Source organism: Helianthus annuus, chromosome 12, assembly GCF_002127325.2.
Source record: "Helianthus annuus cultivar XRQ/B chromosome 12, HanXRQr2.0-SUNRISE, whole genome shotgun sequence".
In the NCBI taxonomy this organism is placed as follows: domain Eukaryota; kingdom Viridiplantae; phylum Streptophyta; class Magnoliopsida; order Asterales; family Asteraceae; genus Helianthus; species Helianthus annuus.
In genome coordinates this window covers 129,591,297-129,663,385 of record NC_035444.2, presented here as the reverse complement: position 1 = coordinate 129,663,385, position 72,089 = coordinate 129,591,297, and the positions used below count along the sequence as shown (strand labels likewise).

Below are 72,089 nucleotides of genomic sequence, written 5' to 3'. Positions count from 1 at the left end.
CTTTATACATGTCACGTTCTTTATCTGTAAATTCAGAAATCTTTTTCTCAACTCCCAAATCAGTACGTGGTAATACATACTTTTTCTCAATATACTCCCAAGATCTCAAATGGTTAGCTTGAACCCAATTCTCAAAACGATCTTTCCAACCATAATACTCCTCAATGCTCATTAGTTTAGGGGGTTTTTGCATTGTTCCGGTTTCATTTTCCATCTTCATGCTTTGAGCAATGGCAGCCGGAGTAGTCGGGGATGTGGCAAATGCGTTGTAGAATTCTTCTTCCATTGTCATTGTTTGGGAACAAGATTCAAAATCAGACACTTTCAAACTAAATCACTTCTTTCAAACGAAAACCCTCTAAGCGAAATTAACCTGTTCAAGCGAGATTACCTGCACAACAACTTTCAAACAAAATAACACCATAAACGAAATTAGAACTTTCAAACGAAATTGTAATTTCGTGTGAATCCGGCCAAACGAAATTTAATTTCGTATGGAATTACCCAACAATTTCAAGCGAAAATAACCTATTAAAACGAAATTATAATCCCGTATGGAATAACTCGAGCGAAATTATAATTCCGTGCGGAATTAGTGTCAATTTCAAACGAAATTAATATCAAACTGTAATTCCGTGCGAAATTAGGGTGCAATTCCACGCAAAATTATGCTGATGTCATCATTTCGGTCAAACGTTTGTCAAATTGATCAGGTTTTAGCTCGATTTTAAGTCCAATTCTTTCAAGGGTTTGTTAAAACACAATTTCGCATATAATGTAAGAAATTCAGATCCTTTTGACCGTTAAAACTTGTTCAATTTTGAAAAGAATGTGTAGAAGTTAGAAAATCTGATGAAATCAGGCTGAATTTGCTAGAACTCCTCCTCCTGAGCTCTGATACCACTTGTAGGATCGTTTTACCGACCAAAACGAGTCGTTCAGAGGCGTTCTACTCAATATGAAAGGCGGAAACAGACATATTGAGTTCAATTCAACTAGATATTCACTTTAAATGTCTTTCTGATTGATTTGACAAAGTTTTACAGCGAAACGACACCTCGGCAGCACTTCGGCTCCGGAAACACACATACATCACTGATTCAAACGAAATTACCTGACCCCTAGTTATAGCCTTACTAATTCCGCATGAACTTACAAACGGAATCACATTTCACACGAAATTATAATTTCGCACGAAATTACATGGTAATTTCGTGTGGAATTACACATGTTCATTTCAAGCGAAATTACATGGTTCATGCGAAATTACATGTTATCTCGATCCTCGTGCCCTAATCTATACATAATCAAACAAGACTCGATACAAGACGAAGTCGACAGACGTATGCACCAACAAAGCCAATTAACATCACAAATAAATATCCAAATTAAATCAACAATATAATCATTATGCGTTGGTATATCACAAACGATCATCGGCACCGTTATTGTTTTTACATCACTACCTATAAATCATCATGCATGTGATCCCATAACCGTTCAATCCTAAACAACATTCACATCCAATTCTAGCAGGATCCTAGATCATCTTTAAACTCCTCATATGCTCACATAAATCATTACATATAAACACAGTTAAGAACAACTATAAAGCTTGAATTAAAAATCAAGATTGACATACTAACCAATAAGTGTGAAGATGAAGAGAGTATGCTGAAACGAGAGGATGCTCTGAGAAGGGGGGGCTGTCATCGACCAGAGAAAGAAAGGAAGGAAAGGTAGTAGGGTTTGTCATTGTTTCCAAAACCACAAATACGTACAATCTACCCTACATGTATGCGCAACCTTTCAAGGGCCAGACTTAGGGCAGTTGGGCTTGGTAAGTTGTGGGCCGAGTCCGAAATCCTTGTGCTATTTAAATTGTGACGCTAAATCACTTATAACGTTCAAGCCCCTCAAACATATATCCAACTCGTACAGTTTAATTCACATAACAGACAACAATTTACAACGTACAACGAAGTATGTAAGGATCGGCTCGGGAAGGAAGGGTTTGGAAATACGAGTTGTCACATCATCCCCAACATGAACGAAATTTCGTCCCGAAATTTGATAAGCAATCTCAGGGGAGTGAAGTGATAAATCAAGATGACTGTGGATTTTCCTCAGGTGCCACATCATCTCCAACTTGAAAGGGAATTTCGTCCTGAAATTCACATAGTTGCATCATGTTTTAATTTAGTAGTTTAGAACGATTGAGGATATTTAGTCTTGAGTTCCAACGAACACTCATTACTGGAATTCAATTGTGCTTACAAACGTTAACTTCCTGATCCATGATGTCAATGGATTCCTCAACAGACTGCAACTCGTCGTTAATCGTAGGCTCTAGCAAAGGTACCACAAGTGTTTTATCGGCCAAACACTTCTTTAGGTTAAAGACATGAAAAACATCATGGATATTACCCAAATCAGCAGGTAACTCGAGCTTGTAAGCCACTTTACCGATTCGCTCCAGAATTTTGAATGGTCCGACATAGCGTGGATTAAGCTTGCCACGCTTCCCAAAGCGCACCGCACCCTCCCAGGGTGAGACTTTCAATCATGCCACGTTTGCCTGCAGCGAACTCCCAGTGTTTCCTAAGCTTATCAGCTTTCCTAACGGTCATGCGTTGCCGCCAACGATTTTCGATCTAAGAATCTTCCCAAGAGTTTCGAGTACAAGTCATGGACCTGTGATTAGGTTGTCACCCACCTTCGTTCAACAAGGAGATCGGCATTATCGTAGAACTCAACCAAAGGTATGTGTCCTTCAAATTCTCACTAAGTCGATCACACACATGCTCGCAGCATGTCTTTGAGTGACAGGAGGGTTCGTTTACTCTGATCGTTTGTCCTATGGTGATAAGTAATGCTCATGTCTAAACGTGAGCCAAGAGTGTTGTGTAGTGCCTGTCATAAATCAGGTATAGATCAAAATCAGGGGTAACAGGAGTTGGATCCTCGTGCCTAAAATCCGCCTCTCTCAGAGGAATATTCACAAGCTGTGAAGACTCGTCGGTTTCCTTGATTGCAAGAGAGTGTACTGGTTACATGAGACAATCAACGATCACCCAGGTGATATTGTTTCCGTTCTGAGTTTTAGGTAGTCCAGTGACAAAATTCGTGGCAGTCTGTTCTCATTTCCAAATGGGTGTTTCTGGTTGCTGACACCAACCAGAAGGTTTCTGATATTCCCCCTTGACTTTCGCACAAGTCAAACATCGTTCACATATGTTGCTATATGGACCTTCATGCCCGGTTGCCAGTACCAGTTTTATAGATCCTAGTATCTCCTATCAAAATCCAGATGACTAGAATAACAAGACTGGTGTGCTTTGCTCAACACAAGTTCCCTACGGTTGCCGTATAGTTGGATCCACATGCGTTCCATGAAGTAGCGAATATCGTCCGACTTGCCAAAAGTTGCTCCTCCATGCCCCGCATGGACCCAACTTGAAAAATTCTCTTCCTTCAGTGCTTCAATTTGGACAGGGAAAATCTGATCAGGTAGGCTAGAGTCGATGGTAAGCTGCAAGCTCATACGCATTTAGGTTCCATAGTCGAAATCATTCAAAAGTTCCATCCAGCGCTGCCATCACACGTTTAGATAAAGGGTACATGGGAGGCCCTTGTGATCGGTCTGAGTAGTGCCTTTGGTACCGTCCATGTAATGCCTCCAACTTAAATCCTAAATCTCGTGTTGCATCGGCGTGTAACTGGGACTCTGATTCAAAGCATCATGGTATACCACTATATCACCCGTACTTTCAGATAAAAACGATGCTCAGTGCATTGTAGAGTTGGATTTCAGAAGCTGAAAAGACATTCTCCTGTTTTGTCTCCCATGAATACACAGCACCCCGCTGTGCTAAAGTGGTTAAAGCTTCGTAATCTTTGAAAATCCCACGATGAATCTGCGATAGTATCTAGCGAAACCAAGGAATTGTTGTATCCCCGAAGGAATCTTTGGTGTCGATCAGTTTCTAACAAAATGGGTCTTAGCGAGATCCACGTGTATTCCCACTTCGCTGATTACACGACCAAAAATGTACCTCTCGAGTCCAGAAGTTACATTTAACAAGACTTCGCGTGAAGTGGCTCCTCCCTCACGAGCTCTAAGATAAGATAGAATGCCGCCCATGATGTTCCTTTCTCCTGGAAATGATTCAAAACGTCCTCAATAAACACGGTTGATCCATGCGATCCATAAAGCTGTTGGTGTGTTGATTAACCCATGGGTCGCATAATACAAAGTCGTAATGACCGTACATCGTTTGATATACCGTTTTAGGAACATTCTGCCCTTGGATTTCCATCTGATGATAGTTCGTTCGTTAGTCAACCCTCGAATAGAAGTTTGACCCTAGCAACTGGTCAACAGGTTGTCAATACATGATCGAGACAAACGGTCCTTGACTGTCACCTTGCTGAGTTCTCGATAATCAGTACACATGTCCAACGATAAGGCTTATCTTCACGGATATAATCGGGGCTCCCCAGAGCGAAAACTAGGTCCGACAAACTCCTGTCCAACAGTTCCTGTAGTTGATTTGACAGTTCTTGCAACCCTACTGGTGCAAGACGGTAAGGAGTACTAGAAATCAAGGCTGCCTCTGGCGTGAGATCAAACTGAGATTCTACCTAACAGTTGTGGAAGTAAACCTGAAAGTTCTTCGAGTAGCACTTTGGAAGGAATCACGAACAATTGGTGGATCCTCGATCCTCTTCTCCTTAGTCTTATAATCAGTAACGAGTGCTAACATAGCGGGGCTATCCCTCCGTAGGCACTTCTGGGCTTTCATGGCTGAAATGGCACTAACCTTTGCACCACTCTGACGCTTTAGAACAGATAACGATTCTCCACTAGGGAGAGATACGCAAAATTTTCTTCTCACAGGGTATATCTGCGCGATATCTAAATAACCAATCCACACTAACTACTGCATCGAAACTATCAAGGATAGCAGAAGGGAGGTCGATGTCGAGCACTTGTCCCACAAGGTCGAGTTTGCATCCCAACGAACACATGAGGCTTCAATTGATTTGCCATCAGCCGATTCCACAACAAGTTCAGTTTCAAGAAGTATCAGGGTTGAACAGAACAGGGACGAGACGATTCGTTACCAAGAACGTGTAGGCCACCATGTTGCTATAATCCTGGCATCGCCCATGCCAATCCTAAATGCCCTTCCATGAGCATCACTTCCAGTGTTGTTTTTTTCGCTACGAAAATTTCCAGTACTGTCGTCGTTCTCTTGGTTGTTGTCGTCTTGATTTGACAATGGCCAATTCATGTCGTAGACACCTTCATTTCCATATTGTTGGCTACAATTACGAGTAGCTTGATGTTGCCGTAACTGTTGCCTTTAATGTCGTTGCTTGAAACGGAGCCCTGCGATCTTTCACCGACAAGGCCCATCTTCTCACATTCAGTGTCGCGTCCTAAGGCACTACTCATTGTGCTGTCAGTTACACATTCCACACTATAGTCAATTGTCATCGCTTATGTCCCGATTGATTCGTAAGAGTTAACTCCCATAAGTCGCTGACTAGGGTTAAGGATTCGGTTTAAGCCAATTTGCTGGCGCCCGTTGTCGGTAATCAGGGTCGTCCTACTACTGAGGTCAGTAAAGTACTACGCTCATCCTCTTGCCCATCGATCTTGCAAGTCGATTAAGTAATACATGGTATGTTTCTAGAGTGTTGCAGAAGTGATCGCACTTCGGGATCTAAGGCGTCGATGCATTACGTTCCAGCAAACTAAGATAAGTGAGAAAGGTGTGGATCAACCGTTCGACGTTGCGACATCCAACTCAGAGACGTTCGTACTAGCACCTAACATTCTACAGTGTTCGCTAGACGTTCGGATGAGTGTTCAGGTGATACTCGATAGCATCGAGATTCATAAGGATTCAGAGAGGAGTGAAGAGATCACGTTTGAGTAGGAGACAATCACTTCTATGACCCCTATAGATTTGTTATGTTTCTCATTGATCGAATAACGGAACAGAACCCCTTTTTCGCTTGTTAAGCCTCACTGGGACTTGCATGCACCCCACATTATTATTATGTGTGCACCCACAATAATATTGTGATTTGCATGCTCATCTCAGTTCCTCCTAACTCATGTCAAATGGTTCTTCAAACTCAGATGTCAAACGGAGGTTATCAAAAGGTTAAGATCACAGAAATCCAAGGACTGTGACATACTATCAACGCATCATAATGCAAGCAAACAATTCATGTAATCATGCTATAGTGACGAGTGTGTGTTCGTACGCTACATCATAAACAAATGTGTACTAGTCATGTAATGTATGCAGCAGGTGAAAAAGACGAACCTTGCAGTCTGGAGCTGAGTGTCATGGTTGTATTCACGTATTCAGAACTGTTCGGTTATAGTCTGGTTTTATAAAAACATTTTTAAAACCAAGTTCACTATAACCAGTGGCTCTAAGACCAAACTGTCACACCCCCAAAAATACCCCAAGCGGAAACCCCCGCGAGGCGTGTGACGTACCAGGATCTAGCCACCAATCACATTGAACTCATACAAGATTCTAAATAAAACTTTCATTCATTAAGATAAAGCGTTATTTTACATAAAGTATAACTCTACGTTTTCAGCGGAAGCATAAATCATTAGTTATATATTTCGTACACCAAGCGTATGATAGTTATTAGACTCGTCTCATGATTCTATGTGTCTCAACCCATGACCACTCCAGCTTCCCAGACAGCAAGTTCCACTTTCTCACAAATCCATAACCTGCGAGCATGCAAACAAATGTATCAGACAACGCTGGTGAGTTCACAATTTTATGAAAACGTTTGTTTACCAAGTGTTTAATCCAGTTTAATAACAATTCCGAAAGTAATGTTGATAATAACTCGAGTACCGTACAAGATGGCTCCAGATTGTTTTGCCCGTCCCCAATGCCCCCTATCTAAGCATTGGTCATGATTAAGGTCATTAGTTCACACCCGTCCTCTCAGGTACGGGGTGAGGGTGCCAAACCTGAATAGCGTTATCAACTAATAACCCCGTTACCTCTCAGGTAACCATTCGGTATAAGATGGGACTTAAGGTGATAGGAAATGAGTGCATTATCCAACATTCCAGTTTTTACCTAAATGACATATTCCTCTTAGGAATACCCAATGATTTGCCCAAAGACTTCTTCCTCTCAGGAATACCCGTTTGACTGTCCCACCCACCGGGACACATGCTCAAAAGAAGTGAACTCACCTTGGTTTGCTCGGTTTGATAGTATACTTCTAATGTTCATTAACTGTTAGGTCCGTTACACACGACCTAAGGTATGGTAAGTGTAAGTACACGTATGTAGGGTCATGCAATACTCTAATGTCCAAACAACTCGTGTTTATTGAAATCAGAATACAAGCTAACATATAGTAACACATAGAATTCACAATGGGTTTCTCTTATTCTATAATTCGAGGTAATAGGCCCACACCCGAACATTCATTTATATACCCGGCCCCTTACTACAAAACTCAAAATATACAAACTCGGATCCACCACCATTCATATACACACAAGAATTAAATTAACAATCATTACATCTTGTAATCTAACTCACATTTGAATGTCCACCAAATATATATGGACCATGTGCAAATTTTATTATAGTCACCCCTTTATTTACTGTATCCCAATAGATATGTTAATGCCATATATATTCATGTTTGGGCCATGTGCACCACATTCCATTGGACAGATCTCTAAAGTTAGAATATGGTTCCATGCAAACTATGAATTTTGTTCCCAGATTCGACCCATCATTTACACATATATGCAGCCCATAATTAATCTTATGCATAAGGCTCCATAAGTTCATTTAATTTTGTCGGCCCATATGTAAAGTAGCTAGAGTTCAGCTCATGTGTTTTATTACTAACTCAGTTAACATGTGTACTGGCTTTTGCTAAAGCTGGACCCCTTAATACAACATACCCGGACTCAATAATATTCTCACAAACCCAACCCCCAAGTTATGTACTAGAGCCGGACCTTTGTTAATGAATTAAACATTTGCTAAACTCTGAAATACTCATGCGCATAGACTCGGAACAACTATAGGGATCATATATAACTCTGATTAATATAACTAAACTTGGAACAAAATAAACTCAAGCCAATTAACATCACAAATTAACATCACAAATAAATATCCAAATTAAATCAACAATATAATCATTCTGCGTTGGTATATCACAAACGATCATCGGCACCGTTATTGTTTTTACATCACTGCCTATAAATCATCATGCATGTGATCCCATAACCGTTCAATCCTAAACAACATTCACATCCAATTCTAGCAGGATCCTAGATCATCTTTATAATTGTTGGGATTGAACCCTATCAAAGGAACAGATAATTAGAGCCAAAACTGGATCAGAGCAGTGGATCCAGAATAAGCAGATGTTATGTATTCAAGTCTCTCCCCTTGAAAGTGGTTTCAACATCTGCTGACCTCCAATTCACTGATCGATACAACTGCTGATCAAGTCAAAAACTAATGAAGACTAAAGCCCTGTTGTTCAATCTGCTGCCTTGAGTCAAGCACTGCTGGGTTTACATCAGTGGAAAGAATCAACAGTAGTTTAGTTTGTCTTTAATGAAATGTAATGTATAACAGTTGTTAGCATAAGCAGTACTTGTATAGGTCAGTTGTTAGAGTTTGTTAGGAGGTTAGATGTCACTTTCATGGTGACGTCAACCTAGATGCTTCAGTGGTTTGTTCGTGCCTATAAATAGAACAGTACCCTGTACTGTTCTATTAGCTCTTCACCATCTTTCTTCCTGTACGAACAAATCATTGTGAGCTCAGGCTGAGGGGGAGTTTGTTGCATACATACAAGTGTAATCAGTGTTTGGAATAAATTTAAGCATTTGGTTCATTGTTAAAAATGTGTGTTGAAAGCAATTCTCCTATTTGATTGTGAAAAGTTTGTTTCCATTTATATTCCGCTGCACTACTCTTTCATTGTTTATCTTAATTCAAACATAAAACACAATCAAAACCAAACTCAGATCCTAACAATTGGTATCAGAGCTCGGACAGTCAAATTTGATTTAACAATCTTTTTGACATAAATAGTTCAGCTCACAATCGTTGATACTGATAGTTTCGTTTTGTTGAAAAACAGTCAAGGTTTAATCACCATCAAAGTTGATTAATCAGTGCCTGTAAAACAACCAGGATGACGTCACAGTCACAAGATGATAAGAATAACACTGGCTCTCTTTTTAAACCAATCGTGCTTAAACGTGATGAATACAACATCTGGGAGAGAAGGATGGGTCACATCCTTGCTCAACAGAATACTGGATGTTGGAGATCTGTTGTTTTTGGACCACACGTTCCCATGGTGCCAAGTGCTGAGGATACAAAGAAGTTCGAACCTAAAAAACCTGAAAATTATACTGAAACTGATTTCCAAAAGTTCGAACTCGATGCCAAAGCATTTAGCATCATTGCATCTGCATTACCCAATGAAATCTATGTTGGGCTGTTACATTGTAACAGTGCCAGAGAGCTATGGGATGCACTGAAAGAACAGTTTGGGGGAACGGAAGAAGTTATTGAAAATAATAGGGAAATTCTGAATCAGCAGTATGAAACCTTTTGTCACATCAAGGGTGAATCATTGACCCAACAGTTTGAGCGATTTAGCTGTCTCATTAGTGAGCTAAGACTTGTTAAAGTTACATTTCCTAATTCAACTCAAAATAGCAGGTTTCTTAGATCACTACCTGAAAAATGGGATACAATTGCTTTTGTAACTAGAAATTCAGCTGAGTTCAAAGATCTGACCCTGACCCAACTTCATGGTAGACTCCTGACCTATGAAAGGGAGTTAAACCAGAAAAAGAAGTTGCAAGAGTCTGGCAAAGTTGCTGATGACTATTCATTTGGCAGCACATCTCTTTTTGGTCAGGAAGAATCTGGTAGCAGTAGCAAGGATCAGAGTTTTGATCACTTTATTGATATAACTGCTGGTGGAAATTTTAACAACTCTGATTCTCACTCTGCAAATTATGCTTTTGCTGCAAATTGTGAAAACCAGATGTCAGATAATTTGTGTTTTGAACTAAATGATTTGCAACACTTTAATCCCACTGACTTAGAAGAGATGGACATTTTGCATCAATTGGCTTTGCTTAGTGTAAGAACAAGCAAATTCTATAAAAGAACAGGGAGAAAATTCCTAGGATTACATGGGAATCTAAGAGTGGGGTTGGATAAATCAAAACTGAAGTGCTACAAGTGCAATAGGCTAGGTCATTTTGCTAGGGAATGCAGGAGTCAAACCACTGGTCCAATAATAACTCATCCCAGCTCAAACCCTAGACCACAACATCAAAGCACTGTGCAATATACCCAATATACCCCTGCAGCACATGTTAACACTGCTCACTATGCTGCAACCCATGTGCCTATGCATTATGTTCAAACCACTGTTCCACAAATTCAGTATGTTCAAGCCCCTGTCCCTCAGGCACAAATGCAACCTGTTGCACCTCAACAAGCTGCTTCAACAGTGGTACAACCAGATCAGCAAAGCTTTTTCACCCAAGGCTTTGTTGACTAGAGCAGCATGCCTGATGAGCTTGGTGATGAAAATTTTGCACTCTATGCTTCTAATGATACTCTTAATGATGAATTTTGTTTGATGGCATTAGAGTCAATACCATAAGGGTTAGAAACTGAAGGTGAACAGCTAAGTGCTGAAACAGTGGATGAAGTGGCTGAAGCAGTGGTTACTGCAGTTGCTAGTGAACTACTGCTAGGAAAAAATTCAGAAACCCTGATTGAACCATTGTCTGACCCTTGGTCCAAAGAAGACAAAGAAGAAAAGGAAGAGAAGAAAGCAGGTGAGAAAGAAGTTAGAGCTGATGAAGAAGGTGATCATCAATGTGATTGTGCCATCATGGCTGCTACTAAGCTGCATCAAACAAAGAGACAGAACTATGGCACAGGAGATTGGGGCACACAAATCTCAAGACAATCACTGCCATTTCAAAACAGGGGTTAGTAAGAGGTTTACCTCAAAAACTGTTCACCTGTCCTGAGAATTGTGTTTCCTGCTTAAAAGGAAAACAACATAAAAGCTCCTACAAATCCATTGATGAGTCCAAAACAACCAAATATTTGCAAATGCTTCATATGGATTTGTTTGGCCCAGTTAAAGTCATGAGTCTTAAGAAAAAAAAGGTATTGCCTGGTTATTGTTGATGACTTTTCTAGGTTTACATGGACTTATTTTTTACACTCAAAAGATGAGACTGCAGGCATTCTGCAAGACTTTGTGAAACAGGTTGAAAAGCAGTTTGACCTTCCAGTAAAAATCTTCAGAAGTGACAATGGCACAGAGTTCAGGAACAAGGAGTTAGATGATTTCTGTGTGTCAAAAGGAATTGTGAGGCAATACAGCATTCCAAGAACACCAGAACAAAATGGGGTTGTTGAAAGAAAGAACAGAACTTTGATTGAGGCTGCCAGAACCATGCTTGCTGATTCAGGTTTGCCATTAACTTTTTGGGCAGAGGCAGTAAACACAGCTTGCTAAGTCCAAAACAGAGTTTTAATCAACCCCAGGCATCAAAAGACTGCCTATGAACTGCTATATAAAATTAAGCCATTGATTTCATATTTCAAGGTTTCTGGCTGCCCATGCTTCATTTTAAACTTAAAAGATTCCATCTCAAAGTTTGCAGCCAAAATTGATTGTGGTTATCATCTGGGATACTCAACCACTGCTAAGGCCTACAAAGTGTTTAACACAAGGACCAAAACAGTGGAAGAGACTTTGAATGTAAAGTTCAATGAACTTTCATCAATGAAAATCCCAGCAAACCCTGCAGAATTGTTTGATCTTGATAAATTCACTTTTGAAAATACTGCTGTCAAGACTAACAGTGCAGGTCCATCAGAGGATTCATCACCAGACTATGGGTATGAGATCATCATTCCTAAACAAAAGTCTGTCACAATGGGAAGAGCAGCAGATGTTCAAAAAAGCTGTCAAAGCTCAACCACTGCTACCTCAACAGTTGTTGATCAAAGTAGCCCATCAACCCCTGCTTCCACATCATCAAACACTGTTGATAAAAGTCCTCAAACAGTGGATCAAAGTCAGCATGTGTCCACACCGAACAACCGGACATTACCCGAAACACAAAAATATTATTAAAAACACTGTTTTTATTTTGTAGAGCTAGTATTGGTCCCTGAACACTTAATCACACTACATAAGACATGGTACACACTAAACACTAACTCTTACACTTAACACCCCTAACTAATCACCTACTTACCAAATAACTTTCATTTAACCCCCCCCCCCCATTGCAAGTTTACGGCCCTTAAGTGGCCCCCACCATAAGATTTCTTAGTCTCTACCAAATCCCCATGTAATCTCTCAAAAGATTATGATATGATCTTGCTTGTACTTCCTTGGACACATGACCCTATGGATAAAAGAGTTAGAGTGTTATAAGATCACCTATCATTCTCATCATCATCACCAACACAAAACATCTCTCTCTCCCTCTAAACAAGCTTCAGCCGAACACCCTACCATACACCATCATCCTTTTTGTTTCAAGTTCAAGCTTTCCAAGGTTACTACAAGGTGCACAAAGGAATCACGAAGTGTGGAGCTCACGGATCATCAAGGACCTCTCTCGTGTGCTTTTATCCACTCATTTTCTCTAGTGTTTCTTCCCTAGCTTAAAAGCTAGTAGCTTCTTTGATCCTCATTTACTTCATGTTTATGGTGGTTAATAGTCTTTTTATGATGAAATATCAAGAACACTAAAAGATCATAAACATGAGCCTTGAACATAAAGCTAACATGATGAAGAAATAAGATGAAATCTTGATGAAATAAAGTTGTTTTGATATTGTTGTTGTTTACTTGATGATTACTAGTAACGTGATGTTGAACATCATGGTTGAACTTGTTAAAGTAAGATTAAAAACTTAAGTTAACAAGTTCGGAGGTGATTAGTGATCTACATAAAAGAATCACCTCCATGTTTCAACATAAACTTGGTAACAAAGTGATTTCTTGAAAAATAAGTGAACTAGGTGAGTTGATGATCGTATGGATCCGAGGTTTACAAATGATTATTCTAAACAAACCAAGTTAAAAAGTGAACTAGGTGAGTTGATGATCGTATGGACGGATTTTTGAAAGGTCATGATTCTTACACTATTTTTGGAAGGAAATAAGTTTATGAATACTAGTAAGACATGAAAATGTTGTAAATGGATATTTTTGTAAAACATGTTCACAAGTTGTGAACATCTAAAAATCCCGAGAATGAGATTTTAACGAAGATAAACACACTTTGGAGGGTAACTAAACCCACTAAACACCCCACTAAGTTACTACGCGTTTTTATGAAAAACCAAGTTCATGTTGTTATGGAAAGTGCATTGTTTTTTTTGCACTTGACTAGGGTAATGTTGTTTAGTAACTTGTTGTTGATTGATTGAATGATTTCCGAAAAGAAAATGATATGCTAATAAGCATGGACACCTATGTCTACAAAGGAAACTCTGGCGAAATTTTCTAAAATTCCAACACTTAGAAAATATTTCCCAAACAAGTGTTGCAAGCATACTTTTAACTATGTTTTCAAAATAAACTTCGCCATGGGTTTTGTTACAAAATACAAGGTATCGGAGGTTGGTTTTTGTAAATAAAAATGGGTAAATATATATTTAGAATATATATTTCATACTAAGACACTTGTGTGAATATTTGTATATTTTGTGAACTATTTATATTATTTAGGGTAAAACAATATAACTTAACAAAATACCTTGACATTTACAGCTCCAAAATAATACCAAGAATATCAAGGAATAAAATATTTAAGTTGCATGTATAATATTGTGAAACCGAGCAAGAAAACGTAACTTATGAATTATTCCAGAAAATACTCTTACACGTATATTTTTGGGTAAAATATTATTTTCGAAACTAAAGAAGTGAAAATATATTATTTTTGGGAAAAAATACATATATTTGGAAATACGTTATTCTTGGACAAATAAGTTAAATATATTTTTCCTAAATGGGACTTAAAATATATTTTTTTTTTTTGAAACTACAAATATACATGTATAAATACCCCCATCCTTGGGAAGGAAATGCGCATATAAAATACTTGAGAAGTATGGATACGAAATAGTTGCCTAACTATTATTCCTAAACCCTAAAAACAAAACTTAAGTTAAAATAATTATTATTATTATTTTAACAAGAAGTTATAACTTGGAATAATATCAAAGTAACGTAACTCAAACCCGTAAATACAAAAGCAAGGCACGGCCCGTTCGTCTAATAGACATTAGTACGGTGTAGGTTATCGTGTAGCTGACAAGGTTTGAGTACGAGCACAGGAGACGCACTACTGTGAGTTCATGTCCCCCTTTTCTTTTAACTGTTTACAGTTTTATACTTCGGGGTGAAATACATGTTACGATTATTACAAACGTTTATTACATGGTATGATTAGCTTAAGGAGGGTTTACTACTAGATCATGTGAAGGGTGGGTACAACACTTAAGACCATCAATCCTCATTGTTAGGACCGAGGGACATGAGTGATAGATCTATTTGGTGTAGCGAGCCCACACCCATGAGGCCGGGGCGGCCCATAGTGGTGACTGTGTCTTACAGCCGAGGCCCGGTAACAAATTTGCTAGGTTTGAGTCTTCCTGCACCTTTTCACACATACCATTGGCTTTGCAACCCATTGGTGATCTCTTTTTCCTTAATTGCTACATACCAGGGACTTTTATACATACAGACATACTTTAAAGATTTATACATACTCACATACACATGAACTCGCTCAACTTTTATTGTTTTTTCAAACTACATGTATTTCAAGGAATTGACCGGATCTGGCAAGTGATGCATGTTAAGCTGCGTACTAAATAAAGATGTCATCCAAGGTTGTAGGGTTTGGGAGGTGTAACCCTTACCTGGACGGGTCACATGTCTCCAAACCTCGTTTTACTTAAAGACTTTTGTTGAGTCCTTGTGAACTCATTTTAAACAAGTCATGGATGTAACTTATTTTGGGTTGATGTTTCAAGACAAGTATGTTATGGTATTTTTCTAAACAATATTAATGGATGAACATCTCGTATTTTTATCATTTAGTATTGTTATGATTGTTGCTATGGTATTAAGAAGTCACACCAAATAAACCACGCTTTCGCAAAAGTCAGGGTGTGACAAACTGCCCTTTTAACATATGAAATGCACAATTGAGTTCAATAACTCGTTTAGGCATTTCATCAATTACCCGGTAGGTGTTATTTTTAGGCCACCATTTTACTAAATTTCTAACCAAGTTCATCTCATTTCTATTACTTTAACAAACTCAAGCGATTATTAATATTAAGTTAACTTAGCTCTCGATTATCAAAGCTAATTTATTCATTCGTTATGCAAAAACTAAGGGTTTTCATCTATATGTAAAACCTGTTTCATCATATTACTAGACATTCATCCGAACACCTAATATAATCAAGTTCTACATACCCGCTAGTAGATAACATGATTTCAAACATCAATTTACATGAACATAATCACCAATTTCATCATAACATACAAAACCCATTTAAAGTCATGTATGAACATGTACTCAAACTTATAAATTGTTCAAGTATCTTGCTTTTACAATCATATATGATGATTCTAAGCACATGTATATCATCATCTTCATTATATAATCAAAACCCACTTCATAATCTACTTGTTAATCACTTACAAGTGATCTTATCTCAATTATCTCATAATTTCCTTATGTCTAACAAAATTAAGCATACATTTATACTTAATTTCATCTTTGGATCATCATCCAACAATTTATTTGCAAGTAACCTACTTGTCTCAAATTTCAACTTTAACCGATCTAGGTTTTAAGACATACCTTATGATCCCCTTGTCTAGGTGATCGTTAATATACATTCAAGCACGAATTTGAGCTTCAATTCATCCTTCAATTTGATGATATTAGATGAACAAGGGTTTTGGCTCCCTTGAGCCTCTCCTGATCATTCCAGAACACACACACTTAGTGTCTATTGTGTTTTGTTTTCATTTAATAATTCAACTTTCAGTTTTTCCCTTTTTGGTCCCTCATGTTTTGAGATTTTAAAAGTTAATGGATATCATCCAATATTTATCACTAATGATGCAATAATAAACTAGGTTAATTATTCCTAGTCAATTTTGTTTACGGGTTAACTTTTATCATTAACGGTATTTTACCCGTTCCTTTATATTAACCGGGTTTAAATTACCAAACCCGTTTTTGGGGTGTTACACTTTCATAACAAAAGAACCGCATAGTGGTGTGTATCTTCAAAACAAACATGTGTTAACTATATAGCTAGATGGATAATCAAAATTATAAACACAAAATTGAAACAGTTCATACATCTGCAACTCTGTAACAATTCTCTCCTTGAGCATCGCATCCATAGACGATTAAGTTAACTTTGTTATAAAGACTGTCATGAAGTATAAATTTTTGAGATTTAATCGTGCAAAAATATATTCTACGAACTTGTGTATGAAAATGATAACACTCTAATCATACTTGGCCCACGCCAAACTTACTTATTTTAACATGAAGTCCGGAACCCATTACGCAACTCGGCCCGTTTCTCACCTATGTTTGTATATTCACTACAAGTTCACAAAATTCAAAGCTTTACTAGGCAGGGCCCACAACATAATTCATTTGTCAATATGCTCAACAAGATCCTAAAGAAACGTCCTCATTCGCTTACTTATGCAAAAAGTGTTTGAAATAATGTTTTAACACAATGTTAGAAAAACCAACATGATGAATGAATACAATAGATAAATAAAAGGCAAACTGGATTTAAATAATCCCAGCTTTCTCAATTTGGCTATAATAATCATAACTCCGTTATTAGCTGATAATAATCCGAACTGGTCCACTTTTGGCCGATAATAGTCCGCCATTAAAAATAGCTTAACGGAGTTAAGCTTTTTTCCGAATTACAAACTGATGTTTTATGGATTTTGATCCGAACGAGGATACGAGTCGATTTATGTAAAACTTACCTCGAAACGATGCTTCAAACGACTTGATTTTTGTTAATTAGAAGTTTAAACACCCGAATTGAAGCACCGTTTTCGTCGTTTGGGGCAGTATTTCGAGGTAGATTTTACATCATTCAACTCGTATCCTCATTCTAATCAAAAGCCTTAAAACATCAGTTTGTAATTCGGAAAAAACTTAACTCCGTTAAGCTATATTTAACGCAGACTATTATCGGTCAAAAGTGGACCAGTTCAGATTATTATCGGCCAATAACTGAGTTTGGAATATTATCGGCCAGATTAAGAAACCTGTGAATGCATATATCTATAGCTTGCATCAATCACATAATGTAGCTTTGTCAGATGATACAAGACTGGTGCTGAACAGTGCAAAAGGCAATATTGTTACACATTGAAGTCCATTCGGACGGATGGACATATAGTCCATCCGAACGAATGCAAGATGTGTCCATCCGGAAGCCCATCCGTCCGGATGGAGGCCATCCGCTTCCTTAGTTCATTCGGATGGGTCTTGCCTATAAATAGGAGAGTGGGTCTTTGTCATTTGTAACTTTTCGTTACTTGAGTGGGGAAACTTTGTCTGTTTGATTTCTCAGTTTTGTAACTGTTATATTAGTAATTGAAATCAGCTTATAATTACATTCTTGTCTTCTGTCTACACACATGATTGGATTCTGCACATTTCATGTAGTGTTATACATTCAACGGTCAAGGAATTCATCCGATCCTGAATTCACAAGTGGTCTCAGAGCAAGGTGCTTGATTGCAAGGATTGAAGACAAGAAGATTCATCAGATTCAGACACAAATCTTCATCTTCTTCTTTTACTCATCTTTTATATTTCTCTTTGAACTTAAAATCTCAGATTCACCAAGATTTCACAGTTAAATTGGCTAAATTTTCAGTATGTTGTGCGATAATCAGTTTTAACAAACCCTACAAAATTTCAGATCAAATTTCAAACAAAATCATACTCAAATCTGTCAAAATCATGAACTTCGGAATCAAATTTGCTGACGTCATCATCCATCCAGACGGATAGACTTTTCCTAAGTGTTTCTGTTCAAAGATTTTTTCATCCGGAAGAAAGCCCATCCGGCCCAAAATCCTCATCCGGACCAATAGTTCATCCGGACCAAAACCACATCCGGATGGGTCCATCCGAACCAAATATTTTGTTTTGTGAAATTTTCAAGATTGATCAAGTGTTTGTGTGTTTGTAGGTGATCATGGCTGAAGAATTCAATAACATGTCTACAACGTGTATACATCTGAAACAACGACTGAACCAATCCCGGTTTCAACTAAAACAGTTTCGAGTGCTATTTTCGAGAGTCTAAAGAATGATACTTTGTACGAAAATCATCAACGACCACCGAAACTAATGAACATAGAAGATTATCATTGGTGGAGTACTCGTTTTGAAAACTGGGTAAAGGCGTATGCCTATGAGAGTTGGATTATGATGATGTACGGATATAAAAAATGTGTAAATGAATAAAATGAATTATGTCCAATTCCAGAATATTCAAAAATTGGGAAAGAAAAACATTATGATGAACTAAAAATGGTAACATTATTACAACAATTGGTTAGAGAGGACATACTGTTTTTACTCCAACATGGTGAAACTTCTCAATCGATATAGGAAGCGTTAAAGCTAAAAGCCGATGGTGGCAAAGATATTAAGAAAAATAAAATATATCTGTTGAAAAGGGAGTTTGATTTGTTTGGTTGTATGAAGGGTGAAACTGTTCGACAGATGATTGAAAGATTTTGTCATCTCAAGATTAAGTTAGATAGATTTCGTATCAACAAAGAAAGAGAAGAGATTGTTGATAAACTTGTCGAGGCATTACCGCAGGTTAATGACTGGAAGACATTTGTGATTGTTCTGAAAAATGATGCCGATTTTGAAGAAATAACATTGGATGGATTGATTGAAAAACTCGAAGGTTATAATCTGGAATTACAAAAACAAAACAAAATGTCCAGTTTGAGTTATCAACAAAATGTTGATCTATACTATCAGAGAAGCTTGTTGCAAAATAGTCAGTCACCAAAGATCGGTACAACATTTAGCACTGATAATGCTGGTGATTCATCAAAGAAAAAGTCTTCAAGCTATGATCCAGGATATCATTCATCGTCTACATCATCAAAATCCAGTCCAAATCAGAACTAGAAAGATTCTTCAAATTTGAACTCTGATTTCGCAAAACAACACATGAGTTTCTTGGCATCTGTTCTGGAGTCCTATGAAAGTTTAATTGTAGGAAAGATCGGTAATCCTAACATGACCAAAGAAGATTACGATCAGGTCAATCCGAAAGAGATGGAGCTCATGGATATTCGTTGGTGCATGGCAAGCGTCATCAGGAGAGCTCAACGGTTTATGGAGATCACAGGGAGAAAGTGTTTGGAAGGTCCCGATATGAAGCTGGGATTTGACAAAGCTAAAGTCACTTGTTTCAAGTGCAAGCAAAAGGGACACTTCAAGAGAGAGTGCTCAAATCGTCCAGCTGATAATAGTGTGAATCCTTGTGACGATGATTACTACAAAAAAGCTATCTATCATCGCAACAACGAACAGCCAGCAAGAAAACAGATTGAAGAAGGGTCGTCTAAATAGAAGAAACAAGCTATGTTGACGATTTAGGAGAGTTCCAACCTCAATATGATAACTCAAGAGGGTGAAGGTTTTGACTGGGGAAAATACATCAAAGATGAGAGAAAAGAGAAAAAAGTGTTTGTTGCTGAGGTTAAACAAAGCCGAGAGGTTGAACATGCACGAGCTTATTTGGATAAAGTATATGATGCTCACAAAGAAGCAAGGCGTGCTAATAGGTGGAGTAAAGAACAGGAGTGTTATGTTGATCCCAAAGGAAACCCGACAGTTAACCCTGATGTGGTAGATTTTAATGCCTTAGTTGCTGCAATACCAACTGTTGGTGTCTGGTGTTGAGGGCTCAGAGAGATTCCACACTACCGAGAAAAAGTAGATGAAGAAATAAACAAGGTGATATATGCGAGTTTGGAGAAGAAGAAGAAGAAGAAGAAGAAGAAGAAGACGATAGAGGAGATTGTGGTTGAGAGTCAGAAATTGGTGAAGGAGGTGAAGAAAGAGAAAGTAGTTGATGAAAGATTGGAGAAGCTGGCAGAGGTAGCTATTGCAGAGAAACAGCCAGAGGAAGAAGATCAGAAAAAGAAGGCGAAAGATGCCGAGGTGCCAAATGCTGAGGTAAAAATTCAAACTGAATCTTCTGAAATGTTAGATAAATTTGATTATAAAACTGAACAACAGTGCAAGAAATGCATGGAAGCATGCAAAGCTTGTACTGAAAAGGATAACAATCTGAGATCCAGATATATTGAATTTACTAAACTTGAAAAGATTTTTAAAGAAAAATGTAATGAAATGCTTGAAAATAAGAGATTTTTGAAAGAAAAAGAAAAAGAGCTAACGCAGAAATGTGAAAACCTTGAAAAGGAAAATGAAGTTTTAAAACAAAAGTATTTAGCTGAATGCAACGAATGTATTCCAAAAGATAAAACTATTCAAGAGTTGCAAAAAGAATATGATGGAATGAAATTGTCATATCATACGGTAAAAGAAGCTTATGAAATCTTGAAAAGTAAAGTCACAAGTCTGGATAACAGATTGTCAGCATGTCAAGAAACAACTAGATTTCTTGAAGCCAGATATGAAGGAAAACAAAAGGTGTTAAATAACTATATTGATGATGTGGCTAAACTAAAATAAGAACTGCCTGAAAAAGAAAAATTAGTTAACAAACTTCAAAGTTATCATGCTTCTTCATACATTCTCGAACGTATTTTCAACATCACACCCGATGAGAAAGAGTCTGAAAAGAACAAAAAGAGAATTGGGTCAGAATACCATCAAGTTCCACCACCGTTGGAGGATAATTATACATTCTATGATGGGGAAAAGATGGAAAAAGCTATAAACATGGTTGACTAATTACCTGACAACATCGATGTGACTTACACCAAGTTTGATGATCTCGGTGATTCAGAGGTGGTAGGTAAAGTTGTTGAAAGCGTTCTATCAGAGGAGTCTACCAACACAGATAAGTCTGAATCACATAATGAAGATGAGGGAAGTTTTCATGAAAATTATTTGAAAAATTCAAAATCTGAGAAAGTTGTGAATGATGATTCAAAAGGATTGGTTTATACCATGATTGGATTGGACAAATTATTTTTGGATGATGAATTTCCTATTCAAAATGTGATTTCAGATAAAATCAACAAAGTTTTCAAACTGGTAGAAATTGAGAAAACTGAAATTTCAAAATTTGCTGGAAAGAGCAAGGAAACTTTTTATAACAAACCTAGTTACAAAAAGAAAAACATGAAGGCTGGGTTGGGTTATAAAAAGAAACAAAACTGTAACATCCGTCAAAATAGGTTTCCAAAATCCGACCCGTTTTGAATTTTGGATCCTAATCCTTGAAACTCGGAAACTTTTCGCGAATTAAATAACCGTTGAAAGATTTTTTTTAAATGTTAAAATAATTATCAATATGGTTAATTATCTATTAGTTAATTAATTTTTTTGTTAAAAATCAATGTAGTTATTTAATGTAATTAAATTAAAGATTTATATATATAACCAAGTTAGTTTATTTGATATTAGAAATGAGTTTTAGGTTTATTCTAACTAACCAAGTTAACCAAGTTCTCAAAGTTAAGGGTGCTAATTGTAAGTTTTGGAAACTTTAATTTAAAAATAATGGATCAAGCATGTGAATGTTGGGAAGTTGGTTGAAGTATACGATTCTTTAGGATAATTAAGTTTTATCTTTATTATTTTCGCATGTTTCCCATGTTGAGTTGTAGGCTATTTATAGTCCTTAGTTTATTGAATAAAAGTGTCTTTTGCTTTTTCATCCAACAATATTGTTCTCCGCAACTATTTTCTTTTCTCAGTTTACATACAAATCTCAATGAGTGTAGTGTTTTGTTCATAATTTTGAAGGTTTGATATCCAACAACAATGTTTCTTTTCTTTACTTGAAGAAGCTTCATTCTTTTCTTATTTCCTGATTTATCGAAATGGTGTATGATTACATGCTTCCCTTCTTGGTTTCAATCATGAATCTGGTCAACAAAACCAAAAATCATTCATCTTTCCTTTTGTTGCGGAAACTTCAAATTATGCAAAAATCTCGAGTCCAAAACACGTTTTAGAAGAACTTATATATATGACATGTTGAAACTCGCATATCTCGACACCCTTGCCGGAATTCGAGACGTCGCCGGAGAACCAAAAGCCACCGGAGACGTACCAGGAACACGACATTATGTCCGAAGTAAGTTGATCGTTGTTCTTGTTTGACTGTTCATCTATGAAATGAAGAAGGAGACGCCCAAAGTTCGCAAACGGGATTTCACACATCACTATTTCGTCTTGAACACCCATTGCCGCTAAACACTCCTGTCGTTTCCATCGCCAAAACCGCCACGAATTGGGTTCCGGTTTCTGATCAGGCGAGACCTCCATACCGAAGCCGAACGGAGATCACAACGGGGACACGACTAGACTCGTTACGTATGCGGTATACCCTTCTCTTATTTGATCGTGTTATACATTCGCCTTTTTCTTTTTATACAAACATGAACTGAACATTAAGACAAATACATACATATATACATATATATATATATATATCCAGTTTGAAATTTTTGTTTATGAAAAGGAAAGATGATGTTCAGTTAATCAAGTTTTAATGCAATAACAATCCAAATGAATCACATCTGGTAACAAGAACAAGTTAAATGCATATTATCATGTATGTGTATAGTTCATTATCGATAGGCATACTTCGATATGAAATGTGAGAGCTTCATCTGAAACAATCATGACAATTATTTATGCTTTGCAACTTGAACCACCATTTTGGCTATTTTCTTTAGTTATTTATTCGTTTTTAAGTTTTCTATGTTAAATATAAATATTTAAATATTTTTAAATAAAATGATGTTTATATTAAGTAAATAACCTAGTGGAGTTCAAATGCATTTGAGCATGAGCATGAATACGTTTTCTTCTCTTGTCTTCAGCCTAGAGTGAGTTCATATGTTAATCAACTTAAATGAATTTCTAAATTTATTTAGTGGCCTTTAAATTGGGTTTAAAATTTCGCCCTTTGTTCATATGACTTAGGAATAACTAGGCTGACATGTTTCATTTTTTTTATAAATTTTAAGATTAAGTTGTATTATAAAAACCTAAGTAATTAATGACCTATTTTCATTCTTTTTAAAACTTAATATAAGAATAATACTTACTCATAAATTCCAAAGAAGTAACTAATGAAAGTTTTGGATTTGTTATTTATAACAATAACTAGATCGTTTTTGTGGTATTCTAAAATTTAAGATAATCATTTTGTTCGTTTGTTCGAAATTCTCCACCTTTACTCGTGCGCTTATTTCAAGGAATTCTTAGACGCAACCACTGTGAGTATACTCGTAACCCCCTTTTTATGTTTACCACTTTAGGGTGTAACATGTTAAATTATTAAATTACACTTAAACTTTGATATTTACTTGCACGAAAACAATCCAAATACATGAACGCTATGTTTATTATACTTGATGCTTATACTTGGGTGATTCTTATGTGATACAATAGTCATTAGCTTATTACTAGCCTCCATTTGACATGTATAGCGCTATAGGAGTAACGCACCACCCGTGAACGAGTGGTCATGTTGAATTATATCATTTTTGTGTAAACAGATTGTTGACTAGAACTATTGCATGCCTTGTATGATGATCATGTATAAACTAAGTTGTCATGTGGATTCGTTTTTAAACTTTTAAACTTATACTTATACTTATTCTTAAACTTGTATACTCGCCTTTGCTTTTGCATTGAATTTTATTTTAACATGTCACAGGTTGAGGATTGATGATGCTATGAAATGGATTAGCAATGATGCCTAGATACTCACTTAGACGTTTAGGTTTAAAGTGTTGTACCAATTTTGTTATTGTTAAGTTATGAAAATGTTGTTATTTGAATTTCCTTGTAATGTTCGACAATTCGATTATGAAATGAAAAATGGTTGATTTAAATACTGTCACAGTTAGTGTTATGAAGTCTCTTGCAATCTATTTCGTCTCACTCCGATGTTTCCGCCATCGGTTAGGGTGTGACAAAAACCAAACGAAACGATTTGAAAAGCCAAATTATCAGAAAAGGACGAACTTTGTTCACGGAACAAGTTTTGAAGAAGAGAAAAAACCCCAATTTAGATGACAGTCTAATGAAGAGTTCTATGCTCAAAAGAAACAACAACAACACCAACAACAACAGGCTAAAGATGTTTCAAAAAGAGCATGTTTTAAATGTAATATGTTGGGTCAAAATGGAGAATGATGTTATCAATTACACCGGCGTTATTTAGCGTGTTTATTGTTTATATTATGTGGCGTTTTTATATGTAATAGTCGGATATTTTAGTGGATATTAGTAGGTTTTCCAAGCAAGAGGCGGCTTGCTTGGAGAACAAGGCTCAGGGGCTATATATAGAGCACTACACCTCACTTGGAGGGTGTGCATTTGTGAGCCACCACCCCGGGGGAGCTCACCTGGGGTGGATCATTATCCTTTGTATTGTTCTTATCCAATCAATGAAACTTTCTATGTTACAATCATTAAAGTTTCCATCTTTCTTGTTCATTTTTGTTTGTTCTTGGCTCAAAATCACCCGTCTCACTATTATTCATCGAACCGAGACTGAAACCGGATCGTTTCGGACCTATCATTTGGTATCAGAGCCACGGTGGCTCGTTTCAGTTTCGTTTTGGTCGGGTCTTCACCGGAAATCCGTCGGAGACGTAAATCGGATCGTAGTTTTTGTGTTTTGAAGAAATTTTCAGATCTGCTGACTTTGTGTGTTTAGTCTGGCATATCTGTTCATCATGGTTTAAAGAGAAAATCTGATTTGTGTGTTTGTAGATTCTGTTTCAGATCTGGAAACTTATGTTTCGCTTTCACTGAATCAAGGATATGTGTTTATTGAGCGAGGTTTACCCATGAGGCTTTTTAGTTTTCCGATTGTTATTGGTTTCTGGTGAGTCACGGTGAATCAAGAGGTGGTGCTCAGTTGTTGAGTGTTGGTGGGTTTAGTGATAACGGTGGTTGACGGCTGAGTATAGAAGGTGACGGCCGGAGAAACAAAGTTAACTGTTGATGGCGTATGAGCATTCATGATTAGAATGAGAGAGATGAATAATTAATGTTACGTTTTGTTCAATCCGGAAACATTGTTCTGATTGATTCACAAAACTCACCAAGTTGTGTGTGTTCTCGGTAGAACTAAGAAATAGAGAAGAGAATGAAGATGGTCGGTGGTGACCCACGATGTTGTACAGATGAGAGACAACGGAGATGTGGTGCTACTTCGATGATTAAGGTGATAATGGAGATTGTTGTTTTCGGTCGGTATCTAGTTGTGTTCTATTCGTATTTCAGCCAGTGATTTCTTAGGTTAGGTAGGGTCTCCAGTGAACATGGTAGTAGGCCATGATGGTTTCCGGTGGTTTTGGCTGATGTACATGATGGTATCGGCCGGTACACATGGTGGCGCAAGGTGGAAGAAGATGGGTGATAGGTGGGTGTTGGCTTGTCGGAAATAATCGGATTTGAAGTTCCGATGATGTGTGGCCGATTATGTGGATGCAGATTGGACACATGATTGCTGTCGATTAATCACATGTTCGACAACCTTTTCCGATCTCAGATGGTTGCCGGTGTTTTGGTTTAGCTGAAAACTTGTTCGGCGGCTAGGGTTCATGGAACAATTCAATGATTGGGCCATGATAGGTTGCCATTGGGCTTTGTGTCAATTTGTCTCATTTAAAAGATTCTTTGGGCTTTGCAATCAACATCCGTAAATACCAGATAAGTTATCATTTTGGAATGATAAATTGTTCTCTGGTCCATGCACATGGTGGTGGGGTCCACTAGTGATTGTAGAATGAAATTTTCTAGTAGTTGTTTTTTTCTTTTAGGCCAATATGAACAAAATTTTGTTGGGTCATCGGTACGCGGTATGCTGATGGAAATTAGGATTATGTTTGGAATGAGGAAACACTCAACAAAAAGTCAAGAAATGAATATTGATATTTGGGTTTAAAAGAAAAAATGTAAGTTGGGCCGGGTATTATAACATTATTTTATGGGCCAACAATTTTATGTCTCTTTTTAGGGATTTTGGTTATATTTCGGAACGAAAGTCGAAAAGGAATTTGGCGACTTTAGCGGTGGATCGGGAGTTAAATGCAATCTGACAAAGTTGAAGATTCTCATGATGAAGCAATTATTTAATTTTTATCATTGGAGTTCGAACCCTATCATATGCCTATTACAATTTTATCTTCAAAAGTAAGATAAGGAGCTTTGATCGACAAAATATAGGAGGGTCTACATTTGCGGGGGAAACCGACAATGAAGATTTTGGGTATTTAGCCGATTTATGAAGATTCGAAGACGACGTCAGATTCATTTTTGAAGATCATTTGAAGAATTGATAGCATTATTCTCGGGGGAATATTGTTGGGTCAAAATGGAGAATGATGTTATCAATTACACCGACGTTATTAGCGTGTTTATTGTTTATATTATGTGGCGTTTTTATATGTAATAGTCGGATATTTTAGTGGATATTAGTAGGTTTTCCAAGCAAGAGGCGGCTTGCTTGGAGAACAAGGCTCAGGGTCTATATATAGAGCACTACACCTCACTTGGAGGGTGTGCATTTGTGAGCCACCACCCCGGGGGAGCTCACCCGGGGTGGATCATTATCCTTTGTATTGTTCTTATCCAATCAATGAAACTTTCTATGTTACAATCATTAAAGTTTCCATCTTTCTTGTTCATTTTTGTTTGTTCTTGGCTCAAAATCACCCGTCTCACTATTATTCATCGAACCGAGACTGAAACCGGATCGTTTCGGACCTATCATTTGGTATCAGAGCCACGGTGGCTCGTTTCAGTTTCGTTTTGGTCGGGTCTTCACCGGAAATCCGTCGGAGACGTAAATCGGATCGTAGTTTTTGTGTTTTGAAGAAATTTTCAGAGCTGCTGACTTTGTGTGTTTAGTCTGGCATATCTGTTCATCATGGTTTAAAGAGAAAATCTGATTTGTGTGTTTGTTGATTCTATTTCAGATCTGGAAACTTATGTTTCGCTTTCACTGAATCAAGCATATGTGTTTATTGAGCGAGGTTTACCCATGAGGCTTTTTAGTTTTCCGATTGTTATTGGTTTCTGGTGAGTCACGGTGAATCAAGAGGTGGTGCTCAGTTGTTGACTGTTGGTGGGTTTAGTGATAACGGTGGTTGACGGCTGAGTATAGAAGGTGACGGCCGGAGAAATAAAGTTAACTGTTGATGGCGTATGAGCATTCATGATTAGAATGAGAGAGATGAATAATTAATGTTATGTTTTGTTCAATCCGGAAACATTGTTCTGATTGATTCACAAAACTCACCAAGTTGTGTGTGTTCTCGGTAGAACTAAGAAATAGAGAAGAGAATGAAGATGGTCGGTGGTGACCCATGATGTTGTACAGATGAGAGACAACGGAGATGTGGTGCTACTTCGATGATTAAGGTGATAATGGAGATTGTTGTTTTCGGTCGGTATCTAGTTGTGTTCTATTCGTATTTTAGCCAGTGATTTCTTAGGTTAGGTAGGGTCTCCAGTGAACATGGTAGCAGGCCATGATGGTTTCCGGTGGTTTTGGCTGATGTGCATGATGGTCTCGGCCGGTACACATGGTGGCGCAAGGTGGAAGAAGATGGGTGATAGGTGGGTGTTGGCTTGTCGGAAATAATCGGATTTGAAGTTCCGATGATGTGTGGCCGATTATGTGGATGCAGATTGGACACATGATTGCTGTCGATTAATCACATGTTCGACAACCTTTTCCGATCTCAGATGGTTGCCGGTGTTTTGGTTTAGCTGAAAACTTGTTCGGCGGCTAGGGTTCATGGAACAATTCAATGATTGGGCCATGATAGGTTGCCATTGGGCTTTGTGTCAATTTGTCTCATTTAAAAGATTCTTTGGGCTTTGCAATCAACATCCGTAAATACCAGGTAAGTTATCATTTTGGAATAATAAATTGTTCTCTGGTCCATGCACATGGTGGTGGGGTCCACTAGTGATTGTAGAATGAAATTTTCTAGTAGTTGTTTTTTCTTTTAGGCCAATATGAACAAAATTTTGTTGGGTCATCGGTACGCGGTATGCTGATGGAAATTAGGATTATGTTTGGAATGAGGAAACACTCAACAAAAAGTCAAGAAATGAATATTGATATTTGGGTTTAAAAGAAAAAATGTAAGTTGGGCCGGGTATTACAACATTATTTTATGGGCCAACGATTTTATGTCTCTTTTTAGGGATTTTGGTTATATTTCGGAACGAAAGTCGAAAAGGAATTTGGCGACTTTAGCGGTGGATCGGGAGTTAAATGCAATCTGACAAAGTTGAAGATTCTCATGATGAAGCAATTATTTAATTTTTATCATTGGAGTTCGAACCCTATCATATGCCTATTACAATTTTATCTTCAAAAGTAAGATAAGGAGCTTTGATTGACAAAATATAGGAGGGTCTACATTTGCGGGGGAAAACGACAATGAAGATTTTGGGTATTTAGCCGATTTATGAAGATTCGAAGACGACGTCAGATTCATTTTTGAAGATCATTTGAAGAATTGATAGCATTATTCTCGGGGGAATATTGTTGGGTCAAAATGGAGAATGATGTTATCAATTACACCGACGTTATTAGCGTGTTTATTGTTTATATTATGTGGCGTTTTTATATGTAATAGTCGGATATTTTAGTGGATATTAGTAGGTTTTCCAAGCAAGAGGCGGCTTGCTTGGAGAACAAGGCTCAGGGTTAGGGCTGTTCACGAGCCGAGCAGAACCGAGCAAGGCTCTGCTCGAACTCGGCTCGAATTTAAACCGAGCGGCTCTGCTCGGATTGAATTTAATGAAACGAGCAAAAATCGCTGCTCGAACTCGCTTGGTTTACAACCGAGCAGCTCGATTTTGCTTAGTTTCGCTCAGTTTCAGTTTCAAATTAAAAAAATGGTATAAAGATCTCAAATTTAAAGGTCATTACCGTGAATCATTCACCAAAATCCAATCAAGTTACATAATAAGTTCACCAAAATACATAATAAGTTCACCAAAATACGAACATAAAACTGATTGTTTCAAATACAAAAAAAAAAAAAGAAACATCTTAACACTAAAGCAACATATAGCGTCTTCATCAGCAAAATCCCATCTTCATTAGCAAAATCCTTCTAAAAGATTGACAAATATAACCTGTCAAACCAACCAATTAAACACAACTAGTCAAAATATTTTAAAACGGGTCAAATAATAAAATATGGACAAAAATACGTTATAATCAAGGCTGTAAATTGTTCATAATCTAGATATATATTACAGAAAAAAGGTAAAAAAAAATACCATTCTATTCAAGTGCTTGTACCACATCCATCTGGAATCAACACTTCAATCTCCAAATTTTCTTCTTCGTCCGCACATTGCTACGCATTAAAAGTAGATAAAACTTAAGTGCATAAAGTATAAGAATATAAATGAAAAAATAATATAATAAAAGGGTTACCTTTAATGTTTTAATGGTTGCTTTTGAGCCGGACTTTAACCAATCACTTCCACAAACAAGAAGTTCCACCATGTCCTTTGAAAGAGAGCTCCGATAGTCGTCCAATATGCGTCCACCAGCACTGAAAGCTGATTCCGATGCAACAGTTGTGATCAGAATGCTAAACATATCTTTAGCCATCCTGCTTAATACAGGAAATTTGCTACAATGTTGGCTCCACCATTTCAACACATCATATTTTGAATCATCCACACATTCATCATTTGGCTCGTCCAGATACACCTCAAGTTCAGTTTTTTTTCCAGTTTCAACAGGTCTACGTTTGAGGAAAGCATGAAAATCATCTACATCTTGAGTCGGTTCGTTAGAAGATGTTGAAATATTTGAGTGACTCATGGAAGCCTTAGATGCCATGAATGTATTATGATACTTTTTAAAAAGAGATTCTAACTTGGTTTCTACATCTTCAACCCGCTTTAAACATTCATCTCCTACGTACAACCTATCAAAAGTCCATTCAACCGACAACTTCTTATAACGGGGATCTAAAATAGAAGCAATGCACATTAGGACCCCGATTTCACCCCAATACTTATCAAACTTCTCATACATAGGTATACTCATTTCCTTCAAGAAAGAATCACATGACAAGAAAGCATTACTTATCTCTCTTTTCACCTTATATATTTCCGTGAGAAACAAGTTAGTAGTTGGATATGTTGAACCTAAAAAGTGAAAAAAAATATATTTGCTTTTAAACAAACATGTAGCAACTTTAATTTTTTAATAAGAAACAAGATTAAAATATATACCTGAAAACATTTCAGTAGCTTTTAGAAAAACTGCTAACAGCTTGCAAACCTTTTCAGCACGAGTCCATTCATCATTTGTGGGGCACCATACATAGTTAGAATCTCTCGCTGCATAACCTTCAAAAGCTCGTTTGTAGTAAATAGCCGAATCAAGCATCCGATGAGTTGAGTTCCACCTAGTTTTCACATCGATACAAAGCGAACGCCGAATGTCGATACCAATGGACACAGCTATTTCACCAAACTTCTTTAAACGTCCTGTAGACTTTTTCAAGTACTTCACACCTTCTCTAACTTTTGAAGTACACGATTCTATAGTACCCAAACCATCTTGTACTACCAAGTTTAGAATGTGAGCACAACATCTAATATGAAAAAACAACCCCTGAAAATGTAATTTATTTTTCACTTGGAAGTTATGCATCAGAATAGTGGCTGCCCTATCGTTGTTACTTGCATTGTCTAAAGTAATGGTACCTATCTTGTCTTGAATACCCCACTTTATAAGACATTCTAAGATAGCATCTGATATAACCTCACCACTATGGGGTGGTGCAAGTTCATTGAAACCAATAATGCACTTATTCAACTTCCAATCACAATCAACAAAGTGGGCTGTTAGACACATGTAACCAATTGTCTGGTTTGATGTCCAACAATCGCTTGTAAGTGATATCATATTCACCTTTCTCAACATCTTTTTTATCCTTTCTCTTTCTCCTTCCACCACCTTTATACAATCTCTTCTGATTGTTGCCCTACTAACTCTTTGAAATAAAGGATTGTTATACTTTAATAACTGATTAAACCAATGATACTCGACAAATGAAAAGGGCAGTTCATGCATTATTATCAACTTTGCAATCATTTCACGACACTTCATTTGATCATAAGCCCTTTTTGTCTCAGTCCTGAATAAACTATTTTCACCATCTTTAGCAACTGGCTCAAAGTTGATGAACCCTGTTTTTTTACCTGTCAATCTTTTGTATACAGGACAATCATTTCGAAGATGTCGCACCAAACTTGATGTGGTGCTCGTGTCACCTTTTACGAAAGTATGCTTACAATGTATGCATTCATGTTTTTTTACCATTTTTCCTTTATACAAACCTTCAACCTCAACAAAATGTGGATGCACATCAGAAGCATTCTTTCGCTTTCGTTTTTTACCTACGGGCGACACTCCATCGTCCTTATCTAATAACCCATCATCTAGCTCAATATTATCTTCATAATCTAAATCAACATCAACAGTCTCCATTACATCTGGTTCCTTATTACTCGACATTCTACAAACATGATACATAAATTAAGTTAAACAAAGATTAACTACTAACAAACCGAAAATTACCAGGATAAAAAGATTTCCGAGGATGAAGAAAGAACGCCGTACGTGCGGCTCCGCTGCTCCGCTGCTCCCCTGCTCCGCTGCTCCGCTGCTCCCCTGCTCCGTTGCTCCCCTGCTCCCCTGCTCCGCTGCTCATGGAATATGGATGAATATGATGGAAGATTGGCAGATGGCGAATGGTTTAGAAGATCTAGGGCAACAGAAGTACAAAACGCCGATGTGCTGCGCCTGTCGCCTGTGCTCTTTTCTTTTCAGTATTTTGTTAGCCCTAATTTGTTAAGATTTGTGAATTAGGGCCAATTTAGGGGCTTAGGGGTGTGGGCTTCACATTTTGGGCTAACTATTATTTGAGCTAAATACAAAATATTAATCCATAAATTCAATAAAATAATAATTACAAGAAATAATATATTACATATATATATATATATTAAAATATAAAGTATAAAAAATTCGAGCCGAGCCGAGCCGAGCGGACCTTTGCTCATACTTGGCTCGTTTTTAAACCGAACCGAGCGGATTGGCTCGCTTACAATCGAGCCTAAAACTGAGCGAGCATTTACCGAGCAAATGTGAGCGAGCGACGAGCGAGCGGCGAGCAGTTTGCCCAGCCCTACTCAGGGTCTATATATAGAGCACTACACCTCACTTGGAGGGTGTGCATTTGTGAGCCACCACCCCGGGGGAGCTCACCCGGGGTGGATCATTATCCTTTGTATTGTTCTTATCCAATCAATGAAACTTTTCATGTTACAATCACTAAAGTTTCCATCTTTCTTGTTCTTTTTTGTTTGTTCTTGGCTCAAAATCACCCATCTCACTATTATTCACCGAACCGAGACTGAAACCGGATCGTTTTGGACCTATCATAATCAAACTGGACATCGTGGTCGCAAGTGTCCAAATCCAAAACCTGTTGATGTTGGAAAGGAAAAGAAAGTTGAGACACAGAAGTCAAACAAGTTTGAATCAAAACAAACTTGGAAACCGAAACCGACGACACCCAAAGTTGTGCCACAACAGATTTGGAAACATAAAGTAACTGTTTCAGAAACAAAACAAATCTGGAAACCTAAAAATGATTTGTCATAACAAAACATTCAAAATGATTCAAAATTTTATCGAAGGAATGTTTTAAAAGGACAAACTTGGGTGGTCAAGAAACAAACTTTTGTGAGTGATAATCAAAATGAAGATGTTTTTGAGAAGAATGAACGAAACTATCCAGTTTTACCTGGAAAGATTTATGTTCAGCTACCTGAGTCTAAACAGTCTTGGGTTGCATTGTTCAAATGATCAAATTATTTGAATGTGTAGGTGCTCCAGCAGATGGTTGATTGTTAAGTTGAAGGAGGGAGCAGCCTGGCACGAGAGGAGGCTGAACCCTACAACTAAGAAACAGGGAGTTGTTTTGTTTTCTGTACATAAATAAACCATATTCTAAAAACCCTATAAATTGAAAAATTGAAAAATTGAAAAACCAAAAATATGTTTGTTTTTAAATTCTGTCGAAAAATAAAAAATTTGAAAAGATGGTTTGATTGAATATGCCGAAACCCTCATGGCTGAACAAACTTGATTAATTCACAAGTGATTAAATGGTTTTAACATTGTTAAAAATCAGTGTTGTAAATCATGGGGGTACTTTATGCAAAACAGAGCATGTTATTGCAGAAAATGGATGGCGAGACAAAGTTATCCACATCGGTTATCAAATTTTCTTAAATGTTCTGAATTTTAAGGGGAGTAAAGATTCCAGAAAATACAAAAACATTTGAAAATTTGAAAAAGCCAAAAACAATAGAAAATGAAAAAGAGTTTTGTGTAAAAAGAGGAAATGATAGTATATCAGTAGACAATCACAGTAAGCTAAAGAAATGGATGGTCAATAGTGATAAACGGTTTCACTGATGATATGCCAGTAGATTTTTACACGATTAGTAGATTGATTTCGAGATATAAACCTAAATATCAATTATTTGCTTATCTCGTGGGGAACATCTCTCGGATATATGGGTAACCCCCGAAATCTTGTTTGAGAGGTTGCCAGATTCTGAGATACTAGGTCTTTATACTGTTTGATATCTGGGGTATTATACCTGGTCTTCTGATTTTGCGGAAGCAATGGCCTAGACCTCGTATAATACTTTACGCGCTTAAAGCTTACCCTCTGCATAAAAGTTGATAAAATATCGAAAGATATATATCAAATGCAGTTGTAAAGAAGATCTCTAAGTGGGACACAACTCAAAGTCGAGCCTTCATCTCTTTGACTGAACGGTAGTTCATACCTGAGCTCTCAAGGTCTCGCACTAACCCAGAGAACAAATATCAATATAGTATATTCACCTGTAAGACTGAATCTAGGGAATCTTGATACGGGAGTATATTCTGAGGTGGGACACGCGGATAAGTAAAATCCTTTAAACACTAGGATTAGGTTCAAACGTGAACAAAATCCTAAGAGTGAATTGCGTGAACTGATCTGGGCCCTTGATGTTTATGATCTTGAGATTAAAGTGAGTGGCATGATGGTAATTATTTGATTAATTTTTTCCATTAATTAAATATAAAAAAGGTATATGTGTAATTTCCATTTTGCATTGATTGCATAAATCTCTCTCTCTCTCTCTCTCTCTCTCTCTCACAAATCAAGTAATTTCCATTTTGCATTGATTGCATCTTGTATTTTGATTTTTTGGAAATGTTATTTTATTCTTGAGAAAACAAGAAAATTTTGTATTATGGGTTCGTATCTATGTGATAATTGGTAGTTAACATTCCAAAGTTGCCTAGCTTATGTGATGTAATTTGTAAGTAAATATAAGTGGCCATCTAATCTAATAAAAAATGTGTAACGGTTGCTATAATGTTTCTCTTTATACCGTTGGTAATCTGGACGGGTAAGTGGGTAACTCTTCAAAGGTTTGTTGCCAAAGAGCTTATCTGGTTAATTCTGCCCGTGGAACATTTTCTATTATATGGGTCTTATTATATACGATGTACACATGTGTATTATGATTTTGTTCTTTTTTTAATGCGATGTACACATGTGTATAGCGTCTGTTTTTTATGATATCTCAGATTTTTTTGTGTATTGAATGTGTAAAGTTGTTGATGTACACTTGTGAATTATGCAAAGTATTAGTTGCTGATTTTTTTTTTGTTCAATTTTTTGATTTTGCTCTGTTTTTAACGCGATGTACACATGTATATTCTGATTTTGCTCTGATTTTAATGCGATGTAGACATGTGTATAGCGTCTGTTTTTGTAATTTGTCATATTTTTTTGTGTATTGAATGTGTAAAGTTGTTGATGTACACTTGTGAATTATGCAAAGTATTAGTTGCTGAGTTTTTTTGTGCTATTATAGGAGATGTCGTTAACGAGAAAAGTGGAGATGGAAGGTCGATAAGGATGATTCACGTATGAGGTCGATAAGGATGATTCAACTTACAACGTGGCGAATAGTTGTAAAAGATTATGTTTTTTGTTTTTTCGATTATGTTGGGTTTATTGTTTTTACGAAACTGGAACTTGTAATTATATGTTTTTTTGTTTAGTTTGGAAAACATTATGGAACTTGTAATTTGTTAAATATAAAATAATTGTACAGGTATTGTTTCTATGTATGTATTATGTAGCTAATTACACATATGTACGATGCTTAGTACACATGTGTACTGTTCTATTTATATCCAAGTACACATGTGTATACCGTTGAAATATGAAGGTTACGTGGATCTTAAAAATCAAAATTTGAATTCTGGTGATGAAATCTGAAAAAAAATTAAAATTGAAATCTGGTGATTTATTGTTTGTTTTGATAATTATTATCTTATTAATAAATAAAACATAATGTAGATAATGAATTTAAATTAGGAAAGTTGTAACTTAAATCAATTATTAAAATAATGATTTATATCTAACTTTTTATATAATTACAATCCTACCCTTAACAACTAAAAAGGAAATCAAGGGTCCAGATCTGTTCACGCAGTTCACTCTTAGCAGGTTGTTCACGCTGGAACCCTACCCTTAAACACTAATCTCATATCTCGAATCGGTTGAAGTTTGTGTGAAAATTTAAATGGATCAGTATATTGACAATCTAAGTGAATCGTTTAGAACTTAAAGTGTTTATAGCTCAACGGTGCAAGTGATTTGTCAAAACTGATATGATTCTCTGACACGAACTCAAACAAAAATATTGTCTGTAAATATTTCTTTACTGCTTTATGTTTGAGAAAATTACAAAAAGATTTTGATTCTACTTTATTTTAGACAACCGATGTCTGAAAGCTGAATTTCAAAATCTGAGTATGCTGAACGTGTTTCTGAAAAAAAACAAGTTCATTAATTTGAAACTTGAAGTTTTTAAATGAAAAAACAAAAACAGTTTGTGAAATCTCCAAAGTCATTAATTTGGACTTATATGATTATTTGTGAAGTTTTGGATGCTTTAAAATTGTCAAATACTTGAATGTTTTTAGAGCCAGGTCATTGATTCTGGAAAACAAAATGCTTTCACTGTTAAATGTAAACTTTAAACGTATTTTTTAACTGGGGGCGAAAACGTAATTTTAAAGTGGGTGTAAAATAATAACCTGGTGTAAAAGCGTAATTTTTAGATAGGGAAAACATAATTTTATTTTGAGCTGGGGCGAAAACGTAATTTTGGCGTAGGGTAAAATCATAAAATTTGAACCGAGGGCAAATTCGTAATTTTTAGCTGGGGGAAGCCAAAGAATGGCAAAATTTTAGTATTGCAATACATAATCTTGATTGTGAAAACTTGTGGCAAATAGTTTTGTATATGGCAATATGATTATTACTAAGTCATTTTTATGCCATTTGAAATTGTACATCGTAATCTCATTTAAACCATCGTAAAACTTGTTAATGTGTTATTAGAAATTTAATTAAGGATTAATAATAACTGTTTTGAAATAAATCAAAACTTGTGTGAGTATTATATAAATCAAATCAATGATTCATGATAATACTTTTGATATCCTTATAAGAATCTAACATATAAAGATATGGGAGATTCTACGAAGATTTCGATAATCGAACATTGAAACAATTGTACACGCATCCTAAAGTGATTCGGATAACAACTGAGAGTAGAATTAGAAATGGGTTTTTGAACTGAGGGCAAAAGCGTAAATTTTGAGCCAGGGCAAAAAGATAATTTTATATTGAATTAGGGGCAAAAAGTGTAATTTTAAACAAAGAAACGATGTCCTGTTCTGTCACATATTTGAAATGCTCCAACTTATCAATGTTATATGTTTAAAGCTAGGTTGTTTTTGATTTTGAACTTTAAATTGTCAAAATCTTATAGATTGTTTGAGAATTTTCAGGAGATTGAGCCAGACTACGATCCTGATAGCTGAGCTTGGGGGGGGGGGTCTGAAGACAAGCTCAAAGTAAGGGGAGCTTGTAGAGCCAGGTGATGATCCTAGCAGCTGAAAGCACGGAAGCTTAAAGCAAGGGGGAGCCTGAAGGAGGAGTTAAACGAAAAGGGGAGTAGATAGAAGCAGATCCACGGGGATTCTGTTAGAGATTGGAGAGTCTGTGTTGCTGACAATGTTAATTTTTCTAAAAGACTCAGAGAAAGACAGAAAGTTACGAGATTGAACGCAACAATATCCAAGGGGGAGTCTGTGAATGCATATGTTTATCGCTTGCATCAATCACGTAACGTAGCTTTGTCAGATGATACAAGACCGGTGCTGAACAATGCAAAAGGCAACATTGTTACACATTGAAGTCCATTCGGATGGATGGACATATAGTCCATCCGAACGAATGCAAGATGTGTCCATCCAGAAGCCCATCCATCCGGATGAGATCCATCCGTCAGGATGGAGGCCATCCGCTTCCTTAGTTCATCCGGATGGGTCTTGCCTATAAATAGGAGAGTGGGTCTTTGTCATTTGTAACTTTTCGTGACTTGAGTGGGGAAACTCTGTCCGTTTGATTTCTCAGTTTTGTAACTGTTATATCAGTAATTGTAATCAGTTTATAATTACATTATTGTCTTCTGTCTACACACGTGATTGGATTCCGCACATTTCACGTAGTGTTATGCATTCAACGGTCAAGGAATTCATCCGATCCTGAATTCACAAAAAACTAAGATTATTTAAATCCAAATTGCCTTAATAAAATGATTGCAAGTGAAATTTAACTGACTTAATGAGATATAAATAGCCAAATCTTTTGAAATGGCATATAATTGTCCCATGGCACGACATAATACTTGTTTCCACTCTCACCAGATTTCCAATATTCGGGTTCATGGTACCTTACCCCTCTATTCCGTCAGAAAGTAATTAAAAATGAAACATGTTTATTTATTTTCAACAATCTACAGATTACTATTTTGCTTACTTTGCGCGAGCACCGGACCAGACTCCATGCATCCAATATCAAGATGTGTGACTATAGGGAGTGTTTGGATGTGAAAATTTATACCTGAACAGGATAAAATCGAACTTTTACTGAAACAAACTGAATCAAACCTTTCCAACAAATCGATGAACTTCACAAAATTACTTAACAAAACATGAAAAAAAAGTTAAAAAAAACTATAGATAATACAAATAGGTGAGATATACGTACCAGTACGTAACGACAAAGGTGAAACTAACGCTAGAAAGACTCCACCTTTCACCTATTGACCTTTTTCTTCCATGTTTTTTTACGAACTGAGTTTGAATCGAATCAATAAGCGTCATCATCGGCCTCGTCGTCGCTGGTACTTAGGATGATTGGAGTAGAGTCAGATCTTGGATCATCTTCAGATTTAAAGTTTGTAAGAAATCCTAAAACCAAAAAATCGTGAATCCATTGGAGAAAAGAATGGTGATTCCGTCATGCGTGTCTGTATTAGAAGAGCCTGTATCATTGAAACTGGTATGCTATATAATGATTACAATAAGTAGATGTAAATTTTATTACGTAAATTGAAATACATAAATATAACTGCAGGTGGTACCAATGGAATTTGTTAAGAACGTATGGGGAGATCTTTGGCAACGCACGAAAGTAATGATCCATCATGAAAGTAGAAAAAATTGGCCTGTATGGCTGAGAAGTGTAACTTGTGTTGTTTTGTCAGCTCTAATTTTTTTCATGGTTTTAAAATCGCTGCGGTAGGTTAATAACCCGTAAGTAATTAAAAAACTGAATCTGCAGTGGTCCGCTTAAAAACTGATCGGGTGGTTCCGCTAGTAAACCAAATAAAAATAAAAACGGAACTCATTCTATGAGGCAAAAGGTCGCGGATTCGATGAACGCCATCTTAAACATATAAAAGCGAAAAGGGGGAAAAAACCTGAAAATAGGAAACTACAAAAACCCTCAATTTATACAGCCAAATTCATCACACAAATCTAGGGTTTCAATCCAGTTTCTTCCTCATTCATGTCTCTTCCAGCGTTAGAGTGTAAATACGTCACCGATGAATGTATTCGTGAATGGAAGAACGGCAGCAGCACCTTCAAACCACCGGCACCGGCGCCAGTTCTTCGCTATTTGTACGAGCTTTGTTGGAACATAGTGAGTACCGATGTTGTTCATATGATGTATTTTTAGTGTTATTGTTGTTGTTTTGCTTGTTATTATCATGTGTTATGGTTATTAGGTTAGAGGAGAGTTGCCGATTCAGAAGTGTAAATCAGCATTGGAGTTGGTTGAGTTTTCAGATAGGGTTTCTGATGATGAAGTGGCTTCTAATTTAGCTGATATTGTTTCTCAAATGGCTCAAGATGTGAGTGTTTTTCTATTTCTGTTCATTTTTTTTGTTTTAGGTGGTATTTTTTGTGTAAGTTTGATTGATTAGAGGCTATTGGATAGTATTAGAAATACCAAAACAACTGAGGAATCGACCCCCCAATTATTCATCATTGAAATTCATGTAGTTTGTAGATTTGTTGTTTGCTAAATGTTTTTGTTAGTAGGATTAGAAATAGTAGTAGTCTAGTGCCGAATTCGTATGACTTTTTCATTTTAAAACAACCGTGCTTTGGTTATGATCTTGCTCAATATGAGGCTATCAGGCCCATGGTTGTTAATAGCGAACATAGTGCCCGGCTGCCCGCTATGACGAATAGCGTAGCAAAGCAGGAGTATGTCGCCATATGAGGGTTAGCTACTAAATAGCGGGGATTCAGGGTTTTTTGATTGATATAGATGGTTTTTGTTTCAGGTTTGAAAAATAAAGCATATTCTTCTTCGCTCTTTACCGGATTTTTGATAAAGTATACAAGTAAAATATTTCTACAATTTTCTTCTAGTGTATCGCTAAACATGAAATAGATCCCGCTATTTCATTGCTATCGCTACGTAGCATATAGGTAGCTTGTCTCCATCCTATGCTATTCGCTATTGACAACTATGATCAAACTCCGGATGGTGATCGAAGTTGCACTTCGACCTCTTTGCGGGATATTAGTGGGTTTTTTGTGTAAGCTTAGGCTGGGAATGATAGCTCTCCCATGGTTAAATCAAGAGACATGACCACTATATGTATATACGTATACCCTAAGCAGTTAAAGCGGTAAAATAGCGGATAGCGGTCAAGGTCCGCTATACGATATATAGGTTATAGCGGTGGTATAGCGGTGATATAGCGGTAATTTTTATACCATGCATAATTTATGTATTTTTATATATATTATATACATATACCATTAATTTTATATTGTTTATATATAAATTCACAAGTATGAGGACTAAATATAAACTAATGAAGATGGAGGGGGGTTATATGTTAAAATACCCAAACTTAAATAACCCTAATTATCCCACTTTCATCATACACGCCGTTTTCTTTCCCACTCCCCACTTTCATCATAAGTCTGTAACAGATTCATGAGTATCAGACCACTAATACATTCAAGAACAGATTCATGAGCTCTAGTATCAGACCGAAGAGAACACTATTACACTAATCGAACAGCTCTGATGAACTCGAGTATCAGACCAGCAATCGAATCGAACAGCTTTGATTCGATTTTTATCAGCTTTGATGAACAGCAATTGAACTCTGATGATGATGAACTGCTTCCAAGACCTCAACCAAGGCTGACCGCTAATATCACTGCTTCAGCCGCTATAAAGGACTACATATAGCGGTCAAATAGCGGGCTATAGCGCCGCTATTAGCGGAACCGCTATGCCCAACCGCTATTTGGACCGCTATGATGCCAGACCTCCGCTACACCGCTATAGCGCGCTATAGCACCGCTATAGCGCCGCTATTAACTGCATAGCGTATACCTTTGCTATGCAAATCATTTTGCAAATATGTAATATCTATTTAAGCAGTTTTATGGTGCATGGTGCTGTTTTAACTTATAGTTGTGTTGGACTTTTTCTGTAGCTTACAATGCCTGGAGAATATCGTGCTCGTCTTATTAAATTGGTCAGTATTTATTTAACCTTCATTTCTTGTTGTGGTAAATGCATGGTTATAATTCATGATAAATTTATGGGTAGGTAGGGGATATAACTTTCATGCCTTTGGAGCTCACTAAACAGTTCTAATTCACAGTTGGAAATGACAATTGCTAGAGTTTTATGCTCTTGTTCATGAGACTATAAATTATATGCACTTCTGTTTCTAATTTTGTCTTTGTATTTGTCTCGTGATTCTTTTTAGTATACAGTAGCCTATAGTCTATTTGATATTAATGACGGTGTGTATGACAGTGAGAACCTGCATTTTATTCAAACATAGAGATATATGAATTTATATGCATAGTTTGTTACGTGTGTGTGTGTGTGTGTATGTGTTAAGGCTATGCAAGTTTAGATAATCCTAGCACAAGAACAAAGTGGTTGAAGTAATTTGGAGATAGTTTTGCAATGATCAAATAATAGCTAAGTTGGAAGGACAAAATTCAAGAATATATGTGTCTGTTTAGTTGGAAAAAACCCCCCGTTTCTATGAAATGTTTCAGGGAAAATTACAAAGTGGAAACATATTTAAATGAATGTTTTTTTGGAAAAGTTTTCCGAGAAGAGAAAATTCACTTTCCTATATGTGTAACTAGGATTTAGAAACGTCACTACTTTTTTTTTCTTTGTAGGCTTTTCATAAGTTTTCGAATTTCGGAACTTTTTCGAGCACTTTTCTATAGTTCTGTATATCTAACTTGTTTTACCCATATCGTTTTATATTTCTTATATATCGAACTTATTTTTTATATTTAACCCATAGGGCTCATCAGAGTTGTTTCATTGTCAATACTATTTTTTTATTCAACTCATTTCTTATACTTAACCCAATTGGTTATATAACTATCTGATCCTTTAATATTCTTATACTTGTTAATATTCAATCGATTTGACCTGTTTTATTTTCTACTTTATTTAAGAGAGATTCAATGGGGTTCTTGGGGTGGATAGTTTATTTGAATATGGTTCATTGACAAAAAAATGCTGTATTTCATTATTCAGGAGTTGTTTTTGCTGAATCTTGTGGTGGCAATTTGTATTGTTGATTGTTGTTTTACGTATGCTTATATTTGTATTTGTGGTTTTCACGTTTTCCTCAAAAAAGTGTATGAAAGTGTACGAGTATATTGATCAATTAGAATACATGGAAGGTGGAATTTTCATGATATTCTCACATGTGTATTCTATGCTAGTGCCATGTCATTACTTATATTGTTTCCTGTTTTTTAGGCAAAGTGGATGGTGGAACATTCTGTGGTCCCTTTGAGACTGTTCCATGAACGGTGTGAGGTAATATAATATTCGTATGTTGATAGAAAATACTATAAGTACACTGATACTTAAATAGTCAACATTGTTGGAGACTAAGATTGAACCACCTGATTTGGAGCTCACAGGAAGAATTTCTATGGGATTCAGAGATGATTAAGATAAAGGCTGCTGATTTGAAGTCAAAAGAGGTATGCTTCAAACTATCCTTGTATTACAGATTTTATCATATGATTATTTGCTGTTATGTTGAACTTTCTATAAATGTTGTCCTGCCTACTGTTGGGTTGCTAAAGACCTATTAATGGTATCTTATACTTTGCAGTTAATATCGGTGATATATCGGTTATCGGTCTCCATGTAAATATCGACCGATATATCACCGATTTTCCCGATATCAATATCTTTCTTCTTAGTTCTACCATTCGTTTTTCTTCTTATTGCTGCTATTAGTGTTTTAAGTCTTAATTGTTAATTGTTAGTGTTAAATGTTAGTGCTTTGAGTCTTAATCAGTACTTGCTACAATTGTTAGTGTTTTGCAATTTGCAAAAGGTTATTTTGTTAATGGTAGGAGAGTGTACTGAATTGTTAGTTTTAAATTGCTATATCTATAAATTTTGCTTGATATTAAAATTACCGATATCCCACCGTGATAACCGATATCTCAAATATGTCCTTGACCGATATCCGCTTTTTTTTTTTTTACCACATTTAGATCTTATATTGGGTGAAATTACATTTGCTTTTGGGATGTGTGAGCTTTGACGTTTATGTGTTTTTGTTTACAGGTTAGGGTTAACACTCGTCTTCTTTATCAACAAACTAAATTCAACCTTCTTCGAGAAGAAAGCGAAGGCTATGCCAAGCTGGTATTATTTGTTCAGTCTCTGTTTTTAAAACTTGATTGTATTTTATCTCTTGTTTGAAACACCTATTAGTTTATCTTGACCATAATTGTGAAGAAAAAATGGGTATGCCATAATATGTTGTAATTAGTGAAAGTTGAGAATTATAATTTCATGTTGGAGTTGAAAGTCCACCTAAATATGTTGATGTTATACACAGACATTAAGCATAGAATTCTTCAATCATCTACTTTGCTCGCTACATTAGGTTTTCGTTGGGCTTTTACGACTTGTGTGATTCAGAAGTGCACTTGTTTAAACTTAAGTTATGTTATAGTTTGGTCTAGGTTACGATTATGAAAAAAAAGCAATGTGACGCAAACAATGCAACTTGTTAACTTAACATGTTTTATTGAAAAGGTTTAAATCTTGCAAGTCTCACTTTTGCTTATTATTGTAGGTTACCCTTCTATGTGGTTCAGAAGTTTGCTCTCCAAATGCATCAGCAGCAACAGTCGGCATAATTAAGGTTTAAACATGAACCTAATTACTGAAAATTATTCTCTTGCTACTTTTCCCATACCTGTTTTTTTAATTACTAATTTGTTCTTTGTAGTCGTTGATTGGACACTTCAATTTGGATCCAAACCGTGTCTTCGACATTGTGAGTTGCTTATTTTCTCATTTTCAGTCAATATGCTTTGTTTAATGTGATAAGGGATAACAGACGAGTCACGGGTATCTATTGACTTATATGGAATTTTAGGTATTGGAGTGTTTTGAACTTCAGCCAGATAACAATGTCTTCTTGAACCTGATTCCTATTTTCCCCAAGGTGTGGTTTATTTGGTTTTGACAAGTTAATGGTGCATTTTGAAAGCTTTTTTTATAGAAAAGAATTAACGAATCATTCCTGTTTGTTTCTTGCAGTCTAATGCTTCACAAATTCTTGGTTTCAAGTTTCAATATTATCACCGTACAGAAGTAAATAATACGGTACCTTTTGGGCTCTATCAGCTTACAGCACTACTGGTCAAGAAGGAGTTTTTAGATCTTGATAGCATGTGAGTATTATGAACACTTTCATCCAGAAATTTTAGCTTCATGGACATCCTTATTCCTGATTGTATTGACGAAATTGCTTCAATGTGATTCAGATATGCACATCTTCTTCCTGAGGACAATGACGCCTTTGATCATTATAATGAATTTTCTGCAAAACGACTTGATGAGGTAAAAAAAGTTGTTCATGACTGTAGTTATAGTTGTTAATATTTAGCTCTTTGAGTTTTTTCTTCTCATCGACAGGCTAATAAGATTGGTAAAATAAATCTTGCTGCTACTGGAAAGGATCTTATGGATGATGAAAAACAAGGAGACGTGACGGTAGATCTTTTTGCTGCTTTAGATATGGAAAGTGAAGCAGTTACAGAGCGCTCTTCAGAACTTGAAAACAGTCAAACTTTAGGCCTGCTCATAGGTTTTCTTTTTGTGGATGACTGGTAATTCACATCTGTAATATATTAATCATGTACTCAGAAATTGTTTTAGCTCTTTGATATGAACCACATTATATTGAATGTATTTTTGGTTTACAGGTATCATGCAAATATCCTATTCCGCCGTCTCGCGCCACTAAATCCAGTTGAACATATTCGGATTTGTGATGGTTTGTTTAGGTAAATCTGAATTAGTTACATACATACACACATGTGTTTTTCTTCAAATTTTCTTAAGTTTGATATGGAATGTCAATTTACAGGCTCATTGATAAAACAATTTCTCCTGCTTATGAACTTGTTCGTCAGCGACAGCTTCAATCTACCGATTCTGATTCAATGGAGACAGATATTAACTTCACGAAAAAATCATTTATTAATCTCCCAAAAGAATTATTCGAGATGCTTACTTCTGTTGGGCCCTATCTTCATCGTGATACATTACTACTGCAGAAGGTGGGCATTTTTATTTTTAATATTTCCAAGTTATGTTAAATGTTGATATGTTTCTGCTATAGTTTTTCCTGAATGACGAACACATTTGTCTTGTTTATGATTAGGTATGCAGAGTGCTGAGAGGTTATTACCTTTCTGCAGTCAGAAGTGTCAATTCTGGTGATGACTTGAATTTGAGTGAAAATCGAACTCCTCGGCTCCACCTAAAGGACGCTAGGTTAAACCTTGAGGAAGCACTTGGTGCATGTCTACTTCCGTCACTTCAGTTAATACCAGCAAATCCAGCTGTTGGACAGGAGATTTGGGCTGTACTGAGTCTACTTCCTTACGAGGTTTGTTTTTTGTTTTTGATTATTTGATGAAATCCCAACTCTGAATTAATGAATTTCATGTTGTTAGGCGAGGTATCGTTTATATGGGGAATGGGAAAAGGATGACGAGTGCAACCCCATGGTTCTATCTGCAAAGCAGACAGCAAAGGTTATATATACATTATTATTACACTCAGTTGCCCTTTGATTATTCTAGAAGTGTATTTGATCGTATGTTTTTCTTGCAGCTGGACACCAGAAGGATCCTGAAACGGCTTGCAAAGGAAAACTTAAAGCAGCTTGGACGGATGGTTGCAAAGTTAGCTCACGCAAATCCCATGACTGTGCTTCGAACCATAGTTCACCAGGTACGGTGGACTGTACACACTCCATCATTGTTCTGGTTGCATTTTTTCTCTCTGTGCTGTCAAAATAACTTTACCTTTCTAACTCTAATTTACAGATAGAGGCATATAGGGATATGATTGCTCCAGTTGTAGATGCATTCAAATATTTGACACAGGTGTCTATTTGACCATCGGTTTTCTTTCTATATTTGATTTGTTTCACTCTGTTTTGTGCTGTTCTTATTGGATCTTTGTGGTTTTCTCTACAGCTTGAGTATGATATTTTGGAATATGTTGTCATTGAACGACTGGTACAAGGTGGTCGTGAAAAGCTAAAAGATGACGGTCTAAACTTATCAGACTGGCTTCAATCTCTGGCGTCATTTTGGGGTCATTTGTACGTAAACGTTTCTCTTTTTTTGTTGCCTTGTTTTGTTTATATAAAATTTATATTCTTGGATCTTTATGTGCCACTGGCTAGGATTCATGATCTTTTACCTTCCATGTGGGATATTGGAACTTAAATGTAGGATATTAGAATACTTTGACCCTAAACTCATTATACTTAAGACTGTGAAGGTACCTATGGAGTTGTGTAGTATATTGTGTTTATCTTTTTTGCATAATTGTTTATTTAAGTGATTTATTTCCTGTTGGCCCTATAGTGCTGGTGTGACATTTTTACCAATATATAGTTTTGTTAACTAGAGTCCATGGCAATCTTTACCGACCGGATTGTGGATTGTCAGCAGCATGGTTAAAGCTATGAACAATTTCAGATTTTCTTGAGCTTTAAGAAGTTCCGTTATTAGCTTGGATTTTGGGACATGCATCTGGAAGATGAAATTTTAAGTGAAAACCCGAGGTGCATTGTGTTCATTTTGGTCTGTTGGAGACACTAAGCCCTAATCCTCTAGGCGTCCTTTGTTCCTTTTCTCTGTTTCAAAAGAGGGACAAGGACCTGTCTTGCTGGATGTTTTGGAACAAAGCATGATCGATGATTGTATCTTGTTAAAAGAGAAGTTTTTTTCAATGTGAACCGGAGTTCTTTCTTATGGGTATGATAATTTGAATGCCATAGCTGGGATCACTAAGTTCAAGATTTTTAACTCATGGTACTATGGTAGTACTAGAAAGCAACCATAAAAACTAGTGTAGGCGGGGGGTTATACCTGTTGGCTGAAGAAGGGAAGGGACTTTTGGAGGCGGGATAGATGAAACCCTTTTGTTGACATGGTAGTGTACTAGAAAGCAACCATGTCAATACCCTAAACCCTAAAAACTAGTGTAGGCCGGCATTATGCCTGTTGACTGAAGAAGGGACCTTTGGAGGCAGGATAAATGAAACCCTTTTGTTGATATGGACTCTTTTCTACGACTCGTTTTGTATGACGGGATTCAAATCTTGCATATGAAATTGTGAAAAAAGTTTTTATGAAAACACCTGGGGTTTGACTTGTGTGGCGATTGGGACTCCTATCTGTTTTGGATCTTCCCTTGGTGGGTGTTGGTTGAAATGTTGAATCTCTATTCTTTTCTTACTGGTTTGGAGTTAACATAAGTTTCAATCTGAAACCCCTCTAGGGCGGGCCTTACGACTGTTGTATGTGTTCTACATTTACTAATAAGAGGGAATTTCAGTCATATGCGAAGGCAATGCATGGAATGGTTTTCCGAATAAAGACATGCAGTGTGAATGCTGAAGTATTTTCTTAAGCTTCATCTTCCAAAGCTACTGAATTTGATGCTGAACTTTCACACAATGAATGGGATATATTGTGAGATGCTTGGCGTTTATGTGTATTCTTGTATGTCATAATCCGGTAGTCACACCTCAGCTACCTGGTGATATTTGCCCTCTTGTTCTACTGTCATGCGACTCCTACATTGCTGCTAGAAGAAAGTGGTGAAGTTGTCTATTTTTTCTCTCTCCACTAGTAGATTGCCTTTATATGCATTAACTTGTAAAGTTTTGGATACTAGATGTGAAATCGATATTTTTTTATTTCAAATATATATATTTTTTGCTTGTATTCATTTTTTAGCTCATTAAACTGTATTTGGACCGCCGGCTCTCTTTGATAAGTACTGATTTGTGAGTTTGGTAGTTTAATGATCAGCTCATTCACATTAGTTAATCTTGGGATTTTGTATATAATTTCATGCGCTAAAATATATTGAATGGTCATATCATTGCTTTTCAATATTTCCTGAAAATTTGGAAGTGATCATAGTAGTTCTTGATTGAACCGCACTGCAGATATAGCAGAAGTAATCTTCAATTTCATTCACACTTTAACCATTAATGCTTTGATCATATGAACTCGAATAAGACATACTTCTTCTTCTTCGGTGTCATTGGTGACAAGTTCTCTGTCTTCAACTTTTGTCCTAATTTTTTGCATGTGTTAGTGAGTGGATCTTATTAATTCTGGTCCTTATATTATGACTGTAGTGATATGTGACGGCGTGCATTGAGGTTTCACCTTTTTTTCGTCTCACTTTAACTGATACTATTTAGCCAAGAATAACTACAAAGTGCTTATTTGCAGGTGTAAAAAGTACCCATCAATGGAACTCAGGGGTCTATTCCAGTATCTAGTAAATCAGCTGAAAAAAGGGAGTGGGATTGAACTTGTTCTCTTGCAGGTACAACCAGATATAAAATTACGCTTCTCTTTCTTCTTTCTCTTGAAATCCTGTTGAGAAGAGCATCTGTTACACGTTTGAGTATTTGACAAAGTGTTAATGAAGTGGTTTATCATTTGTGCAGGAACTTATCCAGCAAATGGCTAATGTTCAGTATACAGAGAACATGACTGAAGAGCAGTTGGATGCTATGGCAGGAAGCGAGACTCTACGATATCAGGCTACTTCTTTTGGTGCCACCCGTAACAATAAGGTTTATTATTTCTTAATTCACATGTGTAGCAAAGAAGCATCCGATTATTTTTTAACTTTTCTTTTTATAGTGGGTTAACCTAGTTTTTATGGCAGGCTTTAATCAAATCCACCAACAGACTTCGAGATTCATTGCTCCCAAAGGATGAGCCCAAGCTCGCAATTCCACTTTTGCTACTTATTGCTCAGCATCGTTCTGTGTGAGTAATATCTTTTTCATTTTACTTGTTTGATGTGTTAAGAGAAGATTATACATAACCTGAACCGACCCGTTTATAAATATGCGGGTCAAAATTGCCGTTTCTAGGCATGTTACAATGTTATGTGCTCTGTAAGTACTAAGTTATCATATATGTCATTTTTGCTCAGGGTTGTCATTGAGGCCGATTCTCCTCACATTAAGATGGTCTGTGAACAGTTGGATAGATGTCACGGATCCCTTCTGCAATATGTCGAATTTTTATGTGGTGCAATGACATCAGTAAACTCATATGCTCAGTTGGTTCCAGATCTACATGATCTCATACATTTATACCACCTTGAACCTGAGGTTTCTTTTTCTCTATAATTACAATTATCCTTTTGTCCTAATTTTTAATTAGAACAGCTTCCTAATTATACTTCTTTTAGGTTGCATTCTTAATTTATCGACCTGTGATGAGGCTCTTCAGATGTCAGACTACATCCGATGTTTTTTGGCCGTTAGATTGTGATGAAAGTTCAAGTAGTTCAGCTCAAGGGAAGGAGGGTGGACTTATACTCGATATTGGTCCTCCTCGCAAACCCGTAACGTAATATTTTCTAGGTCTTTTTTTGAGTAATATGCTATTTTCGCCCCTGAGGTTTGACCAGTTTTGCGACTTTCTTTCAAAGGTTTGTTTTTTCGCATCTGGATCCAAAAGTTCTGAAATCTTGCCATTTTCATCTGACTCGTTAACTCCATCCATTTTTATCCATCAAGTCAGGGGTATTACCGTCTTTTTAGACATTTTTTTAATCTCTGTTGATTCTATTTCTTATAGTGTTTTTAGTTAAATAAAAAATGTCTAAAAAGACGGTACTGCCTCTGACTTAACGGAGAAAAATAGATGGAGTTCACGAGTTGGATGAAAATGGCAAGATTTCAAACTTTTTGGATCCAAATGCGGACAAACAAACCTTTGGACGATAGTTGCAAAACTGGCCAAACCTCAGGGACGAAAATAGCATTTAACTTTTTTTTTTTTTTTATATATGGGTCTAATTTGACTTTTTCTGACAGGTGGTCAGATCTTCTGGAGACAGTTAGAACAGTGTTACCGGCAAAAGCTTGGAACAGTCTCTCGCCTGATCTGTACGCTACGTTTTGGGGGCTAACACTTTATGATCTTTATGTACCGAGAAATCGTTACGAGTCTGAGATAGCCAAACAGCATGCTGCTCTTAAAGCATTAGAAGAACTTTCTGATAATTCCAATTCAGCAATCACCAAACGAAAGAAAGATAAAGAAAAGATCCAAGAATCTCTAGATAAGTTAACTAGTGAACTCCAGAAACATGAAGAAAACGTTGCGTCTGTGCGTAGACGTTTGGCCCGTGAGAAAGATAATTGGTTGAGTTCATGCCCTGATACATTGAAGATTAACATGGAGTTCCTTCAACGGTGCATATTTCCTAGATGTACATTCAGCATGCCTGATGCTGTTTATTGTGCTATGTTTGTTCATACCCTTCATTCACTTGGCACCCCTTTTTTCAACACGGTCAACCATATTGATGTTCTTATATGTAAAACATTACAACCAATGATATGCTGTTGCACGGAGTACGAGGTGGGCCGCCTTGGTAGATTTCTCTTTGAGACTCTCAAGACTGCCTATTATTGGAAGGTAATTAAAATATTTAGTTTATAATCAAGTGCAAAATACAGTTCATATATAGATTCGGTACACTTCTGATGATATTTAACTCATTTGATCAGTTTCGTTTTTAGCTATATCGTTAGCTCAACTCATTTGACCTATAAAATAAAACTTAAATTGATCCATTTGTAGGTGAATGGGCCGAGTTGCAACTTTCTACACTTACAAAAATACCTACTTAACTGCCTTTATGGTTTGACTATTTTGTGCAGAGTGACGAATCTATATATGAACGTGAATGTGGAAACATGCCAGGATTTGCTGTCTATTATAGATACCCAAATAGCCAGCGTGTCACATATAGCCAATTTATCAAGGTGAGTTGGCAATCATGAGATAATAATATTAAATATTAAATTAATAAACACTTCCACTGTATATTGTATTTTTGCTTATACTTAACTAGTTGAATTCCCCCGCGCGTTGCGGCGGGAATTTGGTCAGCATCGGTTTAGTTCATGATTGTATTAGTACGGTATCGGGCCACTCGGTGTCACAAATGAAAGACAAAGCCAAAAATTAAAATGTGATATGTTCAAAAGGATATCGACACGTGTTTTATATCGATCGAAAACTACAAAAGAATATTAGTAACGATTCTAATAGTATCGATACCGATACTGATGATGTTCAGTCGAAGTTGACCAGATACCGTTATTGTTGGGACTGGATCAATTCGGTTCATCACTGTACCAGCATAATACCGACACGTGCTAAAGCTTATGATATACAAAGATATTCTGTAGTGAAATAGAACTACATTTTTAACGAAATTTTTAATGGAAAACCATAAAAACGAATATAGGTACTGTTACCAAAGTTCTTCCGACAGTATTGATTTAGTTAGTCATGTAAAAAAACGAAGTTTAGATTGGAAACCATAAAATGTAATACTAGTACCAATATCAAAGTTTGTTAGAATTTGATCAGTCTCGATGCACTCGGTATAGCAAACGAAAAAGAAAACTCAATTCATCCGTCTTATCTACTTAATCTCAATATAATTAACTTTAAGAAACTTTCTATACTTTTTATAAACTCTCATTTGTTCAACATAAAAAATCAACAGGTTAATATACCCATAAATTTCTTATTTAAAGTTGTAATTTTATTTTTGAAAATAGAAAATAAGACAACTAAGAATGCTTATGCCAATAAAAAACCAAGATACGTCTAAACTAAAGAATTGAATGGATATGTCAACAGCAAAACAAATAAAAGAAAATGTCCATCCTCATTTTCACGTCACTTTATCAAAACAAAATTCAAGTTTTGATATATGTCTTCTTTTCTCACTCCCTAAAAAAATTAAAAAACAAAACATAAAATAAGTTACTGTTCATGAGAAGTTTCAATTCATATAGATGATAATGATAATAATAATAATAATAATAATAATAATAATAATAATAATAATAATAATAATAATAATAATAATAATAATAATAATAATAATAATAATAATAATAAGAGAAAAATTACGATTTTGGCCCATGTGGTTATATCACTTTTACCCTTTTAGCCCAAAAAGGAATCTTTTAACATCTGAGCCCCTAACGTCTTTTCTTCTAACTCTTTTGGCCCCCAACGTCTTTTTTTTTTCTAAATCGTAATTTACTCTAATAATAATAACCAAATTTGCCCCTTGATTATGATTTCTAATGCACCTGTTTACTGCTGAAAGGTGCACTGGAAATGGAGTCAGAGAATCACAAGATTGTTGATCCAGTGCTTGGAATCTACAGAATACATGGAAATTAGAAACGCTCTTATTTTGCTTACAAAAGTTTCAAATGTTTTTCCCGTTACTAGGAAAAGCGGGATCAACCTTGAGAAAAGGGTAAACTTGTCTTTTAGTTGCATCTCAGATTCATTAGCTCAAGTTAGCCGATGCCGAACTTATTTTAAATTATTATTTTATATTCTCTCCAACTTTCTAGGTTGCTAAACTTAAGAGTGATGAAAGAGAAGATTTAAAGGTGTTGGCTACTGGTGTTGCTGCAGCATTGGCTGCTCGAAAGGTGATGATGCTAAACACATACACACACATATATATATATACACACTAGATTTTTGACCCATGGCGCGTTGCGGCGGCATCACTGTGTTTCAACCTTGTTACACACGTTATAATGATGATATTAACGTGTGATGCCCGCACGAGACATGACTGGTTTTTTACTTTGTCACACACGTTACGTTTGTGACATTAACATGGTTAGGCATAAATAAAGGGGTATAATGTCTCGCACGTTGTGATGTAAAAGTCGTAAAAGTAATTTAAACAAAAGAATTGAAATGTTAGAGAGAGGTATAAAGTTATTAAGTAGAAAAATATTAGGGGTCAAAGTTCTCAATTATCTAAACTCAGAAGTCAAAGTGTCACTTACCAAACTATGAAGGTTGAATGTGTAAAATATCTAAAGTTATGGGGCAGAATTAAAAATAATGCATGGTCCACCGACCATGCATTATTTTTATAGAGAGAGAGAGAGAGAGAGAGAGAGGCCAGTTAACTTACAAAATGGCTTAACGTACATTGCGTACGCAATTGTTTTTCAACGTGCGATTTTTATCACATGTGATTTCCTCATACCATACATATACCATGCGATTTCTGATAAACGCACATGCGATTTTCCTCATCTATCCCCACATGCGATTTTCCTCATCGACACCAACATGCGATATTGCATATTTTATGCATGCGCTTTTTTTATAACGTGCGAATTCTAATCGCGTACGTAATGTACGTTAAGGCCAATTATACGATACACTTTTTCTATATATGTATACACACACGATATTTGTTGGCATACTGATGTGGTTTCATTATGCCATACAGCCTTCATGGGTCACAGAAGAAGAATTCGGAATGGGTTATCTTGATTTGAAGCCTGCACCAGTAGCTTCAAAATCCGTTTATGTTACTCCAGCAACTATTAACGCTTCTCAAAGTGAAACTGCAAATGGAAGAACCACTTCAGTTCAACATCATGATTCCGGGACTTCTAACACATCAAGAACAAAACCTTCAGAAGGTAAACATGATAAAGGAAAAGGCGGTTCACTAAGTAACGGTTCAGATTTGTTAGCTGGACCACCCAGATCAGCCGAAAGTCAAAAGCAGATTGATGATTCCGAGAATCCAGCAAAAGGTCCTGCTGCGAAGAGATCAGTTTCTACTGCGTCTGTACCAAAGCAACCAAAACAGGATGCTGTGAAAACGGAAACTAAACCTAAGCTTGGTGGGCCCGTTCATGAGGTTTTCGCACTAGCAAAAGGATCATCCTCTAGATCATCAGATCCCGAGACTGGAGTTTTGAAATTGGCTGAATCGAGAAAAGACGATTCATCAGAACCCATGGATGTTCAAAGACGAACCTCATCCCGACCGACTCATTCCCCAAGGCCTGAAAATTCTTACGCCTCAAAAAGTAATGATAAACCGACGAAGAGAACAAGCCCCGCTGAAGAACAGGACCGGTTTAACAAGAGGCGAAAAGGGGAACATGATTTGAGAGACGTCGAGCCCGAGGTGCGGTTTTCAGATAGAGAGAGAGCAAGTGAGGATGAGCCAGTAAGAGTTAGTGATAAGCAGTTGGATAAACCGAAAGTTGAAAGATATGATCGGGAGCACAGAGAAAGATATCATGGAGATGATGTGATGGAAAAGTTAAGAGACCGGTCAATGGAAAGATACAGTAGAGAGAGGTCGGTTGATAGGGATTCTGATAAAGGTAGTAAAGATGACAGAAATAAAGGGCGCTACAATGATAATCCTGCTGACAAGGATGATCGGTTTCGTGGTCAGAGTTTACCACCGCCTCCCCCTCTGCTGCCACACGTTGTTCCTCAATCCGTAAATGCAAATAGAAGAGATGAAGATTCTGACCGGAGATTCGGAACCGCTAGACATTCACAAAGGTTGTCTCCAAGACATGATGACAGAGAACGCAGACGGTCTGAGGAAAATATGTTGCTTTCTCAAGAAGACGCAAAGAGAAGACGAGAAGAAGAAATCCGAGAGAGGAAACGAGAAGAACGCGAAGCATTCTCAAACAAGGTAATCCGTAATTTTTATTTTCCTACTTCTTGATCTTATTAGGGCAAACGAACTTGTTCGTGTTCGTTTGTTAAGGAAACATATGTGTTCATGAACACATACCGAACGGGATTTTATGTTCGTGTTCGTTTGTTAATTTTAGGCGGCGAACGCAAACGAATGTTCGTAAGCACAAACTAATGTTAATGAAACAGAAATGGACACAAACAAACACAGACAGGCGTTCATGAACATAATATATAATACGTTGATACTTGCTAAATATTTTATTTGTCGGAACTTTGAAGTATTTAAATATTATATAAAAACTAAAATCACTAATGAACTATAGAACGCAAACTAACATAAACGAATACGTTACCGAACGGATTTTTTGTTCGAATTTATTAAACAAACGAACTTCCCGTTGAACGGTTCACGAACTGTTCGTAGAGCGTTCAGTTTGTTTCCGGCCCTAGATCTTGGATTATTATGTAAAGCTATTTTTTTCTTTAATTTATTGTTTTCATGGTTTGTGAAATTAGATGGATGAGAGAGAAAGAGATATGGAGAGAGAAAAAGTTAACGCAACGAAGGAAGAGCTGGATGTGAACGCCTCAAAAAGGCGAAAACTTAAAAGAGAGCAGCATATGGCTTCGGAGCCTGGTGAATATTCACCAGCAGCTTCAGCTTCAGCTCCAGCTCCTCCGCTTCATATTAACATGACATCATCATATGATGTCACGAGAGATAGGGGGGACCGAAAAGCACCCGTTCCACGTAACGTTTACATGGAAGAACCTACCCGTATGCACGCGAAAGATGTGCCCACTAAGATGACCCGTCGTGACTCTGACCCGTATCCTTGAATATCATCTTTTTAAGTTAAATATTTTATATGTTCCAACAACAGGTGGCAAAATGGCAAAGATGTAGTTTGTCATCCTTAACTCATGTGCCTTAGAATGTATGACAGAGAATGGGAAGAAGAAAAACGACAGAGGGTTGAACCAAAGAGAAGGCACCGCAAATAATACTCATTATATATGTTTGTGTTATGAATTTATTTTGGCTTTGACTGTAGAAAGTCAAAATAAGAGGTCAAACTAGGGGTCTCCAGTACTTGATATGTACACTTATAATTTATCTGAATGTTTTGAGTGGTAGACAATTTAAATATGAACCAATTAGATTTTGTAATATTTGGTTTGACCCTTTGTTTTTAGACAAATTCAGGATATTAGGATTATGCATGGTTTTACACATAAAGTAGCTGACTGATGTTGATGCTCTAAGTTACAACAATGTAATTATTAAGTGAAATTGCATGTAGCATTGCTAATCGAAATCCCTTATTATTTATTGGGTTTATAAAACCAAAAGAAACAAATAATTTTTTTTTAGCAAAAACCGAGTCAACCCAAGTTTTCGCTATGTGAAACCTAGCCTCTTTTTCCTTTTTCTTCTTGGCGGGGCAATTACCATACCGTTGAGCCTCAATAATAATGTAAAGATTTATTTATTTAATTTTTTTTTTTTTTTTTTTTTTTTTTTGAAAAGAGAACTTCATTAAAAGAACACCTCCGACCCAAAAGGGCAAAAGGCCGAACAATACACACCCCCGACCCAAACGGGCAAAGGGCAAGAAAAAGCAATTACAACATATACATCGGATATTTACACCACTCACCCCAGCTAATATAGTTACAAGATGTTCTATTTTTAAACCAAGCTTAACCTCTCGATTTAATCTCGCTCACAATCTCTTGCAGGCTACGACTGATTTGGTTGAAAACCACCTCGTTCCTTCCTTTCTAAATACTCCAACACGAAATAATCATTATTAAGTGTTAATAAGCACAACTGGTTGCAAAAGGTTTTAACCATTGTTGCTAAAAAATGGCCTCTTCGATAGCTTGATGTCCAAACCCATTTACAGTCGACAAGTTGACCCAGAGGCACAAGGGACAAGCGTCCATGTAAAACTTGGTAAAAGAATTTTATCGTATATTGTTATTGAGGTAATAGAATGTATATAAATAGATTACACATTTACATCAAGAGGCCTCTAATTATACAAGTATGATTAAAAAAATAAAAGGTGCTCCGACAATGCAAATGTTATGGATTGTATTTTGTTTATAGCGCTGAGGTGTTACACAGTCGTCATAACTTTTTTTTATTGTATTTTTCTCTTTCCTAACCTAAAGTGGTGTGGCTGTAGCTTAGGGTTCGGAAATTACCATCCTACTGTTAGCTCGGTGGTGTTACTCTATCCTCGATTGTTTGTTCTAAACTTGTGTTGTTGGGGCATCCTACAAGGTATGATATACGAGGGAATGACCAGAAGTTATACACCTGTGTTGCATGTAATTGTCAATCGAAAAGTTCCAACAATCATTGGCATTTTAAATAATTGGTTTGAAACTTGACGACCTGCTGAGAGTGGACCTAGAAAGGTATTAGTGTGATGGATCTTTTGGGTTTGTGGGTGTCGGGTGTCCTGTTAAGCGCATGCGCATGTAGTTGAGAAACTGTTGCCAACGAGCGAGTGAGAGATTTGTACTAACATGGGGATTCTCCTCAAATTTAGTAGATTAATGAGATCATGATATCTCACGCCAAGTCGAAAAATTTGCTATGCAGCTTTGATTTAGAAAGGGAAGCAACTCAAAAGAGTAATAGTCATCGACTGATGTAACCTAATCTCGTCTTAATATTAATAAATGCAAAGGAGACCCCAGTTTCTTTTAGATGTCAATTATTTTGCGCGAGGCATTTCAAGATATATGACCGGAAATTGTGGGTGTTGATGGGTACCGCCTCAAACCTAGTGCCATCCACCAAACCCCATTCCTCCGTCAATTAGAGTCCACCCAGAGTAGGTGGTCTTATTGTTATCAACATCTTACACAGAACAATTAACAGGGTTTCTTTTTTCCATGACATCCAAGTATTTTCTTTGAACTTAGTGTTTAAGTTCTAAATTTCTACTTAGATTTGATCCGACCTCTCGGGTTTCATTGTTATAATATTCCGATACTAGTACAGATCCAATGACGACTAGACTGTTGAATATTATAAAGAAATCAATTTATAAGAAGACAAATTTAAAGTAAATGGACTATAATCCAATATAGCAAACAAAATCATAGCTGAGGAACACTAAATTCATATTCAACATGAGAATAGGAAGGCAAACAAATGTTATAATGGTTGAATTAGTTTAGCAATTTTCAACCACACAAAAAGTGTGCTTATTGATAATGGCTTGTAAATGAAAGAAATTGAATTACTGGGTCTTAGTGGGTTGCCAGGACTGGTACCTGGTCCAGTCTCTCTGGCCAGGGTTCAGTGTGTGCCCCTTGGAATGATAGATGTATTCATCACCTTCACCTGTAGAGTTCTCCTTGTGATCCAACCCGTACCTCTTCGGTTTAAGCATTAGAAGCTGCAACAAACAAACAAAAATCTTACAACCGCTTTCATTTCTGTTCCTCACTCAAGGGTGTTCAAAACTGCCTTAACAGCCTAAACCAAAGCAAGTTGGCCACCCAATTACCCAAACGATTCGGTTTACACGTTTAGCGGTTCAGTCTGGTTTGAAACTTAGAACCTGCCACGTATACTGAAGCGACCGCTTACCCTCTTTATTATTTATGTACTTTTTCAAGTTTTTGGAACAAGTACTTGTATGTATTATTATCATGAACCATCTTTAATCATTTTAAAATTTTTAATACCGACATACCAACCACCACACCCAACCCGGCCCAGAATTTTTGACAAACAAGCCAAACCGGACCCTGAACTATTAATATAAAACAAACATGATGAGATCTCACTTTCATTTCCATTCCAAAACTTTTAATATAAATAAATACAGTTGGGAGGGAGGTGTTGATACTTACCTCGTCTCCAGTGTGATCAGTTATGAAGTGCAGCCAACCGTGCCATTCAGGTGGGACCTGAGAAGCATTGTAACGGTCCTTTGATGCATATTCCACCCACCTGTGTCTTCCTACCATATTAAAAAAAAAAAAAAAAAAAAAACCCAACATGGTTATTATATAATTTCACATACTTAAGTTAAGGCCATTTTATGTTTACTCCATAAGTTTGTATACAATACAGAATTATAGATCATTAAGTTGTAAAACAATAAGCCGTTTCACGAGAATAATCCAACTTCCTCAAGTAAATATATGGTTGCAAGTTGCAACTCATAGTACAACAAGAAGATAGGATAGGAGGATGATTATAATAATAAAAAGAAGGGGTGGTCATTAAACAACACAAACAAAGAACAGCACTCACCGTATTGTGTCCCTTCAAGCTTCTGATAGTATTTATTGCCAAATTTGTCAACACCCACTAATGTCGCACCAATGTTGTGGATCTTCGTTTGCCTAAATATTTACAACCCGGAAATATTATGGTTCCAGATTACTGAATGTGCAAACTGAAGATCTAGACATTCAAATTGTGATTGACAAAAAGATGCTAAGTAGATATGAGTGACGATCATCATAGACAAACTTTTCTCCTTTTTTGCTCGGTGATGAAACTCACTTGAATAATTCAGACCTAGGGTGATGGGCATTTGACACGTCGGTTTGCACTAGAGACTCATAACAGAACTGCTACTCTACACCAAGGTTCTCAAGAAATTGCATCAGGTGCTTGGGGTAGCACCTCATGTAATTCCGGGTCAAAGTTAAGGGATGAAGAAACCTTGAGAAAAAAGGTTGATATGTAAAACAAATGAGACAGATGCAGATTCTGGTTGTGAATAAAGCTTATTTGGTTGCACATTGAGCATTACGTCAGCTTTTTGGGACCTAAATGTCTCAGAGTGCCTCACGCTTTTTAAACCAAGCTCTACACATGCATGCTTTTGAGGTCGAATAGCCACAAAAAGACATCTCACACTCTGTGTTGTGATTAAGTGTGCTGCTGTGAATTCCTAATAGCGTTAGATGAATATAGTTGTTTCCATCATTTGTGTTTGGAGGATAGGATTTTAATTCACGGTTCACATATTGAACAACTATAACTAAGGAATCCCATTTACTGTTCCAAGAGATGATTGTTAAACATAAGTCACCCTTATTAAAATAAGCAATGATCCATTAATCTCATCATGGAGTTAAGATGCCTATAGCTCATCATCATACTCAGTAAATCCCATCAATAGCAAAGCTAAGGTAGGGTCTGAGGAGGAGGGTAAGATGTAGACAGCCTTACCTCTACCCCGTAGGAATAGAGAGGCTGCTTCCAGTGAGACCCCTGGCTCGATAATAGTTTTGCATCAAGCCTTGGACACAAGGCACATAATACTCAACAATCGAGACAAAGGCCGATTAGTGCATGTACCCTTTTGTCTTTCGGCTATCAACGCCACCACATGATGCATGATTAACAACCATCCCCCTCTTTTAACATTATTTTCACGAAATTAGTAAAATAACGTTAAAATTAGTGCACTTTCACTTTTGCCCCCCGAGCGTCCACACATCTGTTGTATGGTGTTATTCAAGTTAAATGGCATACAAACACACACACACACACAGATGTAAAGTAGTTTAGTAAGATTTTAACCTTTCACGTGCCAAACAAAAATCTATCAAAGTCACACCTTGTGCAAGAGAATACGATGCCAACCATACTATATTACTGTGTAGGAGTGTGATGAAATGTAACAAACAAACAAATGACTTCAATAACTACGACACTATAAAATAGTGGTTCTTAGCTGATGCATATAAATATGGAGTAGCTTTACTTACAAAAGATTTCCATCAGTAAGACAGTTCCTGAAACAAGCACAAAAGAAAGTCAAGTACAGTGGCGTGCATATAACAAAACTAGACAAAAACAATAACGATAATCCCAAATACAAGCACAACATATATTATACAAGATAAACATATTCCTTAGCACAACAACACACAACATATATACAAGATAAACATATTCCTTTATCCTCCTCATATACAATACCACTTTGACTTGTTGAAGCAAAAATAGATCTTCTTTAACTTGAAAAAACTAAAATCAACCTATTCATTTGTAATAGATCGCCGCCTCCAGTAACAATAACAATAACAATAACAATAACAATAATAATAATAATCTAACAGAAAAGCAGATGCCCTATGAAATAAGACAGTGTATATTTCCCAAAAATAACAGTTGTAGCAAGTAAAAGGCATTGATCTTGAGATCAGCTAACTGGCATGTCCAGGTGACATGTGTGTTGTTGTTTCTCTCAACCCTAACATCATCGATCTATACGATACGATAGGCAGATTAAAACCCTAGAAGTTAAAAGAAAGTGATGATGATCGAATTGAACAAAGTGACGGATCTGAAGAAAGAAAGAGAGAGATAAAGACTAACAGAAATCCTTGTTCACGGAGCTCGCGTGCAAAGCCGATGAGACCCCTCTCCTTGATGCCATTGAGAACGTTCTTTGCAACAGCAGCCATCTCTCCCCTTTCCCTATCCACCAAACGCCTCACCTCACCTCGCCCTTGTTTTAGTTGTGTTTTAGGGTAAATTGTTTTCCCTTTTTTTATTGGATAAATTACACTTTTCGTCCTTTATATTTGTATCGGATTGCAACGGATAGCCTTTAACTTCAATAATTACAGTCACAATCCTTTATTTGCAAAACACATTTCACTTTTCGTCCTTTGTCCCTAACTAAGTTAAAATTTTTAGTTAAATTTATTCACATAAGGGTATTCTGGTCAATTCATCCTTTTATTTAAATGTCTAATAAATAAAACAAAAATATAAAATAAATAATTATTAAATATACCACTAACCTCACTTGTTATCTTCTCCCACACTGCCCCCTTTCTTCTCCGGTGAAACAGCCCCTATCCTCGCCGCACCCACGTGCCAAGCCCTCCCCTCCCTATCATCTCCTTCAGCAAACTCCGACCTATTCCGTCGTCTATCATCTCCTTTAGCAAACTCTGACGGCGTACTCCGTCGTTCTCCTCCCCTCGCCAGTGCTCATCTTCCCCTTCTTTGAAAATACACACAGAGCTTGTTGAATTGTACGTGTTTGTAGTGTGGTAGCAAAGATGAAGGGATTTGATCTGTTGAAATCTTTAATTTTGGTATCTTCAATTCTGGTAAAATCTGTTGGATTTGGGGTTAGGGACTTAGGGTTAGGGGTGCAGAGCTTGGAAAGTGTTCGATGAGTATGGTAAAGATTAATACATATATCAGATTTCAAAGATATAAGTTGGTACAATCTCACTCTTAGTTTGAAAACAATTGTTATACAATTTTTATTTGTTTTTGTAGATGATTCTAGAGATTGCATTTGATTCTAGAAATTTCATTTGTATTTAATTTCTTTCTAATGTGAACTGTGATCATGTTGTTAAGTAAGTCAAAGCATGAAGAATCTTGCTTCTCATTTGTGAAATTGAATTTGATTTAAATATATCCCTCTCATCGGACTGTGATCTTGTTGTTCAGTAAGTCAAAGCATGAAAAAACTTGCTTTTTTTCTTGTGAAATTGAATTTGATATGAATTCTTTAAATATCCTTTTCATCGAGTCAAGAAATGAAGTCTTATTAAATCATTTTGCAAAACTGATCATAGAATTAGATAAATTCTTGGTGTGACGCCGGAGATGGTGCTTTGCCGGTGACATAGACACGACGGTGAGGGTGGGTGTGGGTTTAAGTGGCGAAGACAGGGTGTGGGTGGGGTTGGGGTTAAGTTATTATATTTAAATAAAAAAGGTGGGGTCCATTAGTTATTGAATGATTAATTATTAGACATTTAAATAAAATAATGAATTGACCACAATACCCTTAAGTGAAAAAAACTTAACTGGAAATTTTAACTTAGTTAGGGACAAAGGACGTAAAGTGTAATGTGTTTTGCAAAGAAAGGATTGTGACTGTAATTATTGAAGTTAAAGGCTATCCGTTGCAATCTCGTACAAACATAAAGGACGAAAAGTGTAATTTACCCTTTTTTATTTTTTTAAGAGTAAATTCTCACTTTAGTCTATGGTTTAATCTAATTGTCATTTCAGTTAAAATAGTTTTTTTTATTTGAACTTTTCCTTTTTTTTTTCATTTTGATCCAACATCTTAACTTCGTCTAAAAGTTTCAATTAAGTCATAGGCATTTTGATCACTTTACATACTTCATTTTTCTTTTTTATCATCTTCATCCATCTCTTTACATATTATTATTTTTCTTTAATCATTTAATTAATAATAATAATAATTAATATTATAACATAATATATTCAAACACCATTGTAGTTCGTCTCTAATAAACACCATTTGTAGTTGTTTCCGGCAACCACCACCGCCAGCAACCACCCAACTCGTCTCTGCCATCAACCATCATCCCCACCATTTGCACCGCCATCTCCTCTGTTAACCCAACATTGTACACCGCGACTCACCTACAACCTTTTCCGGCTTCCATCACTTCCCCTGTAACCAAATCGGTCTATCCATATTCAAATCCCCACCGTAAATCCTTTAATTCAAAGACCCTCCTCCCAAAAATCTCACTAACGCCACCACCATCCTCATTGTTTACCTGATCAAAACCAACAACCACCAACTTTCACCACCACTATCATCGTCCTTCCCCCCACCACTATTGACATAATCAAAACCCACCACCATTCACCATTGTCACACCCCAACCAATGGCGGAAACATCGGGGCGCGGCACTAAGCGTTCAGATTTCTCAAAAGTTTCCATAACACTAACGGTTTCAATATAGATTAAATCAAGTTTCAAAACATTGTCTAAAAACATATATGAATCAAACACAGAGTATCAAATACAATAACCAAACATTGTTTCAAAGTTTCTAGATTAACTAGGTTGAGTTTCTAAGCATCATCCTAGCTTGTTTTCTTGGATTCAGCATCCTATCAGCCTGCAACATGTATTAAAATAATGTCAATACAATAATGTACTAGCGAGTATACAAGTTTGAGTATATAGTATAATAGTTTAAAATACTCGTATCCGTCATGTAAACATATAAAAGTTTCAGCCATGCTAGTTTACGCAGTCCAAGTGATAGCCCAAGTATCCTAATGCGTTTACCACTTTCCCAAGTCTCAAGGAAAGCAAAATAGACTCCTCCTAACAATACCACCGAGAATAATGGGGAGGTGCATTACTCCTATAGCGCTACTACTGTTAAGGCAGAACTACACACAGGGATTAAACGTTCACATAACATAAAGAATCAAGAATCCAAAAGTATCAAGTTTCACTTTCACAGAGGATAGAGTATGTTTCCAAACCAGTTTCAAGTATCAAGTTTATAGAATACATATTGCATCCCAAAAGTGTTTAAAACAAAAAGGTATCGAGTATACTCACAGTGGGTGCTAGGTATCGACACCTACTGATTGGATCGAAGGGAGCGCTGAGATTAGCCTGATTATAGTTTAACAGATAAACGTCGAACAAGATAGAAGAATTGTGCAAAGTGTCGGACAAGTTTCATGATCGGATAGCCATCCGGACGGATGGTCATCCGGTCGGATGACCTGATGAATTAGACGGATCACCATCTGATCGGATGGTCATGTAACACCCCGTGTTTTCGAATGTCAAAGTCAAAGTCAAAGTCCAAGTCAACTTTGACTTCTTTGACTATAATTAGTCTATTCTATGTTTTATTTGTATTATGTGGAGTAAGTGTTGTTAATCAGAATAAATCGAAGTAATCGAATGTTTTATCAACGCGAACCGATTTACAATTGTGAATAGTATGAAGTAACAATGCGATAAAGTTAACTAATCAGTAATCAAACCGATCTAACCATCATCGAACTTGAATCTCGAATTACGCGAACTTTGGTTGTTGTTATACGTGTGTGTGTGCCTCATTGTCATTCTTTCCACTTTTGGAAACTCTCTGACCGACCAGCTCGTGCTCCCCTTCTTTTCTTAGATTTCTTCCGATTCCGGTAAGTTTTCATCCTAAATCTTGTACTTTCTTGATCAATATACACTCCTACACCTTTCTATTTTTCGAATCTTGATTTCTAACCGTGAAATCATCAAGATCTAAGCATTCTAGGATGATGTCATCATGGTGTTCTTCAAGAACATCATGTTTTGGCCTCAATCCACCATGAATAGCTCGGATCTAACCAATTTCCACATAAACAAGCTAAGATCTATCAAAGATCTAAACATTTACATGGTGAGAAGGATTGAAAGAAGAATTTACAACTTTCTTTCAACTCTTTTACACTCAATGCCTTCAAACCGATAGGAACGGAGCTTGAGTCAACTCACCAATCATTCTAGTGGATGAGTGGTTCAAGATTCGGATCCCATCTACAAGGTTCACCGACTTCGGGTTAAACATCAAACTACCGTTCCGAACAGTTTACCGGCCGGACTTGCTTGATTCCTGTCCGAGCAGGGGAAACAAGTAAGAACGAAAGTTCCATGGTTTAGCTCGTTGTCAAACTACCTCGAAAAAACGTCAAATAACCAAAACAGCCAAGTGTTAGACGAACAGGTCAGGATGCTGACCGAACGGTTAGGCTGCCCGAACGGACAACCCAACCGATCGGACATGTCAGCCGATCGACCAGGCCAGCCGATCAGCTAGCAAGTGGCCCCACACTTTGACAATTTCATGAAGTATAGTGTTGAACGAGGTGATGTCCGATCGAACGAACCGTTTGGTAAACATTATTCTTCGGATCATGAGATACTATGCTTCAACTCTTAATCAATTTACAACTCGTAGTAGTACGGAGTGCCACCCGATCGAACATGCTGTTCGATCGATCAGGTGACATCCAGCTGAGGACTCACTATCGAAGTGTCTAACCGATCGGTTAAGCCGGCCGATCTAACAGGCCATTCGATCGATCGACCTGAAGGATAAGGACACTTCAGTGTTCTCAAATACTACAACGAAAACTTCAAAAGATCAAACCATCATACACAAACACATCCTACTCAAAGGAAGAAACAATCCACTCGAACAGTCCAGCCGATCGAGCCTACCGGCCGATCGAGCAGACTGTCCGAACGGACCTTCCAACCGAACGAACAACCTGTTCGATCGAACCTGCTGTTCGATCGACCAGACTGTTCAACCCACTTACACTTGTCTCCGTTTTACATGTATTCATCGTTATGCTATCGAACTATTCAGGCTAACCCTACTCTCAAGCGCTCCCTTCAATCCATCAATCAACCGCTGTGAGTGTACTCGATCCCTTTTTGCTTTTAGCATTTTTGGGTGTTACATACGTTACTTATATCAAAACACAATCGATCACACTACTCAACTATTTGAACGCTAACCGATCGCATGTATTACGTGACTAAATGAATGCTTGTTGTTATGTTTACACGTGGAATGATGTCTACCTGCCTTAACGACGTAGTACTATAGTTTGGACTCAGCACCCGTTCACACGGGGGTTGTTAAGGACAATTACTTGCATGGATTACGGTGGTAATCATGTATTGCGAACTGTCTCGGACAGTCAACCCGCAGTCATTGGTATCGATAGATCCATGTCGATAATTAACATGCTTCGTTTTCCTCTGTGTACGTGCTGGTTATGCGTAAACTATTCGAACTCTATATGCTATTATCAAACTTGTATGCTCACCTTTACATTATATGTATTGACTTTATTTTAACGTATGTGATAGGTGTTTAAGATGTTTGCTTGCTAGGAAAGCGAGGCTAGAATAAAGCTCTAGAGGCCCCCAACAAATAGTTGTCTGTTAGGAACAAGCGTCTAGAGCATAGTTCTCTGTAGATCTTGTCCGACCGGGTCTTTAGAAGCATTTGAACAATATTTATTCGTTTTTAATTAAATCTGAGTTGTCGGAACAGAATTACTTGACTAGTGGTTATCTGTAATATATATTGTTTTATTTGGGATACGGTATGGGACGTATCATTTAACTGAATAGTATTAATAGTTGTTGTGGAAACTTCTGGACAATCTGTTTCGCTCAGTGCCATGCCCCGATGATTCCGCCATCGGTTGGGGTGTGACAGATTGGTATCAGAGCCATAACTATAGGGAATTAGGCAAGACACGACCTAGTCCGGGTCGCTGTCTTAGAGACCTAGACTATAGTTAGGAACCAACAGACCAAGCTTATATTCTTCGCTATCACTGCACTCGAATTTTCAAATAGAGTTAAGCGATTTAGTCGAGATTAGGTGTGAAAGCCGCAAACTCTCGACTAAATTGTTTGGTCAATGCTGATTTTATCAATTTATCAATGATTTCCTCATTATTTTCGATAACGAATGATGTGTGTAAAATGCAACATATAAATTACATCAAATGAGGCATAAAACTAACCCTTTTTTAAGTACTAATGTTGGAAAAAGTGTGCTTTTGTCTTTCTTTTGTATTTTCAGGGTTAAAAGAGCTTAAATGAACAAAAGAAGCAAAAATGCAGCCAAATCCAACATAAATTCAAAGAAAAGGAAGAAACGTGGCATGCCCGTCTCCTCGACAGCATCTCCCAAAGCAAAAACAAGAAGAAAGCTGAGCATGGGGCTGTGCGCAGCTGAGCATGGGGCTGTACCCAGCTGAACACGGGGTGTGCCCAGCTGAACACGGGGCGTGTCCAGCTCAACACGGGGCCGTGCTCAGCGAGCACAGGGCAGTGTCCAGGATGGCCAGCCCTTGCACAAAAGACAAAGTGGTAGAAGCTTCTATTGCCCACCACGGGGCCGTGCCCAGCGGACACGGGGGCATGGTCAGAGTGTTGCAGGTGCATTTATTGTAATTGCGAATTACAATTAATGAAGAGAGAGAGAGAGAGTGTCAGACGGGCACGGGGCCGTGTCCAGCGGACACGGGGCCGTGCCCAGGCTTCTGTTCAGCCTATAAATAGGAGTGCTTGGAGCCATTTCAACTCATCCCTTGGCACACCACCTCTCTCACACTTCATCCACCACCCACCACCACCATAACACCATCATCCATTGTCCATCATAGAGTGTGTGAGTCGTCTCGGGATCCAAGATTGATCGTAAGAGTTCTTGACAATCAAGGCCATGTTTGCCTAAGTCTCTTACATCACTTGGTGAAGACAAGTGTTTAGTATAATACTTTTTATTTTTAATCTTTGCACTTTTTATTTGGTTTTGTATTAATGACTTTAATAACTAGTTACTTATGTTGAAGGTGATCTTTCCTTATCGTTTGTCCGTGGTGTCTTGGCATTATTTTACTGTCTATATAAAATAAAAGATTTTCACCATTCATATCTCCACGGTCTATATGGAGGTATGTTGGCTACCTGGTCGGGGGTTAAGGGAACGGTTTGGTAAGGGTCTTGCCCTTGTTCAGCGTTTAGAGGTCCTGCAAGGGACCTGGGTCAAATTTAGTAGGATCTCCTTCAATGCCCATAGGTAATGGATGGCGGGGATCCAAACTCTTTGACCCCCTCATAAGTTAACTACTATTAATACTATAACCCGGCTATTTAGGACTGTATCCCTGCTGACTCAGACTACTTAGCCGAGGGTAACATCACCGCCAAAAGCGGGGCCTACCACAATTAGCATTAATAACTTAATTAATTATCTTCCAATAATCCAACCCTTTAGGATTGTATCCTTGCTGACTCAAACTACTGGGTTGAGGGTAACGTCGCCTTCAAAAGAGGGGCCTACTACAATAACTAAGATAATCTCTTAAATAAGTGCAAAAGTGCGAAAATAATCAAAGGTTATACTAATATACGAGTCGGATCCAAGTGATTCATCTTGTCTATCTGTTTTTATTTTATTTTATTTTTTCAGCATTTAGTTAGTTTTTATTTTTCTAGTTTAAAAACCTTTTCTAACTTTTTGATTTGATTAGACGTTGAGGATAAACCGGTACTAAAAGCTCTTGTGTCCTTGGACGACCTCGGTATCTTACCAACACTATACTACGTCCACGATGGGTGCACTTGCCCATATGTGTGTTTAGTGTTAGTAAATATCGTGTTTTATAAATTTAAAACTTGGCTAAAAGTGTAAAAAGGGCTTAAAATATACATCAAAAATATATTACACTACACGCACATCAAGTTTTTGGCGCCGTTGCCGGGGACACAAGGATTTTAAGAAAGCTTAAAATCGACGGCCTAATCAGTTTTTCAAAACCTTTTTAAAAACGCGCGCAATTTTTTCTGCATTTTAGATTAGTTTGCATTTACAGTAGCCTGAACACGGGGCCGTGCTCACTGAACACGCCCCCGTGCTGAGGATGATTATAGGGGTAATTATTGTACTAATTGTCATAACACACGCTCGGTACAATATAATAACTCATATCAACCATCCAATTCATACAACCATTATGAGGAGCCCAGGTACGAGCCATCAACTTCATACACATCCTATGAAGACCGAAGGTATGAACCTCCTCCCTCATACTCATATTTTGATGAACCAAGGTATGAACCTTCATACTCATACTTTGAAGACTCAAGATATGAGCCACCACCTTCATACTCTTATTATGAGGAACCATGGCGTGAACAACCCACCTCATATGAGTACTATGAAGAACAAAGTTTCGACCCATATCCACCATCTACTTACAATGAAGAACAATGGTGTGAACCATCTACTTCATATGAGTACTATGAGGAACCAAAGATCGAACAACCGGATTCAAGCTTCGAGGATCCCAATTCTTTTTCTCTCACCGAAGTGACCAATAGGATATTAGAACACATTAAACTATCGAACGTTGCATAAAAGAATCTCGCGCAAGGGAAGAGGAATCCCGCGCAAGAGAAGAATTAAACTGTAATAATAACGTAGAGATAGTTGAAAATGTAAAAATGGAAGAACAAGAAAGTGAAAAACCGACACATGAGTTAAACAACGAAAAAGGTGAGTCCGATAATGTTAAAATTCAAGAAGAGTCTAATTTTGAAGAAATTAACCTCTTGTCGCCTACTTTCTGTAACAGCCCAGCGTAACCGCACCATGATATTGTCCGCTTTGGCGGCCAGCATGCCCCCGGCGTCTGCCCCTCACGGTTTTAAAAACGCGTCATGATGGTGAAGGTATCCAGCCCCTTATAAGTAAGCCTTTGTTCCCCTTCACAACCGATGTGGGATGTCACAATCCACCCCCCTTAAGGGGTCCAGCGTCCTCGCGGGACCTGGCACCATCGGTCCGGCCCTGTATGGTGTTGTTTATGTGTAATATGGATTAATCGGATTATACATGAATGTTGTGGTTGTGTCTTGGTATGATTAGAACTATATTAGATGTTCAAATATACGTATATGTGTAAATTGATTCGTGAGTTGTATTAATACATGAACATTGTTTTGAGATTATATACGTACATGCGAGATACAATAACTATATTTTTATGAAAGAAGAAGGTTGTTAGCATGAATATAATAATCGGCCATGTGATTTGGTTTAGAGTATTATGTAAACTTGGATGCTTATTAATTATGATGATAAGGAGGCCTAGATTCACACGAAAACCGATTCTGGAATGATATGCATGAACTGGATGGACGATTAGGATTATAGATGGAAATTACTTGATGAATGATTGCAGTGACTTTGTCGGATTGGTATGAGTCGAAGGTTTGTTTGATGTGACGGTTCTATGAGTATCAAATAGTGTTGTTTATTAATGAATTAAATGGTGACATAATAAATTCTGATTATATGGACAAGGTGTCAGAATGTAATCAAGGCTCATGTGATTTAGGGGATCAAGATAGTGGGACGGTGCATAGGGTTTTGAGAGGGTGATTAGTTTGGTAAATTGATTACTGACTTATGATAGGTGACATTTGCAAACAATGAAGGAAGGTATTGGATGTTAACATACATTCTTGATAGATTGGTTGTTAACTTTGGCCGCATATATCTGTTGAACACGCGCACACACTTAATTTAATCTACTAGTTTGGGCCTGATGATTAATAACTAGGCTACACATTAAACACCGGGCTATAAGCCAGCCGGTGACTCAATTGAAACCAGGCCGCTACTGGACCCGTAGGCCCAAACGTGTTGGGTTGAGCGGTTTAAAATATCATCCAATGGGCCTGCAACTCATTTGGGCTTCACGACAGGGTAATGGGCTGCGAGAATAAGTGTACGTATGTAAATAAAATGGGTATTAAGGGTATTGTTATGTAGGATGCACAATAAGATTGATTGCTTATGTGGTCGTAAAATGTGTTGATTAATTGTGCATTGTTGATTTGATTATGTATAGCAAGGTGTGTTCTAATATGTTATGGGCGTAGTGTGAACTAAAGATGTGTGATTGATATGCTAGTGCATGACCCCAAACAGTAATTGTAAATGAGGTGTGCGATGAATGTTATGACCTGCTGAGTTGATGATTGAGAACCTGAATCTGTGTTATGAACTGCTACGCGCACTAAGTGATTAAGTGATATGTCATGTCTGTTGTTGAATGTATACTACGTGTGTAAATGTGAACAACATGTAAGTAAACTTGAAACTGATTGATACTGGTACTTATGCTAGGACTTGATTGATCAACTTGAATACGTGAATAAACATACCGAGCAAACCAAAGGTGAGTTCACACTTTCCACAAGGCATGGGATTCCCAAGGGTGGGAATGGGATTTAGATGATTTATTCGTGCATACTTAATTAATAGCACCTAATGATATGGTCCTCGGGTGAGGAAGAGTAATGATAAGATACGGCTAGACTAGTATACCAATTGAACTGATCTTCGCACACACGCCAGGGGTTGGCCGCGATATTATGACTAATCATTCGCATACATGCCTTGGGAAGGCCGCGAACTATACATACTAAAGCTTCGCAAGTATGCCAGGGTGGCCGCGATACAAATATACATAGTCTAGGATATTTGGGAGTATTACCCCAAATCTTCGCATACATGCCGAGAGGCCCGCGATGGAAACTAATATGATACATGACTTAACGAACGAACATAATGCTACTCATACTATTACTGAA

At 37.0% G+C, this 72,089-nt stretch overlaps 3 protein-coding genes across 3 annotated transcripts; 1 reads left to right on the top strand and 2 right to left on the bottom strand.

Moving 5' to 3' along the window:
* Positions 1–29,706: 29,706 nt before the first annotated feature.
* Positions 29,707–32,157, bottom strand: LOC110897107 (zinc finger BED domain-containing protein RICESLEEPER 2-like). The gene is made up of 5 exons (XM_035981365.1): positions 32,015–32,157; positions 31,784–31,962; positions 30,671–31,645; positions 29,859–30,583; positions 29,707–29,778 (listed from the first exon to the last, which is right to left on the bottom strand). Exons 1-5 carry the CDS (start codon positions 32,155–32,157, stop codon positions 29,707–29,709), a joined length of 2,094 nt encoding a protein of 697 aa, XP_035837258.1.
* Positions 32,158–39,302: 7,145 nt separating this feature from the next.
* LOC110895904 (THO complex subunit 2) lies at positions 39,303–56,333 on the top strand. The gene is made up of 31 exons (XM_022143289.2): positions 39,303–39,591; positions 39,677–39,802; positions 41,417–41,458; positions 42,724–42,783; positions 42,891–42,953; positions 43,552–43,632; positions 44,069–44,137; positions 44,225–44,272; positions 44,375–44,443; positions 44,539–44,672; positions 44,766–44,841; positions 44,917–45,110; positions 45,207–45,287; positions 45,371–45,563; positions 45,668–45,895; positions 45,963–46,043; positions 46,123–46,242; positions 46,338–46,397; positions 46,491–46,618; positions 48,774–48,870; positions 48,995–49,123; positions 49,219–49,322; positions 49,492–49,672; positions 49,753–49,913; positions 50,384–50,990; positions 51,236–51,340; positions 52,708–52,863; positions 52,964–53,044; positions 53,869–55,089; positions 55,614–55,927; positions 56,033–56,333. Exons 1-31 carry the CDS (start codon positions 39,457–39,459, stop codon positions 56,100–56,102), a joined length of 5,214 nt encoding a protein of 1,737 aa, XP_021998981.1. The 5' UTR covers positions 39,303–39,456; the 3' UTR covers positions 56,103–56,333.
* A 1,844-nt stretch (positions 56,334–58,177) lies between these two features.
* On the bottom strand, positions 58,178–61,624 carry LOC110895905 (probable NADH dehydrogenase [ubiquinone] 1 alpha subcomplex subunit 12). Its single transcript, XM_022143291.2, has 5 exons — positions 61,471–61,624; positions 60,858–60,884; positions 59,386–59,477; positions 58,980–59,089; positions 58,178–58,519 (listed from the first exon to the last, which is right to left on the bottom strand). Exons 1-5 carry the CDS (start codon positions 61,557–61,559, stop codon positions 58,361–58,363), a joined length of 477 nt encoding a protein of 158 aa, XP_021998983.1. The 5' UTR covers positions 61,560–61,624; the 3' UTR covers positions 58,178–58,360.
* Positions 61,625–72,089: the final 10,465 nt, after the last annotated feature.

Bases quoted from the DNA above. Each gene is read 5' to 3' on its own strand.
- LOC110897107 (XM_035981365.1), bottom strand. From the start codon at position 32,157: ATGAGCAGCGGAGCAGGGGAGCAGGGGAGCAACGGAGCAGGGGAGCAG. The intron at 31,963-32,014 runs GTTTGTTAGTAG...TCATGTTTGTAG, and splicing joins TTTTATCCTGGTAATTTTCG to AATGTCGAGTAATAAGGAAC. The intron at 31,646-31,783 runs GTTTGTATAAAG...AAAGATTGACAG, and splicing joins ACATTTTGTTGAGGTTGAAG to GTAAAAAAACAGGGTTCATC.
- LOC110895904 (XM_022143289.2), top strand. From the start codon at position 39,457: ATGTCTCTTCCAGCGTTAGAGTGTAAATACGTCACCGATGAATGTATT. The intron at 43,633-44,068 runs GTATTATTTGTT...TTATTATTGTAG, and splicing joins GCGAAGGCTATGCCAAGCTG to GTTACCCTTCTATGTGGTTC. The intron at 44,273-44,374 runs GTGAGTTGCTTA...ATGGAATTTTAG, and splicing joins CAAACCGTGTCTTCGACATT to GTATTGGAGTGTTTTGAACT.
- LOC110895905 (XM_022143291.2), bottom strand. From the start codon at position 61,559: ATGGCTGCTGTTGCAAAGAACGTTCTCAATGGCATCAAGGAGAGGGGT. The intron at 60,885-61,470 runs GTTAGTCTTTAT...TGCTTGTTTCAG, and splicing joins CTCCGTGAACAAGGATTTCT to GAACTGTCTTACTGATGGAA. The intron at 58,520-58,979 runs GTAAGTATCAAC...TGTTTGTTGCAG, and splicing joins CTGATCACACTGGAGACGAG to CTTCTAATGCTTAAACCGAA.